At 45.1% G+C, this 71,641-nt stretch overlaps 2 protein-coding genes across 6 annotated transcripts in view; one reads left to right on the forward strand and one right to left on the reverse strand.

The window, feature by feature from the left end:
• Positions 1-7,933: 7,933 nt before the first annotated feature.
• On the reverse strand, positions 7,934-33,301 carry PLA2G5 (phospholipase A2 group V). Of its 5 annotated transcripts, none has more exons than XM_081306977.1 (5): positions 33,083-33,301; positions 12,883-12,932; positions 11,612-11,756; positions 9,229-9,392; positions 7,934-9,098 (listed from the first exon to the last, which is right to left on the reverse strand). In XM_081306977.1, the coding sequence occupies exons 2-5, from the start codon at positions 12,920-12,922 to the stop codon at positions 8,974-8,976; spliced, it is 474 nt and encodes a 157-aa protein (XP_081163103.1). In that variant the 5' UTR covers positions 12,923-12,932; positions 33,083-33,301; the 3' UTR covers positions 7,934-8,973. The 5 variants fall into 5 exon arrangements, with proteins under 5 accessions (XP_081163103.1, XP_081163104.1, XP_081163106.1 ...); XM_081306978.1 differs by lacking the exon at positions 33,083-33,301 and adding an exon at positions 32,441-32,778; XM_081306980.1 differs by lacking the exon at positions 33,083-33,301 and adding an exon at positions 18,871-18,892 and having other exon boundaries at positions 9,229-9,335.
• Positions 33,302-67,742: 34,441 nt separating this feature from the next.
• Positions 67,743-71,641, forward strand: part of PLA2G2A (phospholipase A2 group IIA) — a 3,994-nt gene continuing 95 nt past the window's right edge. The window contains exons 1-5 of the mRNA XM_081306982.1: positions 67,743-67,841; positions 68,636-68,685; positions 68,900-69,044; positions 69,309-69,418; positions 71,294-71,641. The exon at positions 71,294-71,641 is cut by the window's right edge and continues 95 nt beyond it. Of these exons, the coding sequence (XP_081163108.1) occupies positions 68,646-68,685; positions 68,900-69,044; positions 69,309-69,418; positions 71,294-71,436 (438 nt within the window). The 5' untranslated portion in view covers positions 67,743-67,841; positions 68,636-68,645 and the 3' untranslated portion in view covers positions 71,437-71,641. The remainder of the gene's footprint in view (positions 67,842-68,635; positions 68,686-68,899; positions 69,045-69,308; positions 69,419-71,293) is intronic.

Consider the following 71,641-nt stretch of genomic DNA (forward strand, 5'->3'; position numbering starts at 1 on the left):
GACAATTGAGTTGCTTATTGATCCCCAGTTTCTGCCATTTTGGAACTGACGGAGCAGTTGACTTTGAGAAGTGACTCTTCTTTCTCTAAGATTCATCTCACTCTCTTGCCAGCTTCTTGCTTGGGCCAGGGGTAGGGCAGCTGTTGACCAGCACAGGGGAATTAACCCAATGACCTGGGGCCATCCAAAAAAAGGGCAAGAAAGTTACAGGGGTGTAGTTGGTTCAGAAGGAAGGTAAGTAAATACATTACATTTTAAGAACATTTTTCTATAGTAAAATATGAAAAATTCTTTTAATTTTTAAAAAAGTGATGAATCCCTGCATTGGTGGGTGGTGATGGCAGGCTAGTTCAGTGTGTGTTGGGGAGGACATGCCTCCTACCCCGACCCCTGGGACACTGTCTCAAACTTAGAAATCTGGCAAATTAGTACCAGGACGGAAGGTTGTCCCTGACTCCGGGATGTCATCAGGACACACCTGTGGGTGTGTGTGAGCCTATTAAGCTGGCGTTGCTCCCCTCTTACCCCAGAGTCACAAAATAGCATGTGACCCACATGGCCTCCCCGGACCTGCGTCTCCCCATGTCCCCACACCTGACCCCTGTGAGCGTCGCTGGGGAGCTGGTTTGAAGATACGTATTTCCAAGCTCTGACCAGCTTGAGGATCCGGTCATCCTGACGACCACCTGTCCCTGGGGCAGCCTTGGAATCCAGCAGGCGGCACCTGGCACAGCTTCTCCCTTCTGCCAGGCCCCCCAGGGGTCATGCTGCCCCATGGATATTCTGTGTCACTGGGAAGTTGGAGGATGGCACTGGGTGACAGGCACTGGGTCCTTCGTGTAGAGACAGCCACTCTGCTTGTTTTGCTGGAGATGGGGTCCAGGAGGCCTTGGCAGGCCACCATCTCCCTGCCCAGACAATAGCCTCTGGGCTCAACCAAAAGCCCTTCCCCAACCTCCCTCCTTATCCCTTCTATTGAGAGCCAGTCCCTTCCACAGCCTGCGTCTCTTCTTGTGAACCTCTGTGCCTCCAGTTCCACGCCTAGGCCTGGCACAAATAGATGCTCAATAAATGTGTGTTTCAGGACTAACCCTGGGTGTTGGGTGGATAAAGGAACAGGACCACAGAGAGCCCAGAAGAGGAAGGAGGCCCCCTGCTGGGGAGGCTGGCCCTGGAGGCACATTGAAGCCAGGAGGGCTTCTGATGATGGGTGTGGGGCAGGTGCCCCCAGGTCTGGGCCAAGGCTCGGGGAGGCCGAGGCTGAGGACCCACACAGCCTCATGACCAGCTACAAGCCTGCCTGCTCACCCTGGGCGATGCTGCCTCACCCAGGACTGCTGCCCCTCCCTCCTGAGAGCTCACCAGTGCTCCCCCAGATGGGACCCATGCAATCTCAGTGTCACTGAAGGCCACATCCAGCCTTCCCTCTTCCACCTGACACCGGCTATCTTGGCTCCCAGGACTTGTTTAGGACTAATCCTTGAAGTCGAACCTCTGGGTCTTGGATCTGGGGTCTTCTCTTATGACAGGTGCCATTCATTGAGTGCCTGCTGTGTACCCTTCACTGTCATGGATGCTTTATGTGCACCCTCTCCGCAAAGACTGTCAACGACCCAGCAAAGAAGGTGTTATTAGCTTGTATGACTGCAAGGACACAGGCTGAGGGGGTTGGGACCACAGGTCTGAGGTCACATGACATGCACTCCACTCGGATCCTAAAGCCTGAGTAGCCCAAGCTCAGCATGACCGGAACCCATTGGCTTGGCTCTCTGTGCCACCAGGGACTCGAGCACCTGCCCTCCCTGTCCCCTTCCTGGGTGCTTACTGAACCACTTGGCACTGGTACCAGCAGGGACTTGGACCCAGGCCACAGCCCTGTTCTGATCTAACGTTTGAAGAGATGGGTAAGGAGTCCAGGGACCTCCAGCCCCAGGGGAATTTTGGGGTTGTGTAAAATCAAGGCTAAAACATGGAAGCCACTCAGACACCTGCTGCCTCAGAGCCAGAAGGGTCCTGAGAGGTGGTGGGACCGAGGGCTTCTCAAATCTTTTGATGGCAACCCACATAAAGTCATAAAATGTCCGTGTGCACCCAGCCAACCCCCACACACAGCCACAGGGAAAGAGTGTGCGGAGGCTGATTTCCCTCCTGTGACCTAGCAACACACGTTTGCACATGTACACACGCATGGGGGCACGCTCTGCAAGGAGGTCACGGCCGCACACTCACAGACTTCAAAGTATCTATCAAACATGCTCTCATTAAAGTGGAAATGCTAAAGCCCAGGAAGGGTAAGGGGCCTTCCCAAGGTCACTCACGTACAAGGTCACAACGAGAACCAGGCTTCTAGTTCCCTGACGTCTAGGTACCCAGAGCTGATGCATAGGATGTTAGGCCCTCTGAGTGAGGGGCCCAGGTGGTTTGGGCTAGGGACTCAGTTCTGAACCCTCCGGCCAGGCAGGGGCTCATTCTGTGCTTCTTGGGAGGGAATCAGAAGGCTCTTGACATGCCCTGGTCACCACCGTGGCTTTGGTCTTCACTGAGCTGACCTGTGGCTGAGGTCTCCCAAAACCAGGTTTTCTGTGCTGAGTTCCTAGTTGTGACTCCAAGCTGAGATTTTCCAGAAGATAGCTCTGGACCCCACGGAGGGAGGCCCATGAGGCAGGGGTGTGCACAGGATTGAACTCAGTGGACATTTATGGGGTGCTGCCTTGTGGGCCCCATGCCAGGCAAGACAGGAAGGGCCAAGAGCAGGAAAGGACAGGCCTGGCCCAAGGAGCTCAGCTTCTGGATTTGCACAGACCCAGGTTCAAATCCCTGCTCTCTTTCTAGGATGGCTCAGTGTTGGGCACATCCCAAGCCTCGATTTACCTGTTCAGTGGGATAATTATACTCACCTGTTTATTGCTGTTGTTGGGAGCATTAAATGTGATAATCTGTATGGAAATCCCTGGCCCTGCAAACGGTCACTTTTATTAGTGGTATTGTTGAGGATTGGCAGTGGGGAGCCACTGAAGGCTTTAGAGGGTGTTCCTGCCAGAGACCATGGCTAAAGGATCTTGGCTGATGACAGCGAGCCTCTCCCAGGGAAGAGGTACTGTATCATTGTGGGCTTTCTAAACCCAGCAGGAAAAGAGTCCCTGGCACCGTCCTGGGAGGGTCTGGCCAGGGTCGGGGTGGACGGGTCTGTCTGATTGGCTGACCAGAAGCAAGAGCTCCAGTTTCCTTCCCCGACTGGTACAGGTCCCAGAAGCAAGTGTCAGGAGCCGATGGGCAAATGTGACCAGAAAGTGGCCTGGTATCTGCAGCAGCATCTGGACACTACAATGGTTGGAACCTTGTTTTCTGGGGCCAACCCTATGGGGAGACCTCCCGAAAGACACTCAGGGGACCAGGTTAACTCCCTCAAATCTCTGAGGACACCTCCGAACATGGCATCTAACTAAGCGCTCACACTTCACCCAGCAGAGATAGGCCTGGCAGTCACCTGTGACATGGAAGCCAAAGGATGAGCCCAGACCTTGTCCCTAGAGATGTCCGAATCCCACTGTTGCTGAACTGTCTCCCAACAGCAAGGTGCCGTGCTTGAACTCCACCCATAGTGCATGCTCAGCCCCAGCTTTCTGATTGAGAACATCACATGACCGGGGCTTCTTATCAGCTTCCGGCTGTCACTCAAACCTCTCCGTACAGTGTCGACTTGGACCTTGGCAGGGACGGGAATTCTGGGCAATAAGTTTCAGCTTAGCTGAGAAACATGATGCAAATCCACAGTGGCCTCTCTTGTTGCCTCCTCCTCCCTGTCCACATCTTTCCACCATCCTTTCCAAGTAAACACAATAGCAAAATCATCTTCCTGCCCAATAGATGGTGGTCATCGCTTCTACAATCTAGAACATACAGAACGGCCCTAACGAGGATGGGGACTTCTTTCATCCAGCTCAGGTGAAATTCATTTCTATACTCTAGTGTGATTCTAGCTGAATCTCAGTCCCCTTTTGATAGCCTCTAAGGACAGAGATACAGAGTTAACTACAGGAACGTCTTATGCAAACAGCACAGGAAAGGGCTGCAACGTTCCAAATGGCGACTGGCAGTGAGTGTAGGGCATGATGTAACGTGGGGCACGTTGCATCAGAAAAGAGGAAGCTTAACTTGCTGGCTGCTACCCGCTTCCCAGTCCTGGGGCCACATGTGGCTAAGAGAGCACCTAGCGATTAGCCAGAAGGCACTGCCGTGGGTTGCAAGGATGGGCTCAGAACCCTTCTGCCCTCGGACAGCTTTTGTCTCCCATTACTGCCTGTAGGATGGGTGCACACGTAAACTCTCCCCACCCTGCTGACCTTTACCCTGATTGGCTCCTGTACATTATATTAGCTGTGTGTGTTTTCTCACTAAACGAGATCCTGCTTTGACTGTCCTTCCTGGCGTGTCTGATTGTCCTCCGGCGAGGGAGGGCTGGGTGCGGGCGGCCAGTTGACCTTTACCTTTCTTGGTTTGTCCTGGTTGGGGCGTGCTCCCCCAATCTCTCCCGCAGGTCAGGAGGGAACAGGGGGCTAAGACCCCCAACAAGCGGGGGCCAGCGTATATCTGTAAGGCAGCTGAGATCCTCCTCCTTGTTCAGCTGATCCTAGGGAACTCGCTCCTGAAGTTACCCGTTATGGAGGAGGTGCTGGTGAGGTAGGGCATGCCATAGCGCCAGCCGCTTGGGAGGCTGAAGCAGCCTGTGCTGTCGGGACTTTCGGGGCCCATTCCGTGTGTGCCACTCACTGCCCTTTGATGACAGAATTGCTGCTGTGCTTGCCCACCTTTACGTCTCGGTGCGTCGGAGAGCAGCCCGTTCTCGTGATGCCTGGTCATCTGAGGTCAGGCATTCAGTGCTGAGGCCAATCAGCAGGCCCCCATGCCCTCTCTGAAAAGGGGAAGGGCTCCCTTCGGCTGGTGGCATGGCTCTGCTCCTAAACTCTGAGGGCCTGCCCTGTGCGTTGCCCGGAGGCCTGTGGAGGCTTCCTCCTGCGCCTCTAGCTCACGCATTCCAAGCCCCATTGGACCTGCTGGGTCACACGCCCAAGCGGCAGAGTGGCCTGCCCACCTATGGCCTGTTGCAGAGCCTGCTCTTGTTCTGGGGTCCACTCATCTGGCAGCTGCTCAGGACATCTGGGGAATGGGTTGAGGTGACAACCAAACGAGCTGCATGTCTCCCCAGTCCAAATGGCGCACGGAGCACTGTGCTTCCTTCTCAATGAATCGAGAGCTGGCCAGATGCATGTCAAAGGGCAAGGGGACCCCGAGAGAGTGTGCCACTGAGAGAGCACGCTCCTGTATTGTTGTGGGATATATTTTCCCCCTAAGGCACAAATACGTGTTAAGTAATGTCTCTCCCTAATCACTTGGTCCATCCAGTATGATGTCACCAAAGGGGGTGGACCAGTGTGATGTCCTGGAGTTGGAGAGATGGTGAAGGTCCCCCTGGACCAGATCTCCACCTGGCTAGAGAACTGATATAGCCAGGCAGCAGGAAAGTGACCTGCTATTGTTGGCCCCGCAAGTTGAAAGGGACGGCTGTGGCAAGGCAGGGCACCCCTCCAGCCTTGATTCAGGACCACCACCCCCAGCCTTTTTTGAACAGGTTTCTGTCTTCTGCAGAGGCAGGCAAAGAAGTGTTGGTGTCCCTTATCTTGAGCAAAGGGTCACTTTTATTATTGTTGTTGCTACTGGAAAGAAAAATGCAGGTAGAAAGAGTGGAGGGCTTTGGGGGTCCGTAATAATTTTGTCAATCAAACTGGAAAGATGGAGTAGCCACCAGGAAATGACCTTAAAAGTCAGAAGAGAACCGAAGGCCTTGAGTTCATCATTTTCTATTTCCGAGTTCTCCAACTCCACAATGTTTTATTTTCACTAAAATGCTGTACGGCATCAACTACTCGGTCACCCAGAGCTTGCGAAGACTAAACACTTGTGTAAAAGCTTGTGCACCGTGGATCATTTTATTCCTGGAGGCCACGGACAATCAGTGTCCCCCTTTACCACTAAACACCAGCCACAAAGGCCTTTATCTCTAATCAGATAAGAACACAACCCTGAGAGCACACCCCAGAGCCTGTCTTTGAGGCCCTGTTCCTCGGGAATAAATTCCATGTCATCAGAGTTCAGCAGAGGCAGGAGCCCTCTCTCTAATGACAGATTGATGGAGGGATTTTAACCTCTCGCAGGTAGAGAGCTGGCGTGGCACTCCGTGGGTGGCACAGCCTGAAGTTAGCACAGCGGACTGTCTGGAAGAAAAGACGATAACTGTGAAGGGCGGGGAGCAAGGACAGACGGAATCCATGAAGAGGAGTGGGACCCCCCGGGGGGACAAGATCCATGTGGGTCTCAACACCTTCAGCCCCAGGGTGCGAGAAGCTGGAGTCAGAGAAGGCCCAGGAGAGAGCCAGCAGCGAGGCCAGGCGTGGGCAGCGCATCTGTGCTGCACACAGGTCCTGCGCTCGGCTCCCAACTTCCAAGTAGGAAAAGAAACCTGGCTTCACTTCTGCCTTCCACATCTCACACAGATCACCTCCCAGGGCCCTGCTGACCCAGGACTCCGCAGGGACAGGAATTCTGGGAAAAGGAGTTTAGGCTTAGTTACACCATCCCGATTCACCACACCTGCCTGGTACAAATCAACATGGGTTTTTTCCAGCGTCTGCTGAAAGACCTGGCCCGGCTGCCAGGCTCCCCTGGGGCTGCCGTCTGCTTTACCGGCTAAGAAAGGAGCCAGCTTTGGCATCTGGTACCCCGCTGCTCCCCCCACCCCACTCATGTTCCTCGCTACCCGTGTGTCCTCAGGCAGAGCACTTGGCCTCCCTGAGCTTCCGTCCCACCCCTACCATGGGTGGGGACACCAGCCTCATGGGTGCTGCTGCCGCCCAGGCAGGACTGGCGGGACTCCAGGTACTCAGCAGGCCTTAGCCCTCCCCACTCTGTTTCCACCAGTGGACTCCCTTCGACTGCTTTTCAGTGGGGGACCGGTCTGAGCACCCCCCGAAGGCACACATGTGCGAACAGATCATGTTATCCACGAGGGGGGGTGGGTGTGTTTTAATCCAAAGCCCGATTTCACACACCAGCAGAGGACCTACTGTGACAAGGCCACATGTCCACTGAGTGTCACTGAGTGACCTCTGGTGACACCCCTGCCAGCCAAAGAATAGGCAAGTCACAGTTTGGGACTCACTTAGCTCTCATTGCTTCCCAGAGCTGTCCACAGCAGGAAAGGCGGGTCCCCTGGGGTCTCCTCCTTGGAGGATGAAGCCTAGAGCCCCAGACAGACTGACCGCCCAGGGCAGCCTCCGAAACCAGAGAGGCAGTTAGAGCAGAGAAGAAATGTAGCCGGGCCTCGGCTGGGATCCAGGGGGGTCTCCTGGGAACCCCAGTGTAGGTGAATCCCTCAATTGCTCTGAGCTCCATTTTCTTCCTTTATGAGCAGGAGTTGAAGACGGAGCAGGAGAGTGGGCAGAGCCCAGGGTTGATAGAGCCAGGACTTGAGGTAGGATCCTACTTCCACTGTTGATATGCTCTGTGACTTTGGGAAAGTCACCTAACTTCTCTGAGCCCAGATTTTCTAGTAGATCTATGAAGGTCCTCCATGGTCCCTTCAGCTCAAACCCAGGTCAGCCTGTGGTGTTTCTTTTATAACCTCACGGCATCCCTCGCCTGGCCCTGGAGGGAAGCTTCCTATTACCTCCCCATATACCTTCAACACTGGACCTGGGCAATGGCTTTGACCTTTAAAATGTAGTGAGCGAATTGGGCACTGAATCCCTACTCTGTGTTGCGTTGTTAAATATAGACACTCCTCAGTCTATATCAAAACACTAGTACATTGAGAGTGACTCATAAAATTAAATTTTATTTAGAAAATGTTTGACACTGAAGGTTTTTAAATATAGATCCCATTTATCATGTGGCTATTTTGGGGTATGTCAGTGTAAAGAAGCCAAAAGTTCCTGACTTGGCAAGGACTCTCCTTTAATTTGGAATACATCCTTTCTTCCTATAGGATTGGTGTTAATGCCCTCTCTTCTATAAATTAGTAGATGAGTTGGGTTTGTAAGTGTCGTTACTTGGCAAAAATAAACCACATAACTGAACCCTAGTTTAAAACAACAACAACAAAAAGAACTGCTCTCTGAACCCCAGAATCCCAGTATCCCCTGTATTTGAATCAAGAAGGGCATTAGAAGCCTCATTTTACAACTAAAGGAATGTTTCTTTTTCAGAGATTGAAAATCAGAGAGGTTCAGTAATGGGCTGAAAACCACACAGCTGGAGAAACTAGAGCTGGGATTTGAATGCTGCTTTCTGTAGCCTGGAAGCCTAAGCTGGTGGAACCGCCCATTATCTTCCCTCCACTCCCTTGGGGAAGAGTGAGATCCAGTGCTTGGCTGGGGGAACCCCCAAGGTTTAAAAAAAGAGTCTGAAAGAAGTCCCTCAGCTCATCCAGTCCCACCCCTTCCCTCTGTCTCTGAGAGAATGCAGGTAACTTTGGGCTCAGTGTCCAAAGGTAGAGAAAGAGGCAGACGGAGTTCCCTGTGTGGTTTTTATCATCCTCAAGAATAAATTTTATTTAACACCCAGAGAGCAGGTTTATGGAACCAAGTTTTCTTTGGCTTGAGCAAAAATTCCCTGAAAATCTGATTAGAGAAACAGAAAAGTAAGTGCACCCTTGTCCTGGAGCTGGGACAGAGGTCCCAGCCTCAGAGGGGCTGGCCTTACAAGTGGAGGTCCAGGGACCTTGGGGTCCTTGCCGAGAGTTCTAGAACATTCTCTTGGGACTTTCTGGGGGACAGGAAACCTAGGGCTCCTCCAGGCCCAGTGGAGCAGGGAGAAAGAAGGAGACCTGGGAGCAGCTGTCGGGACCCAGCAGAGAGGGCACTCCGCTGCAGGAGAGGACAGAAATGTCCCCACTGGGGAGGAGCCCACCCAGGGCAACTAGGAGCAGAAGATGTTGGGGAAGTACTGGTAATGAGGGTTGTAGCTCCAGAGGTTTCTCTTCAGGCAGTAGACAAGCTTCCGGTCACAGGCACAGAGACCCACTTGGCAGAAGGGCCCGTGTTCTGCAAAAGACACGCCAAATCACAATGAGGACTGAAGGATCCACTCTACCAATAAATACTGACTTGCTCCAAGGGGAGCTGAACTCAGAGGCAGGAGAGCCCCAGGCCTGAATGGGAGCTGCAGCCTTACCACAGATGACCAGGCCCCGCGTGAATCGGTACTGGTACGACTGTGTCCGGATGCCACAGCCCTCGTCCTCCAGCCGCCCATAGCAGCGGTCGTGCATCCAACAGCACCTGCCAAGGCGAGAGACTCGGACCCTGAGTGAGGGGGAAACTTCTGACCCCTCGTCCCTGGGAAAGATACCAAGGAGAAATAGTTCTTGTCAAGCGTGGACAAAATTAGAGCTGGGGTGGGGGGGGAGGACCCCTGTCGGCCTGTCTTCCTATTCTAAGGACTTTCTGAAACCCCACGAGAAGTCCCCACTGTCCTTCGCGTGCCCCGTGCCTGGTGCAGCTTGCTTGCACGCACACAGATCACTGGAACAAAGTTTATGTTTAGCACTCTTTAAGCCTGGGACAGTTCAGAGAAGACACTCTGGACAGAGTGTGTGCTCAGCAAGGCCCCTCCAGCAGCGAGCTGAAGCCAGCTCCTGCCCAGGACCCCCCAAACCCGTGAGCTTTGTATCCAAGCAGCTCATGTCAATTTCTCCCTTTTCGGCTAGTAAAAGCTTCCCGTGCGGCAACCTTCTAGATCTGCCCATAGTTTACCAGGGCACAGGAACTCCCTTTGCAATTCTCTGCTGTTCCCAAATCAATACTGCTATTCTTCGGTTGACATCCCTAACTCGTGCACAAGCGTGATCATGTCCCTTTTGCAGAGGTCGCCTAAGTGGATACAGTAACAGGACCTGGTACCATGGCTGAATACTTCCCTCTCTTCCACTAGGGATGCCACTGGCCATTTTCCTGACTTGCTTTTGCCTACTGAGCTCACAGTAAGAGGACACTTCCCAGGCCCTCTTGCAGGCAGGTGTGGCCTGGAGAATGTGGGAGGAAGTGCTGCAGATGGCTTCCACACCCCAGGAGAACCTCCCACCTGCCTTCCACTTTCTTATCTTTCTCCACCTTTGGATGGAGATGAACCAGCTGAAGACCCTGCAGCCACAGAAGATGGCCACGCCATAGATGGGAGGGGCCTGGTCCCCTCAATCAGCACGTGATTTGCATGCAACTGCTGTCTGAGCAAAAAAAATTAATCTCTAGTATGTCAAACACAGCTAGGTTGCATTTAAAATTTTTTTTGATTTGCAGAAAAATTGTGATCTTTCAGGCAAAACACCCAGTTTCCCCCATTACTAACATACTATTAGTATGACTTCTGTACTCCTCTGACATGCTCCTGTTGACGTGGGGCTTTGTTTTGTTTGATTCATTCTTCTTGGCACTACAAGCAGCTACAGCCTCATCTTGTACATTTCCTGCCCGATAGGACTAGCCACTTGTTCCAGAGCTTTGATTCCTCTTAGTGAAGAATGGCACGAGAAGCCAGATCAAGGCTCGAGGTGTGCTTGTTGTGGAGCAAAATATATGTTCAGATGAACATGTCTAGATACACACATCATCCCATATTCCTGTATGGAGCCATCCACATCTATGTGAAGGTAAACGGAGTCCACACTGACGTCTCCAGCTCAAATCCATTACCACACGGCTCATACTAGCACCTCTCTGCCTTGTCTATAAACTCCACTCCAATAGCAAGGGGCTCGACTCCAGCCACCACCCACCATTCATGGGTATCAGGATTGTTAACTCCATAGGTTGAGTTTCTCCTTCTCACACATTCTTCTAGGATTGACACTTCCCAATTAAGAGGTGGACCCTAGTTCCCCTCTTTCCAGCCCTTTTAATTTTTTATTTTGAGACTGGGTCTTGCTAAGCTGCTAAGGCTGGTCTCCTACTTGCAATCCTCCTGCCTCAGCCTCTCGAGTCACTGGGATCATAGGCATCCACCACTGTGCCCAGCTTTCTTCTTTCTCTTTGATTGGCACATAATAACTGCACATATTTATGGGGTACAATGTGGTAATTTGATACATGTATTACTATGCAATGATCAAATCAGGGTAAGTAACATATCCCTCTCCTCAGACATCCAGCATTCCTGTGTGGTAAGGTCCATTAGGAACCCCCTCTTCCAGCTATTTTGAAATGTCTACTATGTTACTAACCATGGTCAACCTGCTGTGTCACTTGGAATATCAGAATTTATTCTTCATGCCTAATTGTAACTTGTACTTCTTAAAAGCTTTGGGGCAGCCTCATCCAAGGGGACAGCGTAAGTGACACTGTGTAATTTCTGAGGTTGTTGGTAAATATGCCATCCTTTTTGTGTTTTTGCTTTGCAGTTTGGGATCATTCTTTCTTAGAACTCAAGAGCTGCCATGCTGTGAGGAAGCCCAAGCATGCTGGGAGAGGCCTCAGTGGGAGGAACTGAGGTCCTAGAATTGAATTCGCTGATGTGGGTGCAGAGCACAGAGCCTCAGTGGCACTAGTGACAATCAGCTCACCAGTCAGTGCCATCCTTGGGAGTTCCTCGGCCGCCCCAGCCACAGTAACAGCCATAGAAGCCATAGTTCTTCAGGGCATTCTTGCCGGTCACCTTCTCGATCATGGACTTCAGGTCCAGCAAGCCTCCTGGCACGGCAGGCACACCTGAAAGACAGCCCATGTCCCCAGGTGACACTGCTGTGGCCTGTTTCCAGCATCTCTTGCCCTTTCTCCCACCCTCTTTTATTCTCCTAATTAGCTGGAGGGTGCAAGGTGGGGAAGGGCAGGCAGCACGGAGAGGTGGAGAAGAGTCGGGCTTAGAATATAAGCAGACTTGGGGTCAAATTCTGGCCCTGACACTAATTTGAATATAGGATTGAAAAGGCCTCTTCATCTCTCTTTAGTTTCCTCATCTGGAATATATGGGGGCCTAAAATTAGCACCTACCTCTTGGAGTTGGCAAGATACAGTATAAATTCTGAGCACAGTGGCAGACGCATCATAAGGAACTGAGACATATTGGGTATAATTCACACGGTATCTGCGCAAAGCAAGCAGACATGAGCTTCCTGTCCCTCTTGCGATGTCCCTTCTTCCTCATCCCCTTTCTCTAACACCTTTGAAAACATAAGAGAGGGCGGGGCCCTTGGAAGTCACTGAAGCCAGCTCCTTCATCTCACCAGTTGGGAACCTGGGGTTTCCCCTGAGGCCAGAAGGAAAAGCATCCTGGCTCTCTCCCCTCCCTGCGCAAAGTGTGGTTCCTCCTGGGGTCCCCAGAGATCGGGAAAGACATGGAAGAGCAGGACTGCCTGTCGGGGCTGTGTGCAGGGTCACAGGGTTGTGGCCAAGCCCAAAGCCAGGTATGTGATCACCTCAGCCAGGATAGAGGGGACTGGCCCCTCCATGCAGAGGACCTGGACAGGCCGAGCAGAGAATGGCCTGGGAATCATGGGCTGGACTATTTCAATAAGGGTCTTGGGTTCCACTTTGTTTTGGCCTCATTTTATTTTGCATAACAGGAAAAAGAAAATTTCCCTTCCTATATTTGTAAGCTGCCCGTCTTCATGCTCACAACCTCATATGTTCAACGTCTGAATTCTTTTGCAGCCCAGCTGTCCCCACCATTGTCCTCCATTAGACAAGGAAGCGGAGGCCCAGGGAGGTGAAGGTGCTCGCTGCATCCACATCAGCGCAGTAAAAGCAGAGCTGGATGCAAATGCCAGGCTCTACGAGCTCAAGACTGGCCTTTCACTCCAAGGGGGTCCTCAGAGGACATGGGGCCAGCACTTACCATAAGCCAGGAACCAAGCCAGTATGAGGAGCCCCTTCATCTCTGAGGTTCTGGAAAAGAAACACAGCCCACGACATGTGCAGCAGGCAATGCCCTGGGGCCCAGCAGACCCCTCTCGGCTCCCACCAGGTGTACCCATTCCACTGCTCCCACCTTGGGGGGGACAATAAACAGATAAGCAGACCACTCCAGCCAGAAAGGACGAGACAAGCTTTAGGAGTTGGTCCTGGAGACAGGAGCCATTAATGGAAGGATTGGTGGGGACATTGTCCCCATCGGAGGTGGCAGAGAACTCTCCCATCACGAGTCACTGGACATACTTGCCCACATGGCAGAGATGTCCAACAGAACCCAGAGAAATGGGTAGGACTCTTAAGTGGAGGTTTGGTGGCATGAGTTGAAGGGCAGGGACTAGCTTAACCTGGAGAGCCATGGAGGAGGAGGAGGATCGAACCCTGGACACAGAGTGGTGGGCACCGAGGGCACAGGGGAGCTGGTGTCCACATCTTGTTCCCTGGCATCTCCCCAGGCTTCTGTCCCCTGTTATCAGGGCTCTTTCCTGCTGGTTCTCTGAGGGCAGAAGGTGATGACTGACCCTTGTAGCTCAGCCCTGGAAAGAGTGCCTGGCCCAGGATGTGTGCTCAGGAACGGAGCCCAGCACCCAGGAGGTGCAGGGGCTTTCCGGGCCCCCTGGTGGTTTTGTGGCCCACAGAGACTCTGCGGGCCTTTTGGAGGCAAGCCCCTTCCTCCAGGTAAACAAACCAACCACACGGGATTTGTATCTGCCAGCTGCACTCATGGACAAACATGAACTCGGTTGGGTTCATTATTATTTTATTAATTATTCTCCTGATTTTAAAGGAATTTCAAGTTAAAACTTTTCCCTGGGCCCAGGCACTCTGTCTGCCCTCTGAATAAGAGGACTTGGTGCTTGTGACAGCTCTGAAGGTTTCATTGTCCCTATGTGCCAGTGGGAAACCGAGGCTCAGAAAGCTCTAGAAACTTGCCAGAGATCATGCAGCCAGCGCGGAGCAGGGGCTAGGAATCGAGCCCAGGCCTGGTGCCCTTCCCTGAGCTGCAGGGCTCCCTTCCAGGGGGCAAACACTCCAACATCCCAGCACTTCCTAAGATTTCCTTAGAACCGTCTTTGGCAAAAACACCCGCCAATGGCCTGGAGTCCAAAAGCAGTCACAGCCAAAAGGCAGAGGAAATTCCACCTCTCCAGCCACTGCGTGCCTCTGCTTGGGCCTCTCACAGAGATCTCCTACAGCGGCTGCCTGCTTCTCGCCCCTCCCAGGACCCCAACATCCCTGTTCACCCACAGCTGCTTGCCTGGCCTGTGGTCAGGACTCCCCTTACTTGCCATGTTGTCTCCAAGTCCCCGAGTTGAAGGGTCCCTTGAGCCAGGGTTCTGCCCGAGCCCCTGACACCTCCCAAGGCCCAGCCTCCAAACACTCAGCTCCAGGTCCCGGCGGCTCCTGGCTACCAGGCTGGCATTTGTCCAGCAGCTCCTCTGAGCTCCAAGAACATTCCTGAACATTCTGTCCATCCTCAGCCTCCACTCTGAGGCTCCAAACAGCCGAGGGAAACGGCCCTAGACCCTCCCTTTCACATCAATCTTCTCTGCTGCTCTTGGAACCAAGGAAGGGCACAGGGTCAGTTACCACTGGACCCCTGGATGCCTCTGACATGCAGGCACCATCCACTGTCTCCTCGAACCCACCAGTGGCCTTGGTAGGTAGACATTGTTAAACCGGCCATCTGTCCCCTTAAACAGTTATAGTTTAATGAATGAATAACAGTGGTTGGTTTTATGGATTCTGGAAATTGACGCTCAGGCAGGTGAAATGAATTGCCCAAACAGAGCATCTCCTCCTTTGACTGGCCATTCCCCTGCCTCTGAGCAACCCCTGTGTGTTAAACATGCATTGTATCTCCTTTTACGATGCTTTGACATCTTGGGAGCCCTGCTGACCAGGTGGGACTGTCCCTCCTGGGGTAGCTAATTCCTAGAGGCCTCAACCCCCTCCCCAGTGGGGATACCTTTCACATGCAAGCAAACCCACCAACCCAAATCCTGGACCCAGCACCTATCTTACCTAAGGCTCACATGTCCTCATGTCCCCCCAGGCCAGGTTTTGGACAGCTGGGGAAGCTGCGGAAATGATTCAAACAAGACAAGCCTGAACCGTGGTGAAATTGTGCATCTGGACCCACGCTGGCACTGCTCCACGTGGCCCTGCGTGACCCTGCAGGCCCCCTCCTCCTGATCACTGTACAGAACACACTCTTGCATGGCATTGCCTTCCACACCTGAATGAAATCAACACCCACGCAGGGTTAGAGCTCCACGGGCTGCAGGCTCCCAGGGTGAGGGGCAGCAGGCGCCCCTGCAAGTGTGAGCCAGACAAGGTTCATTCACAGAGGCTCAGAGCAGCCTCCAAACAGCTGCCCTGGAGCCAGGACCATTGCTGGAGCCCAAGGCAGGCCCTTGCGGGAGGATGTGGCATTGCCTATTTTTATCCAATGACCACAGAGAGCGGGGCACAGCCACCAGATAATTTCAGAGTGGAGCCGCAGCTGCAGTAATGAAAGGTGGATGGAGGCCTGAGGGCAGGCACTGGAGGCCGGAAAGTGGTCAGATTGTTGGAGGGACAGGCCCTCCAAGCCCAGATGCAGAAGCCCCATGTCCCAGGAGCCCCTGTTCACATCTCCCAGCTGGGAGGCGGAGCAGCAAGCCCCTTGTACAGATGAGCCCCTAGCCGAGCCGTAGGGGAGGCAGAGCGGCCAGCCGTTCCCTGGGCCCTGCTCCCTCACCGGGGGCCAGGCTCTCCTCACACAGCCCCCCTCTGAGTCCTGCTCCCCACACCCCCATCAGGAAAAGGCAGCCCCAAGATAGAGATTCTCACCAGTGAGCCCCTCGCTGTCAGGCCTGGAGAAGAGGCGACAGCCCGCCGCCTGCTTTTAAGGGCCGTCTGCCCGCCTCCCACACTCCTGCCTGGGCCAGCTCCAAGATTCCCAGTAACTCACATAAGAAGCCCTATTTCTCTTCTCAAGACCCCTGGGGATTTTTTTCCCTCTCTGTATTCAGAAGCAGTTATTTCCTGACGCACGTCACCAGCCTGTTGGATTTAAGAGACCCATTGAGGAGGATTTGGCTTGGGCCACCCGTGGTCCCAGGACTGGAGCTCTGGGGTCCCCTCCCAGATGCATCTCGCTTCCTCCCACCACAGTCAGCTTTTGTCTCGTTTGCCCGGCCGGTGGCTCCTGGCACTCTGTCTCAACCCAGGGACAACCCTGGAAGCCATAAATGCACATGCCCCAACCCCTGTCCTATTCCTGTTATTCCCAAACTGCCAACCCCCAGCGTTCTTTGGAGCCTGCAAATACCCCGATCTGGAGATGCCACAGAATGTCACCTCCTCTGGGCACCTGAGTCTACTGAGTTCCTGCATCTTGTCCCTTTGGAAAGCACAAGGCTTCTAGGTAGAGAGGCCAGCTGCATCCCAGCTCAGCCCTGAGCAGCTGTGTGACTGTGCTGAGCAGGCTGGGCCCTGCTCTTGGTGACTCTATGATGTAGAGAACAGCAGTTTCCAGGCTGTGCCTAAACCTGAGTATCTCCATTCTGTGAAACAGAGTTCGCCGTGAGCTGCTCCATTGTGCGTTGAAGTGCTGAGGTGGGACCATCCACACCTCGTTCACACAAGAAAAAACAACTACCGTCTGCCCGGCACAGCCGTAAGGCACAAACGATAAATAAATTAATCGTGTAGACAAGAATGACCAAGTGTGAACTTACCAAATTAATCAGAAACACATGGATACATGGGATCATAAATGGGTGTATGACTCAAACTGGAAAATCCAGGCCCGTGGCTTAGCGAACACACCAGCCCACCAGGTGATGCAACCCCCTCACTTCAGACCCATGAGGGAGGAGGAATCTGAGATGACATGGTGGCACTGTGGTGACCCCCATCTCCTGGTCACTCATCACGAGCCTTGCCCAGGAAAATCGCCACCGCAATGAACCTCCAGATCTCTATCTCGAGCTTCAGTAGAGAGGTTTCTCCTGCCCGTGATGACCACACGCATCCAACTCCAAGCTGATGCTGTGAGTCTGCCATCCGTCCAGAGTTTGGCCTGCAGTAAGTCCCTGTGCTTTGACAGCTCTGTGCCCCAAACAAGTTCTTGGATTAGTTGCTAATCTTATCAGATCATTCTCAAATTCTCTTCCTTTGCTCTCAGTCCAGTCTCTGGGACCCTCAGCCCTTTCTTAGCCTTTCTGTAACTTATATCCATATCCATATCTATATTTATATCCATATCCATATCTATATTTATATCCATATCCATATCTATATCTATGTTAGAGCGGGGTTTTCTGTAACATATATGTGTATATATAGAGTTGTGTAAAGTGTGATGTGGGACCTTGAGAGTTACAGATATAATAAATTAAGATTGGAATAAAAGAACCTGTCATCTCCCTGCTCATGACTACTAGGTGACCCAAAAGTTACCACAAGTAACTTCCACTGGTGGCCTGTAAATATTTTGTCATTCAGCAGGTTCGGACACTGTGGAAAGACACAACATGTCTGTTAATGTCATAGCTTGCTCATGACAGTCATCTTGGCCAAGTCACTGCACTTCTCTGCTTCTTCAAGTGAGATTTGAAAACAGTGGTTCCCTCCAGCCCCAGAGGCTCCTGGTGGAGAAGGAACACAAAGTAAGACCTAGAAAAGGAGGCTGGGCAGGGAAGGGCTTGGCTCAGCCGGTAGCTCACCGACTACAAATCCTGAGTTTGAATCCTGGCTTCCTGGCTACTGGCTGCCTGGCCTCAGGGCTGGTGGGAGTTCACCTGCCTCTATCGAATTGTCAGATTCAATAGATTGATGCATGGACAACACCCAGAGCAGTGGCAGATACAGAATAATGCCAATGAGTGATGATGGCTAACCTTCCAGAGTGTCGCACAGGGCATAGACTGCTCCTACTATTCGCTGCTCTGGGCTTCTGTTAATCCCTGCACCACCCACCCCCACGGCACGCTTTTCTGAGATGTCTGGAGGGGGAGCATTGCCTCTCCTTGCCGGCCTCCTGTCCCGCCCGTCAGCATCAGAAGGAGCCCTTCCTCTGGGCCCCCTGAACGCTTCTCTCCCTAGGACCTGACCACTGGGTTCCCTGGGGAGCCCTGTGAATTCAATTCAAGGCCATGTACATACATATATACATGTGTCGTCTACTACATACATACATACACGTGTCATCTACTACATGCCAGGCGTTGCCAGGGATCCAGCCGTGAATGAGGCAGGGACCTTGCGTTCTGGTGGGGAAACGGAGAGCAAAGGCAGGGAATGGAGAGATCCCGGGTCCAGGGATGATGATGGGGAGAAATCTGTTCTGCATTTTCATTTCTCCTTCTCCACCTTTAAGGACACTCATCTCATCATCCTAAACCAGAAAAAACTGAGACAAAAAAAGAAAGCCCCAAATTCCCTTGCCCCGAATGACCCCTTTCTAGCTTTTCTTTTCCTCTAAAGGCCACAGCTCTGCCCAGGGAAGCCTCCGCCCCTTCTCCTCCACTCCCAACCCTCTGCGTCTTGGATTTGGCCACATGGACTCGCAGGCACCCCCCCAGCCTGGTGTGGCCCCTCCACCTCCGGGTCCAGCTCCTCCCTCTCCGCCGCCTTCCTTCTGGTCTCCACAAGGCCTATGGTGCCAGCTGCCCTCCCTGGGCTCACCCATCCCCAACCTGCTGCCTTCTGGGGCTGCTTGCTCTCCTCCACCCGCCCGGGCGAGCCCACCGGTGGCAGGGATTTCACTCTTATTTCCATGCAGGTGTCTGGGAGGTGAGGGCCGGGAGGTGTGGGCTGAGTGGTGTTTGGCACTAGTTCGGAGTCAACAAGTGACATTTAATAAAAGGAGTGTAAGACAAGGTGCCATGCCAGGTCAAGACCCCACGCTTCCAGGCACACTGACCTGGGTTCAAGCCTCTGTCTCATCTCTGGCCTCCTGACCCCTGAGCAAGCTGTTTGGCCTCTTCTGGTCCCAGTTTTCTTGTAAACTAGAATACTCCTGGAGTCAGCTCCAGTTAGTAGTTGTGATAATCCAGCCAGATGAGTCAGCAGAGGGTGCCTGGCACCTTTGTGTTACTGTCCTCCCAGGTGACTGAGAACCCCAGAAGATTTAAGCACTGTGTCTGTTTCTCCTCTGTGCCCCAGCACAAGGCACATAGTAGGTGCTCAGGAAAAGTGTACTGAGTGCACGCATCGCTCCTCTGGCTCTAGTTCCATGCTCACCCCGCTGCTTCCACACACACTCCCAACGTCATCTCCCCAGAAACACAACACGGCTGCCTGATATTCCAGCTCAGTGACCCCTGGGGACCTCAGAACTAACTTGACTGTCTCCCTCCCAGCCCAGTCTCTCCCAGGTGATTAAAAACACCCTCTACCACTTCCGTCCCCACAGAGCGGGATGGAATTCTGCTGAACGTCTCTGACCCCAGCAGGAGAAGGTCTGACCCACGATAGCTCCTCAGGAAGAATTTGTGGAATGAAAGTAGCACCTGACACACACGCTCATTCTCTGGCACTGGCTCATCCAGGGTCTGAAGTCCCCCGAGGAGGTGGACATTCTTGCCCCAAGAACCTGAGCTGCGGAGACACCCCTGGCCCCGTGCGGTGGTGTGCAGCCCCTGGCACCTGGGACGATGGCCAGGGCTCACTGTGGGAAAGTGTCCCAGAGCTCTCCCCCTCCTCCAGGTGGTTTCCCATGACTCCTTCCACGGGGCTCTGGCCTGTCTCTGGAGATCTCCTCCCACACTCTGTCCACTCAGCCTTTCCCGATGGAGGGGATTCTGAGGCTGATGGCTTGGGAGAGGAGAACTCAGGATTCAGTGAGCATCCTCTAGGGCACAAGTGCAAGGGCAAGTTCAAGGTCAGCACTGCCACATTCTTGAGTCCTCACAAAGTCCAGCAAGGCACACATTCCCACTCTGTCCATAAGGAATCCAAAGGGCGGGCGGTAGGTAGCTTGCCTGAGGTCACATGGCTGGGAAAAGGACTCGGAATCTGAGCCTCACCCATCTGGCACGCAGTCCGCCTTCTTTCCGTTACCCAAGTCGGCACCATCACAGGGCATCTGACCAAGGGCCTGTGGTTTCCCTCCAGATGAAAGGAGAAGTGAAAGCTGAGTTCCATGAGTTCAATGAGCTCATGGTCCCAGGAAGTTCGGGATGAGTGGGACTGGATCTGGATTCTGCCCAGGACTCTCTACACTCCTAGGAGAGTCCCGGCTTGGTCTATGCAGTGCTTTTTATTTTTAATTTTTTTAATTCTAATTTGTTATATATGACAGCAGAATATATTCCGATTCATATTACACATATAGAGCACACATTTTCTTATCTCTGGTGGTACACAAAGTATATTCTCACCATTCGTGCCTTCATACATGCACTTAGGGTAGTGATGTCCATCTCATTCCACCATCTTCTGTTACTCCCATGCCCCCTCCCTTCCCCTCTCACCCCGAGGAACTGAACAGACTCTCAGAAGATGATATACAATCCATCAACAAATATATGAAAAAATCAACATCTCTAGCAATTAGAGAAATGCAAATCAAAACTACTCTAAGATTTCATCTCACTCCAGTCAGAATGGCAGCTATTATACATACAAACAACAATAAGTGTTGGTGAGATTGTGGGGGAAAGGCACACTCATACGTGGCTGGTGGGACTGCAAGTTGGTGCAGCCAATATGGAAAGCAGTATGGAGAATCCTTGGAAATCTGGGAATGGAACCACCATTTGACCCAGCTATCCCACCCCTCAGTCTATACCCAAAGGACTTAAAAACAGCGTACTCCAGGGACACAGCCACATCAATGTTTATAGCGCACAATACACGGTGCTTTTTTAAAAAAATAATTAGTTGCCAATACATAAAGGTTAAGTGATCTGAGCCAGGAATCCAGACTTCCAGCTTCTCCTTAAAAGACCTGGAAATCTGACGTCATCCTGGGGTCCCCCGAGAAGCAGCTTTGCCCATGCGCGAGGCGGGTTCAGTGTCGCCTTAATCCTCACCACCTGTGTGTCTTGTGCCCAATCTGCATCATCGTGGCTCTTTACATGGAGGGGTTTCTAGTGGCCTGTCACAGAACTCAGGCTCTGTCCTAATTGTTTACCAATGATGACACAGTGAGTCCCTCCACGAGGCTCCAGATCACTGAAATGTGACCAGCGTGCTCAAAGGAGAGTATTTTGACCTGAGCCAAGAAACCTCCTGTGTCCTGGGAACATAATAAGCTGGCTCGGGCGCTGGGTTGCCTGTACCCCGATGGCACTGGTGTGACAGGTGGGGCCTGAGCAGGCCGGGCAGACCCCCACTCTGGTTCTCAGGGAAAGAAACTTTATTCAGGAATCAGAAACACAAGCGACTCGTCAAAGCGCAAGCAGCTGGCCTCGTCCATCAGGGAGTCTGGGTGCTGGTCTATAAAAATGGTAAAAAGTACATTACAAAAAGTTTTAAAAAGAAAAATTACCATTTATTATAAGGACTGGAGGGAGCTCCTGCCCTCTGGGCCACCCCAACTTCCCAATATTTTATTCACACCAGAGACATGTTCAGAGACGTTGCAAAGAGCCAGCAGCATTATCAAGTGGGAGGTGGACAGGATGGACCACAGGTGCCCACTGGGTCTGAGGTCGGCGATGGGGTGATGGCCCTGTTCTAGAACATTCCAAATGGTTGTTCCATTTTGACTCTGGGTCTGCCTGTGCTGGCCCCCCTAAGATGCTTACCAGATGTGGTATTTTTTTTTTCTTTTATTGTTACTTGTTCTAACTAGTCATATGTGAGAGTGGAATACATTTTGACACATTGTACAAAAATGGAGCACAACTTCTCATTCCTCTGGCTGTACAGGGGCAGAGTTCCACTGGTCATGCAATTACACATGTAATCCCACATTCCACCATCTTTCCCACCCTACACTCCTCCCTCCCCTCCCTCCCCTCTGCCTAATCCAAAGGTCCTCCATTCTTCCTTATCAGCACCCCCCCCCCCGCCATTATGGATCAGCATCCGCTTATCAGAGAAAACATTTGGCCTTTGGTTTTGGGGGATTAGCTTATTTTGCTTAGCATGATATTCTGCCAGCTCCATCCATTTTGCAAATGCCATAATTTAATTCTTCTTTAAGGCTGAGTAATATTCCATTGTGTGTATATATATCACATTTTCTGTATTCATTCATCTGTTGAAGGGCACCGAGGTTAGCTATTGTGAATTGAGCTGCTATCAACTTTGATGTGGCTTATCACTGTAGTATGCTGATTTTAGGTCCTTTCAGTATAAACTGAGGAGTGGGATAGTTGTGTCAAATGGTGGTCCTATTCCAAGTTTTCTGAGAAATCTCCATACTGCTTTCCAGAGTGGTTGTACCAAATTTGCAGTACCACTAGCAAGTATGGGTGTGCCTTTTCCCCCCATATACTCGCTGACACTTACTGTTCTTGTATTCTTGATAGTTGCCATTCTGACTGGAGTGAGATGAAATCTTAAGAGTAGTTTTGATTTGCATTTATCTAATTGCTAGAGATGATGAACATTTTTCATATATTTGTTGATCAATTGTATTTCCTCTTCCGTGAAGTGTCTGTTTGGTTCCTTAGCCCATTTATTGATTGAGTTATTATTATTATTTTTTTTTGGTGTTAATTTTTTTGAGTTTTTTAAGTATTCTGGAGATAAATGCTCTAGCTGAGGTACATGTGGTAAAGATTTTTTCCCATTCTCAGGCTCTCCCTTCATGTTATTGTCTCCTTTGCTGAGAAGAAGCTTTTTAGTTTGAACTCATCCCATTTATTGATTCTTGATTTTACTTCTGTTCTCGTGCCTAAGTCCTTGATCCACTTTGAGTTGAGTTTTGTGCAGGGTGAGTGATAGGGGTTTAATTTCATTTTGCTACATGAGGATTTCCAGTTTTCCCAGCACCATTTGTTGAAGATGCTCTCTTTTCTCCAATGTATGTTTTCGGTGCCTTTGTCCAGCATGTATGTGAGTTTGTCTCTGTGTCTTCTATTCTGTACTATTGGTCTGATGTCTATTTTGGTGCCAACTTCATGCTGTTTTTGTCACTATAGCTCTGTAGTACAGTTTAAAGTCTGGTATTGTGATGCCTCCTGCTTCTCTCTTCTTGGAAGGGATTACTTTGGCTATTCTGAGTCTCTCTTTTTTTTTTCCCAAATGTATTTCATGATTGCTTTTTCTGGATCTATGAAGATCGTTATTGGAATTCTAATAAAAATTGCATTAAATCTGTATAACGCTATTGGTAGTATGGCCATTTTGACAATATTAATTCTTTCTCCTCCTGGTGTCACCTTAAATGCCACCTCCTCCAGAAACTTCTCCATGACCACCTCCCCAAGGACATCCTGCTTTTCCCTCCATAAGCTTGAGCTCTCTTCTTTACCAGTTCACCACTTAGTCCTCCAACCCCTCCCTCTGGAATGTGAGCACCTGCCAGGAGGAGTCTTATCTCATTCTTTGTCACAGTCACCAGCACAGAGCACAGAGCCTCATAGGCCCGAGGTGGCCGAGGTGGCCAGCACCTACTTGTGAAGAAAAGAATGCTTGGAGGGATGAAGCCTCAAAGCTGGAGGAAGCATGTGGCTGGCAGCTTGCTCCCCCGCCTTTGGTGGCAACGTGTGATGTGCATCTAGTTTGTACAGCCGCTCACAGCCACTGTGTGGTAACAGGCCCTAAACCAACTTCACCAACCCCGGCTGAAAATACAAACCAACCCCTAATCAACAGCCCATGCTCTGCCTCCGAAAAGCCTGCTCCACGCAACTGTCCACTCTCAAGAAACTAGCCCCCATCTCTCTTGCTCCTGTCTTCCTACACCTCTGGAAGGGTCTTTGGAGGAGGGAGGAATGTCACAAGAGGTTTTTGCTCTGACCGGCAGGATCCCAGATCACACCCCAAGTTCTGGACACCTTTATTCCAGCCCACTCTGCCTGCCCCAGCCCCAGGCCAGCTGGGCAGACCTCCTAGAGCAATCCCGCGGGCAGAGTGGAGTTAGGTGCCAAGCCCGCCGGCCCCGCCCCCACCAGGGTCACCGGCATCCTCCTGTTAGGAAGGGGAGATGGCACAGCCCTCAGAGGGTCCCCAGTTCTGGGCAGTTGGTCCTAGAAGAGCTCCTTCCCTGGGCTGGGGGGAGGACTGCCTCTTTCCAGATGCCTGTGCTGACCCATCCGCAGCAGAGCTCACGGCCACCTTATTCCCAGGTCCCCACAGCCCCTCCAGCCTCTCTCTCCGCCACCTGCTCCCCACGACATTCCCAGGAGGAAGCTGATGGAACTCTCATTCCCAAGCACACTGGTGTGTCTGTCTGTCTGTCTGTCTCTCCCCACCTCCCACAGTTGCTGTCCTTTCTCACTCTCTTTCCATCTTCCTCCTCCCTCTCCCCCCCACCCCCTGTTCTTCCCTCAAGGCCCTCCTCTTACCCGACCCCTCCGACCCCTACCCGTCTTCCTAGGCTTAACATATGCATCCTTCAGTAATAGTGAGCTCCAAGCATGTGCCCAAGTGTTTCTGACACTGGGGGGACACAGCTGTGAACAAAGCAGACCTTGCACACTAGCAGGAAAAGACAGAAATATACAAGAGCGTGGCTAATGCTATGGAGAAAAATAAAGCTGGGCAAGGGGAAGAGAGAGAGAGAGAGAGAGAGAGAGAGAGAGAGAGAGAGAGAGAGAGAAAGAGAGAGTTGGAGGGAAGGCTTTTGCTGGGGGAGGAGCCACCGGTGGCCACTAAAGGCCTTACAGAGGAGGTGACACTTAAACAAAGCCATGAGGTTGTTGAAAGAGCTGGCTATGGGGATGGCTTAGGGAAGAATTTCCCAGGCAAGGGGAAGAGCAAGTGCAAAGACCCTGGGGTATGAGCCTGCCTGTGAGTTGGAGAAATGAGGAAGCTGGGCTCTCCCAGCACCCTGCATTCTCCCACATCAAAACATCATTCAGATTCTCAACATGGCGGCGGGCACGGAGAGATCAAGTCTCTGACCTCTTCAGCTGTGCGGGCATAGGGAGTCGTAAACAATCTAAATTCTGTTTGCTCAGGATCACTAGGCAATGCTGAGCTGATGTGGATCTGGGGCAAACAGTCTGGGCCTCTCAGAACACACACTGAGCCCGGATCGGCTGAATTCAAGCTCCCGTTTGCCTGCTTCCCGCAGACAAACAGCTGTGACTCAGCACTAATCCATCCGGCTGAAACAACTGGTCAGCCCTTCTGATCCTACGGAGGTAAATGCCTACCAAGCCTTCATAGGCAGTGGCCACAGGTTTGAAACGGGGCTTGGGAGAGACAGTAAGGACCCACCCGTTGCATTGGTCACCTGGCAAAGGGAAACGAACTGTCGCCATTTGCAAGAAATACCACCATGGCAGAGAACTGACGTCACCAGACTGCGGTGGAGGAGATAACTTCATTGAAACCTGCGGTTACAGGTGTGTAATTCCCTAGCCTTCCCTCTCCACACATCGGGGAAACCTTAAGGGCCCCTCCCAGCTCTCCCGTGAGCGCGATAGCCAGACCGAGGGAATCAGACGTGGCGCAGGACCCGCGGCGCGGAACTCCCAGCTACCGCTCCCACCAGTGCTGACAACTGAAGTCTCTTGCACCAGCTACCGGGGGCGTGGCTACCGGAGGGCAAGTAAAATTCGCTGAGGATTCTCAGCCCCAAGCTCTACAAACTTAGGGTCTGAGGGAATGGCAAACTGGGAGAGTGTGCCCAGTCGTTCATGAAAACAGGGCTCCAGGGAGCAGCAGACCCGGCGTGTAGCCAGTATTATGGTGAGCAGCACCCGTGAGAGGGGCCTGGCTAGAGGAAAAGTGGGAAGTGACTAGACACAAGAGGAGGCCCTAGGCACTCAGGATTGGAGACTCGCCCAGTCTGGGAGGAGCTGCTGCACAGTGATTGGTTCCCGCGTATTGACAGGAGAAACTTGGCCTGGTGGGCACAGCGCCACCTACTGGAAGAGAAGTTAATCAAACTCTAAGACTGCATTTATTAGTTTTTTTTTCTCTTTTTTTTGATTTGTGTTTTTTCTTTCATTTTCATTTTTCTTTCTTGTTTTTAAAATTTTTTTTCAATTTTTTAAAAAATTTTTTTCTTTTAATTTTAATTTTTATTTTATTATTATTATTATTATTTTAATTTTTTTCTTTTTTATTTTCTATTTTTTTCTTCTTTTGTCTTTTCATTTCTTTTCAATTTTCTTATTCCCCCTTCCTTGAATTCTACCTGCTTACTCTCATTCTCTTTAGTGACTTCTTCCCTTCCCTTCTAATACCTTTCCTCCCAAGCATCAAATAAATCTATAGGAGTAAACAGTAACTCAGCAGTCAAACAGAACAAGAAGTAACATGAGCAGCTTGAAAAAGCAAGGAAGAAAAGGCATACAAACAATGCAGGACAGCCTAAATATTCAGGAGGACCTAGAGTCATCAGAAAAATGGTCATATAAAGAACTCAAGGAACACCTTAGACAGATGGAATGGAACCTTAAAGAGGATACGAGACAGGAAATCCAAGCAGCAAAAGAACACATTGAGAATGAATTACATAAACAGATAAAAGAAGAAGTTAAGCATCTTTATCAGGAGATAGAGATTATAAAAAATAATCAAACAATAATTCTAGAAATGAAGGAAACGATAAACCAAATTAAAAACTCAATTGAGAGTATCACTAACAGAGTGGAGCAAGTAGAAGCCAGAACGTCAGATAATGAAGACAAAATATATCATCTTGAAAAGAGTCTAGCCAACTCAGAAAGGCTGGTAAAAAATCACGAGAAAAACATCCAAGAGTTATGGGATAACATAAAAAACACAAACTTACGAGTCATCGGGATAGAAGAAGGTACAGAGATTCAAACCAAGGGAATGAGTAACCTGCTGAATGAAATAATTACAGAAAACTTTCCAGAAATAAAAAAGGAAACAGATATACAAATTGAAGATGCATACAGGACACCGAGCACACAAAATCACAGTATACCCACGCCAAGACACATTGTTATGAAGATATCCAATATACAGAACAAAGAGAAAATATTAAAAGCTACAAGAGAAAGGAGGCATATTACATTCAGGGGTAAACCAATAAGGTTAACAACGGATTTTTTCATCACAGACGCTGAAAGCAAGAAGGTCATGGAACAATGTATTTCAAACACTGAAAGACAATGGATGCCAACCAAGAATTCTGTATCCAGCAAAATTAAGCTTCAGGTATGACAATGAAATAAAAATCTTTCATGATAAACAAAAGTTAAAAGAATTTGCAGCCAGAAAACCAGCATTGCAAAGCATTTTGAGCAAAACACTACACGAGGAAGAAATGAAAAACAATAACCAAAACCATCAGTGGGAAGTGCCTCGGTAAAGACAGAGGGCAAGGGGAAAGATAATCATGGAGAAACAAACTAAATTTTTTTAAAAAAAGGATAAATAATCAAACATGGCTGGAAGTACAAACCATATATCAATAGTAACTCTAAATGTTAATGGCTTAAACTCTCCAATAAAGCGACATAGGCTGGTATAATGGATTAAAAAAACAAATCCAACAATATGCTGCCTCCAGGAGACACATCTGATTGGAAAAGACATACACAGGCTGAAGGTGAAAGGATGGGAAAAAATATACCACGCATACAGTCCTCATAAGCAAGCAGGGGTGGCCATCCTCATATCGAATAAAATCGACTTCAAGACTAAGTTAATCAAAATGGATCAAGAAGGTCATTATATACTGTTAAAAGGAACCATTCACCAACAAGATATAACAATTATCAATATTTATGCACCAAATAATGGTGCTGCGACATTCATAAAACAAATTCTCCTCAAGTTCAAGAGTCAAATAGACCACAACACAATAATTAGGGGTGACTTCAACACACCTCTCTCACCATTGGACAGATCCTCCAAACAAAAGTTGAATAAAGAAACTATAGAACTCAATACCACAATCGATAACCTAGACTTAACTGACATATATAGAATATATCAACCATCATCAAATGGATATACTTTTTTCTCAGCAGCACATGGATCCTTCTCAAATATAGACCATATATTATGCCATAGGGCAACCCTCAGTAAATATAAAGGGGTGGAGATAATACCATGCATTTTATCTGATCATAATGGAATGAAACTGGAAATCAATGATAAAAGAAGGAAGGAAAAATCCTACATCACATGGAAAATGAACAATATGCTACTGAATGATCAATGGGTTACAGAAGACATAAAGGAGGAAATAAAAAAATTCTTAGAGATAAATGAAAATACAGACACAACATATCAGAATCTATGGGACACAATGAAAGCAGTTTTAAGAGGAAACTTCATCGCCTGGTGGACATTCCTCAAAAACAGAAAAACCAACAAATAAATGAGCTCACACTTCATCTCAAAGCCCTAGAAAAGGAAGAGCAAAACAACAGCAAATGTAGCAGAAGGCAAGAAATAATTAAAATCAGAGCGGAAATCAATGAAATTGAAACAAAAGAAACTATTGAAAAAATTAACAAAACTAAAAGTTGGTTCTTCGAAAAAATAAATAAGATCGACAGACCTTTAGCCATGCTAACGAAGAGAAGAAGAGAGAGAACTCAAATTACTAACATACGGGATGAAAAAGGCAATATCACAACAGATGCTACAGAAATACAGAAGACAATTAGAAATTATTTTGAAAACCTATATTCCAATAAAATAGAAGATAGTGAAGACATCGATAAATTTCTTAAGTCATATGATTTGCCCAGACTGAGTCAGGAGGATACACACAATTTGAACAGACCAATATCAATGGATGAAATTGAAGAAGCCATCAAAAGACTACCAACCAAGGAAAGCCCAGGACTGGATGGGTATACAGCGGAGTTTTACAAAACCTTCAAAGAAGAATTAATACCAATACTTTTCAAGTTATTTCAGGAAATAGAAAAAGAGGGAGCTCTTCCAAATTCATTCTATGAGGCCAACATCACCCTGATTCCAAAACCAGACAAAGACACCTCAAAGAAAGAAAACTACAGACCAATATCTCTAATGAACCTAGATGCAAAAATCCTCAATAAAATTCTGGCGAATCGAATACAAAAACACATCAAAAAAAATTGTGCACCATGATCAAATAGGATTCATCCCTGGGATGCAAGGATGGCTCAATATACGGAAATCAATAAATGTTATTCACCACATCAATAGACTTAAAGATAAGAACTATATGATCATCTCGATAGACGCAGAGAAAGCATTCGACAAAGTACAGCATCCCTTTATGTTCAAAACATAAGAAAAACTAGGGATAACAGGAATTTACCTTGACATTGTAAAAGCTATCTATGCTAAGCCTCAGGCTAGCATCATTCTGAATGGACAAAAGTTGAAGGCATTCCCTCTAAAATCTGGAACAAGACAGGGATGCCCTCTCTCACCACTTCTATTTAATTTAGTCCTTGAAATACTAGCCAGAGCAATTAGACAGACGAAAGAAATTAAAGGCATAAAAATAGGAAAAGAAGAACTTAAATTATCACTATTTGCAGATGACATGATTCTATACCTAGAAGACCCAAAAGGGTCTACAAAGAAACTACTAGAACTAATAAATGAATTCAGCAAAGTGGCAGGATATAAAATCAACACGCATAAATCAAAGGCATTTCTGTATATCAGAGACAAAACTTCTGAAACGGAAATGAGGAAAAACACTCCATTCACAATATCCTCAAAAAAAATAAAATACTTGGGAATCAACCTAACAAAAGAGGTGAAAGATTTATACAATGAAAACTACAGAACCCTAAAGAGAGAAGTAGAAGAAGATCTTAGAAGATGGAAAAATATACCCTGTTCATGGATAGGCAGAACTAACATTATCAAAATGGCGATATTACCAAAAGTTCTCTATAGGTTTAACGCAATGCCAATCAAAATCCCAACGGCATTTCTTGTAGAAATAGATAAAGCAATCATGAAATTCATATGGAAAAATAAAAGACCCAGAATAGCAAAAGCAATTCTAAGCAGGAAGTGTGAATCAGGAGGTATAGTGATACCAGATTTCAAACTATATTACAGAGCAATAGTGACAAAAACAGCATGGTACTGGTACCAAAACAGGCGGGTGGACCAATGGTATAGAATAGAGGACACAGAGACTAATCCACAAAGTTACAACTATCTTATATTTGATAAAGGGGCTAAAAGCATGCAATGGAGGAAGGATAGCATCTTCAACAAATGGTGTTGGGAAAACTGGAAATCCATATGCAACAAAATGAAACTGAATCCCTTTCTCTCGCCATGCACAAAAGTTAACTCAAAATGGATCAAGGAGCTTGATATCAAATCAGAGACTCTGCGTCTGATAGAAGAAAAAGTTGGCTCCGATCTACATATTGTGGGGTCGGGCTCCAAATTCCTTAATAGGACACCCATAGCACAAGAGTTAATAACAAGAATCAACAAATGGGACTTACTTAAACTAAAAAGTTTTTTCTCAGCAAGAGAAACAATAAGAGAGGTAAATAGGGAGCCTACATCCTGGGAACAAATTTTTACTCCTCACACTTCAGATAGAGCCCTAATATCAAGAGTATACAAAGAACTCAAAAAATTAGACAATAAGAAAACAAATAACCCAATCAACAAATGGGCCAAGGACCTGAACAGACACTTCTCAGAGGAGGATATACAATCAATCAACAAGTACATGAAAAAATGCTCACCATCTCTAGCAGTCAGAGAAATGCAAATCAAAACCACCCTAAGATACCATCTCACTCCAGTAAGATTGGCAGCCACTATGAAGTCAAACAACAACAAGTGCTGGCAAGGATGTGGAGAAAAGGGTACACTTGTACATTGTTGGTGGGACTGCAAATTGGTGCGGCCAATTTGGAAAGCAGTATGGAGATTCCTGGGAAAGCTGGGAATGGAACCACCATTTGACCCTGCTATTGCCCTTCTAGAACTATTCCCTGAAGACCTTAAAAGAGCATGCTACAGGGATACTGCCACATCGATGTTCATAGCAGCACAATTCACAATAGCTAGACTGTGGAACCAACCCAGATGCCCTTCAATAGATGAATGGATTAAAAAATGTGGCATTTATACACCATGGAATATTACGCAGCACTAAAAAATGACAAAATCATGGAATTTGCAGGGAAATGGATGGCACTAGAGCAGATTATGCTTAGTGAAGCTAGCCAATCCCTAAAAAACAAATACGAAATGTCTTCTTTGATATAATGAGAGCAACTATGAACAGAGCAGGGAGGAAGAGTAGGAAGAAAAGATTAACATTAAACAGAGACATGAGATGGGAGGGAAAGGGAGAGAAAAGGGAAATTGCATGGAAATGAAGGGAGACCCTCATTGGTATACAAAATTACATATAAGAGGTTGTGAGGGGAATGGAAAAATAAACAAGGAGAGAAATGAAGTGCAGTAGATGGGGTAGAGAGAGAAGATGTGAGGGAAGGGGAGGGGGGATAGTAGGAGATAGGAAAGGTAGCAGAATACAACAATTACTAATAGGGCATTATGTAAAATTGTGGATGTATAACCGACATGATTTTGCAATCTGCATTTGGGGTAAAATTGGGAGTTCATAACCCACTTCAATCTAATGTATGAAATATGATATGTCAAGAGCTTTGTAATGTTGTGAACAACCAATAAAAAACAAACAAAAAAAAAAACAAAACATCATTCAGTTTGTGCTGCAATGTCCCCCACAGACTGGGAGCAACTTGAGGACAGGGATTGTGCCTTTTATTTAGCTATCTCTAGGATCCAATATGGAGCATAAGATACATTTATTGATGACTAAGTTAATCAATGCCTGAACTCATGAGCCCTTGAGGATGTCCCAATCATCTACATTCCTGGAAGGACCTGGTACACTGTATGACACAGGCTGAGTCCTAGAAAAAAAGATGAATGACTAATAGAAATAGCCAATGCTTACTAAGCACAGATACAATGCTAACTTCTTTAAATGCCTTCTCTTATTCTATCCTTAAAAACATCCTAAGATTCATACTGTTATCATATTGTTACATTGAACTGTTTGCCCAACCACTTTTCAGTTTGGCCCACAGATTTCTCTGTATGTACTGAGATGAAATCCAACTTGATGTGCAAACAGACGGTGCTTACTAAGGATAGTCACCTACTCCTATAAACACTGAGTCTCCGCCAAATAAACCAGACCGGAGCCAGAATCAAGAAAAAACAACTATACCTCCCCTCTGAGGACCCTTCCTTTTCCCTGGCTGTAAATGCAACCTGCCCACGTAGCAGGGTGAGGCATTCTGAACCATTTTCTCTCAGGACTGCTGCCCCACCCGAGAATCAAAACAGCAGCAGCAGCAGCAAAGCCGGTCAAGATCGACAACAGGAGACATGTCATTTTCTCTTTCAATGATACGCACCTTGCAGATTGGATCAGAGAGGTTCAGAGGAGGACTGCTCCCCGCATCGCCCAGCAGGGCAGTGGCAGAGTTCTGAGTTGAGCCTGATCCCTTGGACTCCAAGGCCACGTGTACTTAGCCCCAAACTAAGAGCCTTCCAGAGGCAGGGGTCAGGGAGCCGCAGGAGAGGAGGGCCGGATGGAGGGTAAGAAAGGCCAGGAGGGCACTACGCCATCTCTGGGTGCCTTTGTTTGGGCACGGAAGTGGCTGCCACACAGTGGGTGCTCCCAACAGTTAAGGAGATTTAAATAGACGCTGACGATTCCTTTCCCAAAGGGGAATGTTTTCTTGTGGTTTGGGTTAGAGAGAGATTCAGTCGAGGCCTCAGATTAACATAAACACAGTCCTCCCTCACCCTGTCCGTGACCCTGCCCTGGCATGGCCCCTCTTTAGGGAATGATTTCTGAGCAGCCTCTGCCTTCCCTTTAAGAGTGGCCTGGCTTTAAGAACTACCCCAGCCCTCAGGGTCTCACAAATGATGGTAAAGGACCCCAGCGACCCTAGAGAGATCCTCTGGCAGGGACTCTGCCTGCCCACCCCTTCCAGGGGCCCCAGCTGCCCTCCCCACCCCCCAGCTCGGACAGCCCCTCCACCATAACTGACCTCTTTGGCCTGGTCTCAGATCCTGCTTCTGGGGCCTGTCCCCAGGCGCAGCCTCATCTGGCAGAGCCTGGACCCCCAGGCCCCTGAGGCTGGCAGCCTCCAGCCAGGACATTGGGATCCTCAGGCCGGGGATCTTGGGAGGGCAGACTCCTGGCTTCTAGACTCCCAAAGCTGTGAAGGGGAGCAGGTGCTAAAGACGGACCTGGGGAGGGTGTCACCCTGCTCAGCCCCAGCTGCCCTCAGAGATGCAGGAAGTCCAGCAAAAACAGCCCGGTGTGCTGGCTTCCCTGCCAACGGGGCCTGGGCAGCTACCCAGAGCATTCCAGCGCATGTGGGGGGGTGGGACGCAGGGGGAGCCCTGAATTATCCAGGTCCCGGCCTTATCCACATCACAAGCCTTGCTAATCCCTTCCTTGGCCCTGTGCTCAGAGCTTCCTTAAAGATCCGACAGCCTGCTAAATGTCCTGACTATGAGGACCTTGGGGCTCCTGGGCCTTGGCCAGGACAGGAGCATGAACACAGAGCCCAGGGACGGGATGTCCCAGGTTGCAGGGAAACAGAGGGGAGTTCCAGGAGCCACGGGGGAAGCAAAGGTGCTTCTAGAAGTGAGTTCTGAGAGTGGAGACCCCTGGCCAGATATGTGCTGGGTCACGCATTCAAAGACCATTTCCCAAGTACCAGCTGTGTGCTAGTCTCTGGCTGGGGATCAGTGACGAATAAGTTGAAGTCCTTGCCTTTAGGGGGCTCGGAATTTCATTGTGGAGACTGCACACGGACCTGCCACCTAAAGCATTGCAGAAATGAAGGAGAGGGAAGCTTGGAGCACGTGGAGGGACACCTGCCCAGACAGAACTGGCTGGGAGTCACAGCAGCAGCAGCCACAAGTGGCAATTAACACTCACTGATTGCTTCCTGTGGGTTGGTCACTGAGCTGGGCACCACATCTGATCTGTCCCCTGTGATACAGGTACAGACTCCAAGGGAGGAGAACTGTTCCCACAGATGCCCCAGCTCACAGGGCTGACCAGAGGCTGTCCTGGTCTTATAAGGGCTCTGTGTCTATTTAGGTTGGCGGCTTCTAGTTCACTAGTGTCTTTGACACAATACAAATACTGATCATTTTAATTTTTTTTTTTTTTGTACCAGGGATTAAACCCAGGGTCTTTAAACACTGAGCCACATCCCCAGCCCTTTTTTTTTTTTTTTTTTTTTTGTATTTTATTTAGAGACAGGGTCTTGCTGAGTTGCTGAGGCTGGCTTATTGGCGGGGGAGGGGGGGGGCGAGGGCTAGCACCTCATTAAGGGGTTCTTCTTCCTGCCCAGGATAATCCCAGCCACCCTAAAATTTACAATCTCAAATAATTAGCGAAAAACAAAGCACAAATAGTCAAAATATATTTACAGAAAGCAAAGCCCCTGATAGATCAAGTCCACATGGGTTCTGAAACTAGACAAAAGACAAAATGACTCTGGTGGTTTATTTAAGGGGGTACATCAAAGGCAGGGGTAAGGGTGGAGTCTTGCTTCATGATGTCTCGCAGTGGGCAGGGTGATGGACATCTTGGCAGGTCACACCCATCTCAGGTGCAGTGTGGGAACTTTGGCAGAGCTTGAGGGGGAAGTTCACCTGCATCGGGCGGTCAGTCCCTGTGACTTATCCCCTCAGGAGGCTACGATGTGCAGCAGTCCACACACAGCCCACGGACAGCTCTAATACTGGCTTTGAAACCGAAATCTTTTTCTTTCTCATGGTCAGAAGGAAAGTGACTTAAAAACAATCTAGAGATGGGTAAAGTGAAAACTGAAACTCCTCTATGATTCACCCCAGATAACAACTATTAAGAAAAAACTTTTTATTTTCCTTTGTTTTGGGTTTTAGGGGATTTATTTATTTATTTATTTTTTTGGTGGGGGGAGGGTTGTTTGAAGATTTAAAGTTTTACATACTTAAGTTGACCTTCCTCATAGCCCCCCCCGCCCCTCCTGTTCTTTCCTTCCCTGTCCCAAGATGGCCAGATGGTGAAGCTGCTGTGTGTCACAGCCTGGGATTCTGTAAACAATGTGGAACAGTGTCTCCTGTTCTTTATTTTACATACATGGGATGATAATTCTCTTAACTACTTGTAACTTTCTTTATTCACCGTGCCTACATCGACACCTATAGATCTGATTTAGTCTAAGGTATGTATTGAAAAGTGAAATGTTACATCGTAGAGCATTCACATTTTCTCCAAATTTTTGTTTTGAAATATTTGAAATTACTGAAAAGTTGCCAGATGAATACTGCAATTAATATCCATAAAAACTTCAGTTCACCAATGTTCACATTTGCTATAATTGTTTACTGCTCTCACTCATATACACATTTGAGGGTACATTGTTGTCACTTTGTTCCTAAATAACTCAGTATGCATTATCTGAGGACAAGAAATTCTTACATAATGCAATATAATTATGACACTCAAGAAATTTAACATTATACTGTTATGAATACACATCTAAAATATCTAATGTCCATTTTTTTCTCTTATCCCCGTAATGCCCTTTATAAACAATCTGTTTGCTTTTTCCCATTCTAGAACTCAAGTAAAATCAGACATTCCATTTAGTTGTAATTATTTTTTTTATTCAAAAAAAAATTTAAGGGGCTGGGGATGTGGCTCAAGCGGTAGCGCGCTCGCCTGGCATGCGTGCGGCCCGGGTTCGATCCTCAGCACCACATACCAACAAAGATGTTGTGTCCGCGGAGAACTAAAAAAAAATAAATAAATATTTATAAAATTCTCTCTCTCTCCTCTCTCACTCTCTCTAAAAAAAATTTAAATTTTATTTTTCTATTAGTTCATTTAAGTTGTACGTATTAGGGTTCATTTTGACACAATTATATAATCAAGGAATACAATTTGCTCTATTCAGTCCCCAGTACTTCCCCTTCCCCCTAACCCCACTGTTCCCTTTCTTCTTCTCCACTGATTTTTCTTCTTTTTATTTATAGTTTTTTTAAAAAAAATAGTACCTTGCAGATTTAGTTGCTCTAATTCTTTAATTTCCTTTAATCTAGAAAGTTCTTATTTCGATTTTTTAAAATTTTATTTTACATTGACACTTTTGAATCCAGTTGTCTTGTAGAAGGTCCTGCATTTGAACTTGTCTGCACTTCCTGCTGGTTATCAGGGTAAGCATTTTTAATAAGCTGCCTCATGGGTCAGGAGGGCGCAGACACATTTTCAACCTATCAGGTCTTTTCTGGAATCTCTCCTCCAGGGGTGGACCCGTTCCCACCCGCCACACCCACAGCTGGCCCTCAACAGTGTCACGTTTATCGGTTTTCTCCAGTCTGATGAGTATCAAATCACATTGCTGTTTGAAGTGGCTTTCCCTGGCTGTTAAAGCAGCTGAGCATCTTCACAGTTGCTTCCAGACATTTGGACTGCATCTCTAATAAGCAAGGCTGCTCATTCACCTCCCTGTGAACTCCGAACCCATTCGCCCCCACCTCGTCCTAGTCCTTCCCTACTCTGCTCCGTGGGAGGGGAGGTTGCGGAAGATGCTCCTCAGGTTGCTGAACAGGCTGCCTGCAGGAGGTGGGAAACTGAGGGGCAAGCCCACAATCTTCTACTCTACATATTGCAAATATATTCTCCAAACGTGCTTGTTGTCTTTAACTTTATTCATGGCATCTTTCATAGCACAAAAGCCTTAAAGTTTTATATCATAAAAGTTACCAATCTGCTTTTAGTGTCTTGTTTAAAAAGTTCTTTAAGACAATAAGGTCATGAAGATATTCTTCTGAATTTTCTTCTATTAGCTCTAAATTTTTAGATTTTGATATTTAAGACTTTTTTCCTTAAATCCATTTGGAGTTTATTATTGTCTGTGGTGTGGGGCTGAAATTTAATTTTGTTTCACTATAGGGAAAGGCAATTGTGCAAGTAATTTTTTTTGAGCAATGTGAACTTTCCTATTTTAAAAATTAATTGACTAATTAATTTTGCAGTGCTGGAGATGGAACCAAGTGCCTCCACCCCTGCTGGACAAATGCTCTCCCACTGAGCCACTCTCCAGCCCCTGGTCTCTTATTTTAATAATCCTCCATCACATAGAGCTCCCACCTACTATTGGTCTGTTATCTGAGCTTTCTTCTCATTGCTTTGATCTATTTTTCTCTATCAGCCTTAATATCATTCTGCTTAATTACTATGATTTTTGCCATAATCTTTAAATCTTCACTTATACTATGGAATGTCCTTTTTTCTTCTTCTTCTGAAATATTCTGATGATTCTTAAGCTTTTACTCCTCCCTGTGGATTTTAGAATCAGTTTCTCAAGTTCCATGGAAACTCCAAGGGCTATTTTTATGGGAATTGCAATGAACTTTATAGGTCACTTGAGGAGGTGTAGGCTGACAACTGGGAACCCGCCATGCTCTGACTATCTCTCCTTAAATTTTTCTTTAAGTAAAGTTTAAAGATTTTTCTTCACAAAGATTTTCAGATTTTCTTCTAGGAATTCTACCTTTTTTTGTTCTTTGTGTGAATGACAATTATTCCCCATGACATTTTCTAATGAGTTATTTGTGGTGAAAAGAAAGTGACCATGACACTCGGAGCAACCAAGAGATCTTTATTGTGGTGGTGTCTGATTGACAGGGAAGAGAGAGAGAGAGAGAGAGAGAGAAGAAAGCTCTGGCAGGAGATCTTATATCCCTTTCGCTGTGCTGCTTAAATCTAACAAGGTCTCTGGGTCTGCAAGCCGCCTTGTTGGCGTACAGTTATTGGATCCTACAGTAGTTGCTAAGGGTATCATCTTCAGCCCTCAGGCAGACGGGGCAGGGGCCAGATGTGGGTTTCCATTGCACCAGATGGTGGTGGGTCCAGTGTTCCCCCTTGAATGGGGTCCAGTGTTCAGACTTGAGGCAAACAAGCGATAAGGAATCAGACGGGTGAGGGTCAAGTGTTCAGCCCACCCTGCAGCTGACATTTGTTCAGCCTGTTCTGCAACAGGTGGTGTTCAGGGACGCACGCCTTTGATGTTGGTGTATTGCTCTTACCTTTATAACCCCATCACATTCTCTGATTAGATTATTATAATTGTCCCTGGGATTTTCCACAAAGAAAACTGTAGTGTCTGCAAATAATAATTTTATCTTTTCCCCTCTCTTACCTATTTATTTTTATTATCTTATTTCATTGGCTAAGATGTCAATAAAATATTGAATTCCAAATGTGATGGCAGGTATTTGTGCCTTATTCTTGACCTTAATTCATTCATTATTTCAACTTACATTTATTAATTGTCTGTTATACAACAGGCACTTTTCTAAGCATGTAGTAACCAAAATAGAAAGTTATAGTCATTATCAATTTTCATTTAATTCTTCAAATTCTGAAAAATTCACAGAATATAATGATTACTTATATTTTTAATGCTTATTTTTTTAGTCATAGGTGGACACAATATCTTTATATTTATGTGGTGCTGAAGATTGAACCCAGTGCCTCATGCATGCTAGAGGAGAGCTCTACCTTTCTGAGCCACAACCCCAGCCCCTAATTATTACTTATATTTATGAATGATTTTAGATATTTTTCAAAAGTCCATTTTCTGAAGTTATAAAAGATTATTGTCTCCCTTTTGTGTTGGTTTAATTAAATTATGTTGAATTATTAATTTTAGGTATGAATTTTTATTTCCCAAATAATAATTTTTATAAAATCTAATCAATATTCAGAATATTGTTTAATCTTTAATATCAAAGGAATTTATGTAAATAACACAGTAAAAAATGAGAAGTTTAACATAGCAATTTGTATTATTTAGGAATCTCTACCAAGATCTAAATGATAGATATCCATACCTTCTATATTAGTGGGGGAAATATGAAAAATTAGAACAAATAAATCAAAAGAAAAATAAATATCAATATCTCACATGTGTGGACAAAACAAAAACTCTGGTACCTAAAAAAGTCATAATAATCAAGCTTTGTGGCACACTCCTAGCGACTCAGGAGACTGAGACAGGAGGATCTCAAATTCAAGAACAGCTTCAGCAATTTAGCAAGACCTGTTAGACCACCAATGCAAAGAAAAGACCACCGACTCCAATTGAAATCAAATTAAAGCAAGCTTGTAATTCCAACCAGCCAGGGCTGCCTCTCCCAAAAACTGTGGGAACAGAAGACAGCCCCACAGCTCTCTAGGAGCACAGCTTCATAGCCCAGAAAGTTACACAAAGTGGAGTTTGAGAACTTACAGAAAACAAAACTCTGAGGAGCATAACCCAAAGGCAGGTAGTAGATCTCAGCATGGGATTTATGAGGCACCATTAGAGTTTCAGAGGGGTCCTTATCTGGCCAGGGAAAGCCAGAATTTATGAGGGCCACTAAAGTTTCAGAGAGGGTTGTTATCTGGTCAGGGAAAGCCAGGCATGGGTGAATCCAAGGCATGGGCAGGAATTCCAAGCAAGTTTAGAAATCACAGTAATGTATAGTAAAGCTAAAATTAGCTTTTTATGCCTTTATGGCGAGATGGCTCCCAATCTTAAGAGGGAATTAGGCTGGGTTTATCATTCCCCCCTTGTCTTATGTGTCCCTTTCAAATCTTTGGTAGGGTAGGGGAAGAGCGCTGAAGGAATTTTAATCCCTCGAGTAACAGTCTCCAACTTCTCAAACTCACCCAAAACCCATCTCCCTGATCCAACCTGACTTAATTTACTCATCTATATTGACTGTCTATCTATTTTGGGCTCCATTGTTGTAAGAAGAGGGGTGGCATTCATTTTGGCTTTTTCTGAGCTGAAAGGGGGCCATGTGAGGGACATGAGTTTCCTTTTAGAAGTTGGTTCAGTTTGAAGTCTGGTTGGGGAAGAACAGGTTGTAAAGTCATCTGGGGCTGGTGCTTCTATGAGAGAAACAAAAAACATGAGTACTGAATAAATGTTGCAGCAGCTGGAACATGTCGCTGTATAATAGAAGTTTCCTCACCACGCTCTAACATCCCCAGTTATCAGAAATGTAAACATAATATTTAACTTTTAGTGTTGCAGATGTCCTTCCCCATAAGATATAGTTAGATAATTTAATGTCATCTGATCTTGTAAAATCCTTTTACTAATATGATCTCTATGTCTAATAGAGAAACCTTTAATTCTGTTACTCAGGGCTGGATAATCATACGAGCAAACACCAAGCCTACCTGTGTAAGTTAGGAATATCTGTAGGCCTTAAATTAACTAAAAACTTCTGACTCTGGCAGTTCCTCTTGATAGTCTCTTTTGATAGGTATCAAGCATTCCTGCCTGAGAATCCCTCTTTGTAGCCTCCAGTCTTACTCATTTTGGGGGGCTAACACAAGGTGTATACTTTAAATAATAATAATAATTATTATTATTACCATTATTATTATTATTATCATTATTATGATGATGATGATCATCATCATCATTTAAAATGCCCAGGAATGGCTGTGTTTTGGTTTTAACTGTTTTTGTTAAGTGTTTAAGATGAAGCAGTCAAACTGACTTTTGTTTCTATCTATTGTTAACAGTCAGCTCCTGGGAGAGCTTGAGAGCAGCTTCTTAGTTTTGCTAGTGCCATTTGAGATAGGATGGGTCCAGATCTTGCTTAACCATGTGGCATCCCTTGGAAGAATCAGGGATGTCCCCCTTCTCCAATGACCCTCCTCTTCATAGCAAATGCCCTGATTGGCTTTCTGTTCTCCAGGGATCTCATTAATCTCCCTAATGGAAAGGTTATATGGCCCAGAGTTGCAAAGCTCTTTAGAGAAGTCCCCTGTTCCCTGGATTCAGACTGACTCAAAGGGCAAAAGCCAAATATTGGTTTTCTTGGCCCTTTTAATTTAATTTTAATTTTTAAGTCTTGATATTAAACATCTAGCAAATCAGTCTCACCAGTCTTAAATTAAAAGTATTGGGCTTTAATGTCTATAACTTTACAATCATTTACCCTATTTATTAATTGGGGTCTGTATTATCCTATCTGTCCTGTAGGTGATGGCTTATTATCTTAAATTAACCCAGGTTGTGTGTTCTTAAAGCAATATCTCTGCAAAACATTAACAGGCAATCTTTATACCACTTATAAGGAAACTATAAAATAAAATTAACAAGAATAAAAACATATTTAGTTTGTGTAATAGCTACCTTGAATTTTGGCTGAGTTATACATTATATCCCCTGTTTGAGATCCTAGTAATCTTAACAGAAAACAACATTTGAACACAACTTTAAATGACCTGAAATCTGGCCTACTGTGGAGTTATTCTGACATGTAGTAAGATGGGACATAGAACATTATCTCAGGTAAGGAGGGGCTCTTCATAAATCTTAAGTAAATGGTCCTAGTTCTGAAGCTGATCTTTGCTTCTTAAATATCATTTTACAAAGTTTACAAAATTGTTGTTTGAGGTCACATGAATATACTAGCTCACACAATATGATATCACATTTAAAACATGAATTAAAGAAAGGCTGAAAGCTTTTAACCTTTTGTGGAAAAGTAGCAAAATACTTTGTGTTTTACAATATTAACTTTTACATAGATTAGGCTCTCATTAACTTAAAAATACATTTAAATTATACCCGAGTGTAAAAAGTAACATAAAGCTTTATATATCTTATTGATAACAAGCCCAGTTATAGAACATTAAATGATATAAACAAATCCCATTGTTTTTCTTTTAAGCCTAAAATTACCATACAACTTTAGTTTGGAGAACATCAGCTTGATATGATGCTCTTTTAAAGCTTCTACCTTAAAGACTTGTATACCTGGAAGATATGAGCACATTTAATATACAAGGAAGAGTAATAAAATAAAATAAAAACCACAATTACATTGATTTTTTTATATTAACCAAGTTTAGCTTTTAAAGAAATAACAGTACAATGCTCTAAAATAACAGTTCTTGTTTAACCAGTTGTTTAATTTTTTTAAGGTTACTTGCTCTAGACAAAAGAAACAAAATTTAATATATTCACACAATGTTATGGGAAACTAATGTTTTAAGAAATCTTTGTCTTTTTAACACATGACTGATTGTAAAAACAAACTTACACAGAACTTCTTTATCACTTTCTTGAATCCTCTTATTTACTTCATCACATAAAGACTTTCTTATCCAGAAACACTTTTTTCCCTTTTATTAAATATGGTTTCCATACCTAGAACCTTTTAATTTCTCCTTCCCATTTATTAACTTCCTTTTTCTGTTCACAGTTTGAAACAATCCTGGTAAATTTCTGAATTTAGGCAAATTATTGCATTTTAATAAAAATAAATACTTTGTTGTTTACAGTACTCTTAATTGCAACAGTTGAAACTTTGTTGCTGAGGGCCATTGCCAAGTAGGAATGACGCATCGAAATTTCCTTGCCAGCCTACCTCATGTTGCTTAGAGGAAGGTCTCGTGGACACGGACTGGCCTCGGACATTCGCTGTGACATTGCATGTATGTTTGAGAAAGGTGACCCTGCTCAAGGACCAGGGCGGATCCAGGTTTAGGGTGTATCCTGCAGGTTTTAGGAAGTATCCCGCTCCTTGGGTTTAGGGCGTTCCTGGTTTAGGACAATTTGGGTTGAGGGCGTTCCGGGTTTAGGACAATCTGGATTTAAGGCAGTTCCAGGTTTAAGGTTATTGCTGCTGGGAATAGGGCGTATCCTGCTGCCTGAGTTCCCGTTGAGTTCTCGTGGAATTGAGAAAGTATTTGGGACGTGAATTGGGCGGGCAGAACTTGGATTTCCCCAGAACGTGTGTGTAGAGGCCGGTGTGAGTTCGGGAATAAAGAATTGCTGTTTGAATCTACAAAGCTGTGAGTGGCTCCTGATTTTGTGCCCAGCCAAGACTGCGGCACTTTGTGGCGTTTTTTTTTTTATATAGAAATCTTCTATAAACCTTTGTATATAGAATTTACATCTGTTTACCATTTCATGAAAACACAATGTTTAAGTATATACAACCTGTTGGGACTTTAAATTTTTAGTAACATTTTTTAGTGATGACAAAGCAACTTTAATTCCTTTTCTTCCCCATTTACCAATTAATGAAAACATCAATAATGTTACCCAATGGAATTCAAGGAATTAAGAGTACTTGATGGTATATTTAACATTTAGCATTTTAACCTTGTAAATCAATCAGATATCTAACAAAAGTACTCATAAATGAGTAATCCCATGTAATTTACTTATCTTATCAAAATATCAGACAAGTGTATTGAACAGTATTAGTAATTTCTTCCTTGTTGAAGAAAATTCCTAGAACCAAGGCATATCAGACATTTCATAGACATCAATATTTTATTATTTTTTTGAACTCCTAGAAAAACTTGTAAGCTTAATTTTAAGACATCTATACTTTCATCTGTTTGCCCAATTTAAATGGAACCATTTAAATCATGTGAATCAAAGATATTTGGATCTATTTCTTAAATTTTTTTATGAGTGATCCTTATATATCTGCCAATTTTCATATCATGTACATGATATATGGACATATGCACATGCAGACATACAACACATAACACAATAGTAAAGGCCTTGTAACTTTTGGCAGTGAAATCTCCATAAAAATAGAACTGATCAGAAAAACATTAACCTAGGTCTGTAGGATCAAAATCATGAGCTTAAACTGAAGGACCCCAGCCCCATAACCTAAGGCCCGATTATGAAAAGTAGAAAGTATGCAGTAAACAGGATGAGCTCACCACATAACCAGTTGAGAAAGGGCACCCTGCCCACGTCACAGGACATGCTTGAGCAAACTGGGATCGATAAGCGGGAACAGGGAGGAAACAAAATGTAAACCTGTGAGATTTATGAGTTTTTCAGGAACCTATAGTGAAAAACAAGTTTATCATAGTGAAAAACAAGTTTACCCTTTAAGTGACCTGTACGCTGGATTCAAAGGGACCAATGAGACACCTGTTATTGTGCTAGGCAGGAAACAACTCCTTTTTCCCTATAAAAGCTCTGTACCCCAAAGCCCGGTGTGCCAGTTCACCAAAGCTTCGGCTGAGGTTTTGCTGTGCACCTGCAGGCGCCTGTGTATTAATAAACTTGCCTCTTGCTTTTGCAGCCAGTGTGACGCTAGTTCTCTTTTGGATGGGGAATTTGAGGGTCTGAGGGTCTTTCACTGTGTTCATGCATTAGAGGCAGCACCTTTGCATCCAACTCAGTTTTGACTGTTAAGACTCTTTATTAATTATTTTATCTCTGACAAACCAACTTTTAGCTGCAAGATTGTGCAATGCTTTAAAAAACCATTTAGATACCAGATTGTTACAGTAAAACATCATCATTTAGACACATTTACATCTATAGGTAGCCCATTCAGCCAAGATCATTCCCAAGAAACAATCTATAATATCAACACATTATTGCCCATGTCTTAAAGGGCCAGCCACAGATATAAACAACGACACAATGACAGACAGACAGAAAAGAGCTCCAGACTACTGCCGACAGATAGGAACCTTTAAAACAGACAGACCAGATAAGGGAAAAATCTCCCCAACAAACTGTGAACCCTTGATTGAACCAAGAGGCCCAAACCCAGGGAATATAGTAAGGCTAGGTAAAAGTTGAATCCTGCCCAGTATCAAAGAAATTTGAACAAAACTAAATCTAACAAAACACTAGCTGTAATCCTAGCCCTAACCTAATACTAAACTTAACCTAACCTGTTTAGAGAACCGTTGATCATAGTAGTCCCCAAATAAAGGAGCCTAGTGGGGCAAGCTAACAGATGAATCCTGCACAGTATCAAAGAAATCTGACCAAATAATTGGGGGGAGGTATTTCAGTACATGCATATTTCCCTTTTTTCTCCTAATGTGCTCTTGGATAAATTATTTTTTCATGCTTCAGTTTAAGGTACTTTCACAAGGAACAAACCAGAGAGTGCCCACAGAGAGCTGATTGAGTGTGTGAAGTTTCAAGCAGCTAGTACTAACCCTGTTTGATTTCCAGCTCCATTTTCATTCACATCTATAGGCCATAATAAAGTGAAACCTAAAGATTCAAACTGTTCCTGACAGTGAACCGGCAAACCTTGAAGGCCCAAACTTGGGGATCCTACTAAGGCTAGGAAAAGGATGAATCCTGTACAGTATCAAAGTAATCCAAGCAAAAAGAAAAAATTGAAGCTTGCTCCTAAAGTGTTCACAGATAAAGCTGTTTCTTTCTATTTCAGCTTTGGGCTACTTCCACAAGAAACAAATGAGAGAATGCACACTGAGAACTGATCAAGTGTTCAAGCAGCTAGCACAAACTCTGTTTGAGTTGAAACCTCCATTTCCATTCACCCCTATAGGGCAAATTTAATTATGACTCCTACACCAGTGGCACCATAGATGTCCCCACTAGTGGACCAGATGTTCTCACAGAGGGGCAACCAGAAATGTAAAATCAAGGGTCTCAGTGTGGCAACTTTACTGCATTCCGTGTCCCTTTTTTTTTTCTTTGTAAGTAGACAGAGGTGGCGTAATCCTTACAGTGCAGGGAAGGAAGGCGGGAGCTCCCCGAAGCAAAAGGGGCTTCAGCAGCTGCTGGGAGTCCCTCAGTCCCTCCTTTTTCTACTGGATTAGCTCCTCTGGTTTGGTTCCACCCCAGGCACGCTCGCATATCTGCTAGCTTTCCAGTAGTCAGACTTCAAAAGGCTCATCTTACATCCTTGGCATGCAGTTGTGCTAGGCCTCCCCAAGAAAGGGGAGCAGGGGCTCCTTTAGAGTCCCCCCCGGGATGTCAAAATTCATAATAACTGAAAGTTCAGTTCATGTCCTCGAAGCCCATTAATGCCAAATTAACAATTAGAACAAGGTTTTGAGAAAAAGAAAAAGGGAGGTTTATTTCTTTGCTAACAAAGGAGAAACACAGGGGACTCCATCCCAAAGGTTGTGACTCTCTTGATCTGGAAAGAGAAGGGATTTTTAAAGGAGTTTTTTAAGAGTTAACTTCAGTAGAGGTTCCCAGGGTGCCTGACGACAGGTTAGGATTCACTTGTTATTGGGAGATATTCAGTTCTTATCTAATAATCCTTGGGGATCTTGCTAAGATACAGTTTCCAACTGCTTCTCCTCCCAGCCCCATGTTCATCCTTGGACCATAAAGCAGAGGTGACAGGAGGCCCCAGCCTTCCAGCTGCCTGACTTCAGTGTTAAAGCCAAGGAAGACTCAAGTTCCAGGGTGGCAGACTAGGTGCTGAGCAAAGACAGAACCCACCTCTCCCCACCCCTCTAACCCCGACCCCTGACCTCAGAGTGCCTCAGGCACTCCTGGCTGGAGAAGTGTCTAGCTGCACCCTGGTACCAAAGGATTCAGATTCAGAAAGTCAAAGAAATGCTTGAAGGGACAGCCAGCGCTGACAACAGCGCCTTCTTGCTGCAAAGAAGTAAACAAGTCCACATTCTGCAAAAGCCAGGTGGGGAGGCATCTCAGAGCCATCCCTGGACCTTCTCAGCTATAGATCTGGGCTCTAGCTTTGGACTGCAGTTCTGTCCAGAGGTGTGCCAGTCATGACCCAGGCCAGCAGCTCAATGCCTCTCCACAGTGGGCCTAGAGTCCATGTTGCTCCCATCTGCCTGGTGTCTAGATTGGGGCCTCTGTCCCCATGCTGTCCCTTCATTCATTCACTCCACGTGCCCTGATGGAACCTTCCCTCAACAGCCCTGTGCTGTGTGCCAAGGACCAAGAAGGACATGCAAGGGTCTGAGATTTCATCTCGGAAGAGAGAAGGACTCTCCTTGATCCCTCTAAGGCCACCAGATATTTTCATCTCAGAGGACTTCCCTGTCTACCTTGAGTGTCCTGAAACTCTCCACTAGGTTTGAGTTGAAGGATGAATTTCTTGTGCCTTCTTAGAGTATTACGTGGGGAGACACAGGACTATGAGAGGCAGGGAATCCCCCATCTGTGGGAAAGACCAGTCCCTGTCCATTCTTCCACCTAAAGGGACATACACAGCCTCTACACTTGGAGAGTCCCCAGGCTTTGCAGAGCTCCTTGTCTGAGGGTCAGATTGGATACACAAATACTGGCACCCAAAGATATGGAGCACCTGGCAAAGAAGCAGGGGGCTGACATTGTTGAAGGGAGGGCTGCAGGTGGCTTATCCCTGGGGGTGGTCTTTGGAGTAAGATATGTGGCAAGAAGGATTCTTCTGGGCTATGTTGATTTCAACAATGAAGGAGAGGCTCACATTCACAATTTTACTGAAAGATTTATAACCTGAGTGGGGCAGCCAGGCTGGGTGAGTGGTGTGAGGTGGCCATCTTGAGTCACTAATTTTTAAAATGGGGTGAGGGGGGCAGGGACTATGCTCTCTGGAAATGAAGAAGAGGTGAATTTCTTTGTGATCTCAGGTCAAATCCCAGAGAGAGGACAGAGCAACAGAGAGGTGCAGGTTCCTCACCAGGATAAAATATATACCCAAAGGCACACCGCAAGGGACACACCTCCTCCAACCAAAGGCTTCCTGCCTACAGTTAGCACCCAGTTAATCCCTAACAGAAGTTTAATGCACTTGTCTGTTACTGGAGCTGTGGCTCCAAAATTCAGCACCTCTGATACACAGTGCACCCTAAAACAGATCATCCGATCCTGATTTTCTCTGCCATCTAATCAGTTCTAAATTCAAGCCTCATATGATTGTGTCTTATTTACAGAACCTGAATCTCATTCAGCAAACTAACTCCAAAAGTGACCAGGCATATTGTTTACAGGAACCCCACTTTAAAAATAAAGACATATGAATTCAAAGCAAAGGGAAAGAGAAAGATATTCCATGTTAACACCAATCAATAGAAAAAGGAGTGCTTACAGTAATTTTAGATAAAATAGACTTCAGAGCAAGGAAAATTAAGAAAGATAAAGAAGGGCATTTACATAACCATCAAGAGTCAATTTTTTAAAATACTTTTATTTGTTTTTATTTTTATGTGGTGCCAGGATCGAACCCAGTGCCTCATGCATGCTAGGCAAGTGCTCTGCCACTGAGCCACAACCCTGGCCCAAGGGTCAATTTTTAATAAGCCTTGACAATCCTTAATGTGTATGCACTAATAGTATCAAAATAGACAAGAACTGATAGAACTGAAGGGAGAAATAGACAAATATATTATTATAGTTAAAGACTTACCCTTTTCTCAGTAATGGACAGAATCAGCAGGCAGAAAACTGGTACAGCTATGGTTGAACTAGACAACACCACATAAATCAACACGATCTAAAACATTTATGGAGTACTTCACCCCAAATAGCAGATGACACATTCTTCTCAAACTCACAAAGAATGTTCATCAAGATAGATTGCACCCTGAGACATAAAACACAACCTAAACAAATTGAAAAGAACACAAGCCACACACGGTATGCCCTCAGACCACAATGGCATAAACTCAAAGTCAGGAACATAAAGTTAGTCAGCTAGAAAAATCTCAAAATAATTGGAGAGTCAGCAATACATTTCTAAATAACATATGGGTCAAAAGAGAGATCTCAAGAGAAAATTTTAAAATATATTAAACTAAATGAAAATAAAACTTATCAAGATTTATGGGATGCTATGAAAACAGGGCTTAAAGGGAAATTTATAACATTGAAAGCATACATCATAAAAGAAGAATGCTCTAAAGTTAATAATCTAGGCTTCAGCCTTAGGAAACAAGAAAAAGAAGGTAAAATAAAAGCCAAAGTAAGAACAAAAATTAAGGAAAAACACCAATGAAATTGAAAACAAGACATTAACAGAAGAAAAGCAATGATACCTCAAACTAGTTCTTTGAAGACATCAATAAATCACAAGCCAGATAGCTAAGACAAAAAGAATACACAAGTCACTCATATCATATAGGAGCCATCTCTACAGACCCTGTGGACATTCAAGGGATAATAAAGGAATATTATGAGCAACTCCATGCCCCTAAATTTGATAGCCTAGATGAGATGGAATAATTTCTTGAAAGGTATAATCTGCCAAAACTCACATGAAGCATGTAATTTCAACAGGTCAATATCTATTAAATTGAATTAATAGCAAATAATCTTCTATTGAGGCTTTCAAGTAAATTTTGTATTTAACTTATTAAGTTCTTTGTTTCCAAGATTTCTATTAGGCTCTTTCTCAGAATACCTATTATTTTGATGGATTTCTCATTCAAATCCTGCACTGTCTTCCTAACTTCTTACCTCAACATAATAAAGCTTACCTTGACAAAGTCATAGTCAATGTCATACTGAGTGGGGAAAAACAGGAAGGATTTCCCCTAAGGTTAGGAAGATGGCAAGGATGTCCCTTCTCACCATTCTTCTTCAATGTAGTACTAGAAACTTTAGCCAGAGCAATTAAGCAAGGTAAGTAATTAAAAATTAAATTAAATAATTATATTAATAATTATATTAATATTTAATTTTTAATTAAATAATTAAAAAGCATATAAATAGGAAGGGAGGAAGTCCAAGTATTCTTGTTTGCAGATGCTGTGATTCTATACATAGAAAAAGATAAAGATTCCACCAAAAAAAATATTAGAACTGATTAATTAATAGAGTACATTAACATGATACAAAATAAACTTTAAATAGTAGCATTTCCATGTACCCAAAACAAATTTGCTGAGAAAGAAATCATGAAAGCAATTCAAATTCACAATAGCCACCAAAAAAGATGTAAAATACCTAGAAATAAATTTAATGGAGTGAACAACCTCTTCAGTGAAAATTATAAAGTACTGATGAAAGAAACTGAAGAAGACAATGAAAAATAGAAAGACTTCCTATGTTTATGCATTGGATAATTAATATTGTTAAAATGTCCATACTACCAGAAGCAATCTACTGATTCAATACAATTTCCATCAAACTACCAATCACATTCTTTATAGAACTAGGAAAAAAACAATCTGAAAATTGGAATAGAAGCAACAAAAGACCTGTAGATCCAAAGAAATCTTGAGCAAAAAGAGTAAAGCTGGAGGTATTACAATACTTGATTTAAAGACATATCACAGAGCCGTGGGAAACAAAAGAGCATGGTATTGGCATAAAAACAGTCACATAGACCAATGGAACAGAATAGAAAACCCATAAATAAACCCACACCTCTGCAGTCAACATATTCTTAACAAAGTTGACAAAAACATACATTGGAAAAAAGAGAACCTCTTCAAAAAATAATGATGGAAAAACTGAATACCCACTTGCAGAATATTGAAAACCAGATCCCCTTTTCCCATCCCATATAAAAATCAACTCAAAATGGATCAAAGGCTTTAATGTGAAACCTGAAAGACCTAGTGGAAAGCATAGGGAAACACTTCAAGTTATTGGTACAAGCAATGGTTGTTGGGATAGGACCCAAAGCCACAGAAAACAGAAGCAAAGGTGGACAAATGGGATTACATCAAACTACAAAACTTATGCACAGCAAAAGAAACAAGTAACGGAGGAAAGAGAAAGGAGTGGGAGAAAACATCTGCCAGCCATTTGTCAGAGGGTTACTATCCAGACCGAATGGAGAACTAAAAACATTTAATAATAAAAAATAAGTAGCCCATTAAAAATGGGGAAATTCAGCCCTGCTGAGCCAGAGCAGAGCACAGGTAGGCTTAGGACAGCCCTGCACGGTGCAGCACTGGGTCCGAACACATTGCCCACCACCACTGCACACACACACACACACACACACGCACACACACCCAACCTGACACTCCAGTGCTGGAAGCAGCTGCCTCCATCTTGGGACACCATTGTCGCCATCTTTGGTTCTGGCAACTCCCAGCTTGGAACATCAGCTGGGCAGGAGAGACATTGGACCCTGCAGGGGCACCATAAGCCTAGAGTGTAAAAAACAGTAACACTGCCAATCCTCATGCTAGAAGGAAAGATACATGAACAGCATGAAAATATAAGGGAAAAAAGTGCTCCAAACAAATCAAGATGCCATATTATTAGAATCTATGGCCAGCGCAATAGGAGAAATGACAGAGAAGGAGTTCAGGATGCACATAATTAAAGTGTTCTGTGAATTAAAGGATGATATCAGTGAATAAATAAAGGCAGCAAAAGATCATTTCAATAAATAGCTACATAAGCAAATAGGAAGAAAAGATTGCTTCAATAAGGAGATGGAGATTCTGGGGGAAAAAAAACCCTCAGAAATCCTTGAAATGAAAGAAACAACAACAACAAAAAAAACAAATTGAAAGCTCAATAGAAAGCATCACCAACAGATTAGACCACTTGGAAGACAGGACCTCAGACAATGAAGACAAAATATATAATCTCGAAAAGAATGTAGATTACACAGTGAAGATGGCAAGGAACTATGAGCAGAACATTCAAGAAATATGGGCTAATCAAAAAAAAAAAAAAAAAAGACCAAACTTAAGAGTTATAGGGATAGAGGAAGGCATAGAGTTACAAACCAAAGGAAGGAGCAATCTATTCAATGAAATAATATCAGAAAATTTTCTAAACATGAAGAATGAATTGGAAATCCAAATACAAGGGGCTTACAGGATGCCAAATGTACAAGATCACAACAGATCCACACCAAGGCACATTACAATGAAAATGCCTAGCATACAGAATAAGGAGAGATTCTTAAAAGCCACTAGAGAAAGCAATCAGATTACATATAGGGGGAAACAATTAGGATATCTGCAGATTTTTCAACCCAGACCCTGAAAGGTATAAGATCCTGGAACAATATATACCAAGCTCTGAAAGAAAATGTATGTCAACAAATAATCTTTTTAAAAAATTTTTATTTACTTTATTCATTTTGATTGTTAATGGACCTTTATTTTTTATTTATATATGGTGCTGAAAATTGAAGCCAGTGCCTCACACATTTGAGGCAAGTGCTCTACCACTGAGCCACAACCCAAGCCCCTCAACCAAGAATCTTATATCCAGCAAAATTAAGCTTTAGATTTGGTGATGAAATAAAAACCTTCTATGATAAAAAAAAATTAAAAGAATTTTCAGCTAGAAAGCCAGAACTACAGAACATCCTCGGCAAAATATTCCACAGGAGGAAATGAAAAACAACACTGAAAACCAGCAGAGGGAGTAATTACACTAAAGGAAAAAGTAATCAAGGGAGAAACCAAGTCAGTTTCATCCCCAAAATAAACAAGAATGGCTGGAAGTACAAATCATGTCTCAATAATAACCCTGAATGTTAGTGACCTAACTCACCAATCAAAAGACATAGACTGGCAGATTGGATCTCAAAAAAAGACCCAACAATATTCTGACTCCAAGAGACTCATCACATTGAAAAAGACATCCACAGACTGAAGGTGAAAGATTGGGAAAAAACATACCACTCACACGGACTGCAGAAACAAGCAGAGGTTTCCAGACTTATATTAAGTAAAGTTGACTTCAAGCCAAAGTTAACAAAAGGGATAAAGAAGGACATTTCATACTGCTTAAGGGAAGCATAGACCAACAAGACATAACAATGGTAAATATTTATGTCCCAAACAATGGAGCATCTATGTATATCAAACAAACTCTTCTCAAAGTTCAAGAGTAAAAAAAAAAAAAAAAAAAAGAGTCGAATACACCACAACAGAATAATTCTGTGTGACTTTAACACACCTTTTTCACCACTGAATAGATCTTCCAAACAAAAGCTGAACAAAGAAACTATAAACTCGATAATACAAGCAATAACTTAGACTTAACTGACATAGAATATTTCATCCATCAATGAGCAAATGTACTTTCTTACCAGCAGCACATGGATTCTTTTCTAAAATAGACCATATATTATGACACAAAATAACTCTTAGCAAATACAAAAAAAAAATAGAGATACTACCCTGCATTCTATCAGATCAAAATGGAATGAAATTAGAAATCAATGATAAAATAAAAGGTAAAAGCTACTCCAATAACTGGAGACTAAATAATATATTATTGAATGAAAAATGGGTTGCAAAAGACATCAAAGAAGAGATAAAAAAATTCTTAGCTGTAAATGAGAACACAGATACAACATCTCAAAATCTATGGGACACTATGAGGGCAGTACTAAGAGGAAAGTTTATTGCATGGAGTTCATTCCTTAAAAGAAGAAAAAGTCAACAAATAAATGACCTAACTTTACATCTCAAAGCCCTACAAAAAGAAGAATGAATCAACACCAAAAGCAGTAGAAGACAAAAAATAATTAAAGTTGGAGCTGAAATCAATGAAATTGAAACAAAAGAAACAATTGGAAAAATTGACAAAACAAAAAGTTGGTCTTTGAAAAAGTAAATAAAATTGATAAAACTTTAGCCATGCTAACAAAGAGAAGGAGAGAGAAACCTCAAATTACTAACATCCATGATGAAAAAGGAAATATCACAACAGACACTACAGAAACACAGAAGATAATTAGAAATTATTTTGAAAATTTTCACTCCCATAAAATAGAAAATACTGAAGGCATTGAGAGATTTGTAGAGTCACATGATTTGCCCAAACTGTACTAGGATGATATACACAATCTAAACAGAATAATTTCAAGCAATGAAATAGAAGACACCATCAGAAGCCTACCAACCAAGAAAAGTCCAGGACCAGATGGATACACAGCTGAGTTCTATAAGACCTTTAAAGAAGAACGAACACCAATACTCCTCAAATTATTTCATGAAATAGAAAAAGAGGGAACACTTCAAAACTCATTCTATGAGGCCAATATCATTCTAATTCCAAAACCAGGCAAAGACACATCAAGAAAAGAATACTTCAGACCAATATCTCTAATGAACATAGATGCAAAAATTCTCAATAAAATTTTGGCAAATCAAATACAAAAACATATCAAAAAGAGTGCACCATGATCAAATGGGGTTCATCCCAGGGATACAAGTTTGACTCAACGTACGGAAATCAATAAATGCAATTCATCACATCAATAGACTTAAAGATAAGAATCATATGATCATCTCAATAGATGCAGGGAACACATTTGATGAAATACAACACCCTTTTATGTTCAGAACACTAGAAAAACCAGGGATTGTAGGAACATAACTCAACATTGTAAAAGCTATCTATGCTAAATCCAAGGCCAGCATTATTCTAAATGGAGAAAAATTGGAAACATTCCCTCTAAAAACTGGAACAAGACAGGAATGCCCTCTCTCACCACTGCTATTTAACGCTTGAAACACTAGCCAGAGCAATTAGACAAATGAAAGAAACGGATACAGATAGAAAAAGAAGAACTCAAATGAGCACTATTTGCTGACAATATGATTCTATACATAAAAGACCCTAAAACTTCCACCAGAAAATTTCTAGAACTAGTGAATGAATTTGGCAAGGTAGCAGGATATGAAATCAACACCCATAAATCAAAGGTATTTCTGTATATCAGTTGCAAATTATCTGAAAGAGAAATGAGGAAAACTACCCCATTTACAATAGCCTCAAAAAAAAAAAAAACTTTGGAATCAACTTAACGAAAGAGGTGAAAGACCTCTATAATGAAAACTACAGAATGCTAAAGAAAGATATTTAAGAAGACCTTAGAAGATGGAAAGATCTCCTTTGTCCTTGGATAGGCAGAATTAATATTATCAAAATGACCATACTACCAAAAGCACTATACAGATTTAATGCAATTCCAGTCAAAATCCCAATGGCATTCCTCATAGAAATAGAAAAAGCAATCAACAAATAAATGTCCTGGTAGTTGTCCCTAAAGAGAAACTGGTGAAGGCGATCCCCCTCTCACTGTCTTGACAAGGTCACAGTGAGGATGAACGCGGGCAAAGCCTCACTGGTTGGTGGGAAACCGAAACCATGAGACCCTTTTTTATGTAATTGGGACTTTTCATTTTCATGCTCATGTCCCTGACAGGAGGCATGAGTATGTTAAATGCCAAACCAAGTTAAATTTCAGATGGCTAGAACATAACAGGTAGTTCATGCCTTGAAGGCTCTTCTACTACCCCTCAGCATATCAAGGACAAAGTAGAAAGCTGCTCCTCTATCTCAGCACATTGAGGACAAAACTGATAATAAACAATAATCATTTTAGGCACCACATTGATTATATCAACTAGAACCCAAGTCCATATTTCCAGCCTTTTAGAAAATCTAATCATCATGCTCATTGTACAAAACCTCACCATATGTAGTTTTATTCTTGATTAAGGAAAGTTATGTTATACACTTAGGAAAGTTAAGACATATAAGGATACATTCTTTTCATTTCTATAAACCCTCTTTTACTTCACATAGAAATTTACGATGAGCATCTTAATATTGGCGAAAAGTGGACTGATGTTTAGAACTTACTTTTTATTGAGAAAGGTTATAGAGATATAAGAACTAGTGAACCTTGACTGAGAAACAAACTCTTTGAGAAAGCAGCTCAACCAGTTTTATGAGAATAAATTTAGGAATTAATTAAAGTAGCTTTATAAGACATATTTTTAGAATAATGTTAGAAGTATTTTTCTATTTAGATTCTTGGGTTTAGAAGTCTTAAGTTTTTAGTTGTATGGGTTTCTGATATGTTTTAAGAATGGTTTTTAAACTTTAGGATATTTTAAGTATAATATTTAAGGGGACTTTTTTTAGATGGGAATTTTAGGTTAGAAATAAAAGAGCAGGTGTACTTTAAAACTCAAAGGTAGGAGACTTAGAGTCTGGTTACATAGTTTGGCATTAGTTAATAAGAAAATAGTGCATTTGGGGAAAATCTGAAAAATGTAAATTAGTGACACATTTTATTAATGATTGATAATTAAAAAGTCACATCCTGGAAGAATGTAAATTGATGTTACATTTTTCTATACCCCTAATTATGGTTAAGGAAATGTTATGTCTTGGCAAAGTTTTGAAATTGTATAATCAATGGCGTATTCTGAATCTATAATGATGAGAAAAAATTGTAATAAAAGATGACCCAGAGAAAGTGCATTAGAGCTCTCTCTCTGGAGATTGCTCCAACAAAATGATTCCTGTGTCATCTTTTTGCCAACGCCACTCATCCTTCAGGACTCCCAGGACCCTGCTAGGGCTGGACCCCGGCAAGAAGCAGCCATGTCCCTAGTTGGTGGCGAGGTAGCATCAAACCTGTAAATGCCTTGGTGTTGGGCTTCCAACCCTCAGCTAGTGTCCCAAGGTAGAAGCTGCTGCAACTAAAGATGGTGGTGGCAGCAGCGGAGGTAACCTGAGATGGTGTTGGAGGTGTCCCAAGATGGTGACAACCACTTTTAGAGATGGGGCTGGATGGGCAAGCCAAATGTTGGCTTTGGGCATCCTGTTTGGAGACACAGTGCTGTGGTGTGCAGGCATGGTCCTCAGCGTGGTGGGCAGTCCTGGGCCTGGGCCTGGGCCTGAACCCTTAGTGGGTTGGTGGGGCTGTCCTGAGCCTGCCTGGTCTCCACGGAGATCCTCATCTGATTAACCCTTAAACTCTCTTCACACCTCGGATAAAATATTATCTTCCCAGGAAAACTTCCCAGACTAGTTGAGGCCTGTCTGCTATGCGATATTTTTGCAGAGCACTTACTGTATGCTTTGGTCAGGGAAGCAGACCATCTATGAGCAGGAAAGGGTAAGAAACTGGGAGGAGCTAGAGAAAGAAATGTCCTAAAGAAGGAGTCAGAGGATCAGAGAGGAATTACTCCTTGGCCTCCAGAAGCACTGGGTAGATGGTCAAGTAGCAACTGGCAGGTAAATCTGAGAAACCATCTCCGATGGCCAAAGTAAATGGCAAGGGCTTCTAGAAGGTCTATGAGAGGCTGTCGTCCCATAGCACCCTCTCCCTGTGGGACAGCCAGACATCCAGGGCTGGCCAAGGGCTGTAGCCAGTCATCAAGATGAGCAGTCAGGAAGAAAAGCTGGACACAAAGCAGAAGAGAACAGGAACATATGGAACCTTCTAGAAACCTAAGCACTTATCCATCCAGAATTCTGACCACAAGGGCTTGTGGAGAATAATGGGCATTGCCTTGCTTCTACCTCCTAAAATCTTGTACAGAGTCTCCTATTGACTTATTCTAACCCAGAACTATATGGAAAAGGGAATTCTGAGAGACAATTCCTAGATTACCTGATGGATCATAGAATGATCCAGTGCCTTATATTTCTGTAATTGTATGTGTGTGATCATCTAATCAATGTCTCTACCTAGACTGAAAAATGCCATCAGAGAAGAAACTGCTTGTTTTCCTCACTACTGCATTCCCCACATGCTGTCTGGATTGTTGAGCAGGTCTTCAATAAACCTTTGTTGCAGGAACAGTGATTAAAAAAAATATGAGTGCATGCAAAATTAAAAGTCTAGCAAAAACATCCTGTTGGAGAGACTGTCGGGGAGCAGGCATTCTCCTACATTGCTAGCAGGAAAGCAAACCAGTTCAACTTTTCCAGGAAGGAATTTGGCAATACCTCACAAAGCTACCTATGCTCTGACCTTTTGACTCACTAATCCTGCCTTTCGGAATCTATCCAGAAGATACACATATAACCTTATGAATGTACGTATGCACAAGGGCACCCACTGGAGCATTGTTTGCAATTGCAAAATACTGGAAACATTTTGATTGGCAATCCTGGGAGCATAGTTGAAAAAATTATAACCACCCATGCAGTAGAACACTATGTGAAAAGAAAGGCAGATCTCTATGGCTACTATGGAGTGGTTTCCATGATGTACTCTTAGGTGGAAAAAGTACAAAAAATGTCTATGCTACTCTTCATGTAAGAAAAAAGAAGTAAAAAAAAATGTGCATGCATCCACTCCTGCTGCTTCTGGCCTGGGCAAGGCAGCACATGGTGCTGGGTATGTGTGGTGGAGCAGGTTGTAAGATGAGTGCAAAATTAAAAGTCTAGCAAAAACATCCTGTTGGTGAGGCTGTAGGGGAGCAGGCATTCTCCTACATTGCTAGCAAGAAAGCAAACGAGTTCACCCTTCCCAGGACACATGGCCAGGTCACAAAGAGGAAGAGACCAGGGTCCCATAATCCCCCCCTTTTTTAAAAATTTGTTTTAATTAGTTACACATGACAGTACAATGATCTTGACATATCATACATTTGAATCAGATCCAAATCCTCTTTGAAGGCATACCTGCCCATGACCTAAAACTTCTCACTAGGCCTCGCCTCTTTAAGGTTCCAGCACCTTCTGGTAGCACCAAGCCAAAGAACCAAGTCTTTTCAGATCCAATCTATAATACCCCCCAAAGTAACAAATACATAAATAAAACCTATCAGGAGGTAGCTGGAACCAAAAGTGGATTGCCAGGAATCACAAATATACAAATACAAATATCACAAGTAAAAATGTCATAAATTCTTGAGGGGGAAGAGAAGAAAATAACTGCCCTACATTTGCAGTATTTTTATGGTGTGACATAAGGTTACAGATGAAAAAAATCTCTACCCAAATCTTGTATACCAGATAATAAACCTGCCTATCACCGGGGTACAGGTTAACAATTCTGAAACTATTTCTACACACTAGCATTGGACAAAAAGGCTTATACATGATTGTGAATAATGATACTGCTATCTGAGAAAAGAGTTACAGAGAAAGGTAGAATGGACCATGGGGTCTTGGATTGGAAACAGAGGTATTAATATGAACTCTCTGTGTGTGTGTGTGTGTGTGTGTGTGTGTGTGTTTTCCAGCCTTGACTACTAAGGAGGCCCCAAAGCAGTGACAGCCCAGTAGCACTGAGCACCTCTGGCTGAAATTAATTTCTAAATAAGATGTTCTAACAGCAAAGGAACCAGGGCCCCTTAGAGAAAACACTGATTCCATGAAAAAATGCAACACATATTTGGAACTCCTTAGGTTCCAGAAAGTAAGGAAATGCTAAAAAAAAAAAAAAAAAAAAAAAAAAAAAAAAAGGCAGGGGCATGTCAAAAGAACTTGGGTATCAACTTGAAAGAGCTGTCCATGACCAAGATGGAACAATTTAATTGTGAAAATAAATAAAGGTCATATTTAAGTACAATGTATGGGTGAAAATGATGATTGCACACTGTGTTCATCAGCTTCCACAACTGTGACAAAATATCTGAGTTATTCAAGATATAATGAAGAAAGGTCTATCTTCGCTCACAGTTTCAGACCATGGTGAGTTGGCCAATTACTTCTGATTGGGAGCACATGGTAGAGAAAGATGCTCACCTTTTGGTGACTAGGAAGCCAAAAGAGAGAATAGCAGTCAAAGTCCAAGGGCTCCCCCCCCCCCCAATAACCTAACATCATCCCATGAGGCCCCAGCTCCTTAGTAGCATCATGGCTGGAAACCAAACCTTTACTACATGGGCCTTTGGGGACACTTATCCAAACCATGGCCCACACAGCTCTGACTAGATACAAGGAAAGGTTCTAACCTACAGTTGAATTCAAATTCTTAGTGTTGAAGGAATTGGGGAATCAGAAATAGTGTTGCAGATAAGAACCACTAATTGGTGGTAAAAATGCTAAAAATAATGAGGGGAAGAAAGTATAAGAAATGGAATATTTATATAATCTCAAAGTGTCTCTCTCCAGGATAATAATTAGTTTTAAAAGGATAAAAATACTGACATTATACGGAAAAACCTGGCAGACACCAAAGTGATCAAGGTTAACATCAAGAGTAATGAGGCGTATGAATATCAGGTTCTATTGCAAAGATTCACTGAGGACCTAACATTGTTCCCATGATACTCTTGCACACCCTCAACTCAACCATAAGAAAGCATTAGATAAATTCAATTTGAAGGACATTCTACAAAAACTTGACCAATACTCTTCAAAAGTATTTATATCATAAAAGACAAACAGAGAAAAGGAGCTGTCAGATCAGAAGAGACCAAGGAGATATGAAAACTACACACAAGTTGGGATCCTGGATTAGATCCTGGACCAGAAAAAAAGACATTAGTGGGAAAACTGATGAAATTCAAATGAGGTGTTTGGATTAGCTGGGATCACAAGCACAGGGCACCATACCTAGCAGAAGATACAGGAGGGAAGCTGGATGGAGGGCACCCAGGAACTCTAAGTGTGCAAATTTTCTGTGAGTGAAAATTTATTTCAAGACAAGAATCTTAGAAAAATGAGCAATATATGTTCACAAGGGAAAAACTAGAAAGTAGAGAAGAGCAGAAAAATTTCAACCACAGGCCTGATATTGAAAACAATGCTATCAACATGCTGGTTCTTTTAATTATTTATAATTTAAGAAAGCTCTTCCAAGCACTGACTATGCTCAAAGCATCTCCCCTTTGGGCACATCCACCCATCCAGCCCACCCCTCACATTCCTTCCACCCCGTCCACCTGGATGGCTTCTCTCCACTGTTTCCACCACCTAACATACTGTGCCATGTATTATTATGGCTTTTATTGTCTGACTGTGGGATAATCAAGCAAACATATACAATCACTTAGAGGGTGAAGAGACTGGAAGTGGAATGGATTGTGCCTTCATGATGAGCCTCCATAAAACACTAAGTGTTTCACCTTTGTTTTCTTGTGCCAATTTTAGTTTCTGTTCTTACATTCAGAATTTAAATCCATTTTGAGTTGATTTTTGTGTTTGGAGGGAAGAAGGGATCTAATTCCATTCTTCTATATATGCATATACAGTATTCCTGTCACCTGTCTCCAATGTATCTTTTGGCACCTTTATTTTTTAAAAAAAATCAATTGGCTGTATGTGCATAAATTAATTTCTGGGTCCTTTATTCTGTTCTATTGATCTATGCATCCATTTTTATGCTAATACCCATACTATTTTGGCTTCTATAGCTTTGCGGTATGTTTTCAATTCAGATATTGTGATGCCTCCGGCTTTGGCTTTGTTTATTTGTGTGTTTATTTTTGGTTTTGTTTTGCTCAGGATTGCTTCGGATATTTTGGGTCTTTTGTGATACCATACCAGTTTGTGGATTATCTTTTTCTATTTCTGTGAAGACAGTCTTGAACTGAATTGAACCTATAGATTGCTTTGGGGAGTATGGCCATTTAAAAAATACTGGCTGCAGGAGTCTCTGAGGGCTTGGGTGGCTGAGCATGATGATAAAACTTCCTAGGCCCTCCGGTGCAAGGAGGGTGCCCTGCTGCTCTTTTTTCAAGGGAATTTTAATTTTACCCACTTGAGTCTGAAATGGGTGTGGTCTTGCCAATTCCTGAGACACCTTCAACCATCTTTACTATTGTTTCTTGATAAAGTACTCAGCATTTCTTTAATGGCTGTACTGTCTTTAACAAGCACAGGTTCCTTAGCCCCAGTTTTACTCAAAGTTTTCTGACCAAACTGCAAGTTTTTCAAATCTTTATGTTTTGCTTCCTGCGTGTTTGAGTCCGCTTTTTTGCTGCTGTGACTAAAAGGATCCATCCAGAACAACTGCAGAGAAGAAAAGTTTATTTGAGGGCTCACAGTTTCAGAGGTCTTAGTCCAAAGAGGGCTGGCTCCATTCCTTGGAGCTCAAGGTGAGATAGATCAATATGGTGGAAGAGTGTGACAGAGGGAAGCAACTCAAATGATGATCGGAAGCAGAGAGAGAGAGACTCCACTTGCCAGATACAAATATATACTCCCAAAGCCAGGCCCCCAATTCTCACCTCCTCCAGCCACGTCCTACCAATTCAGTTACCACTCAGTTAATCCCCATCAGGACATTAATTCACGGATTGGGTTAAGACTCTCACAATTCAATCATTCATCCTCTAAACCTTCTTGCATTGTCTCACACACAAGTTCTGGGTGGACACCTCACATCCAAACAGTAACACTGCTCTTGATTATTACAATAAATTTGGCTAAAAGCTGAGATTAATATCTGTCAGGTCAATAGTGGTGACTTAGGAACAAAGCAGGCACCAACAGAATCACCTGTCAATCAATGGGATCTCCTGGCCAATCCTGGATCTCAGCCAGTTCCCCCCACCAACTCCATTGGGACAAGGGACTCTAAAAATCCCTTTTCCTGTCCCAAGCCCTTCCCTTCCTGCCACAAGCCCCATAAAATTCCAGTCAGGTAGAGCCTCCATGAGCTTTTTCCCTCCTCCTGTCCACTCTGTTGGTCTGATCGAGTTCTGCCTGGGAGTGAGTCTCAATAGAGCCTCGTTCGGCAGACTTTTTAAATCTGCCTCCTTTGGTTGCCGCCTTCCTGACCTTACAATATCCATGCCACTGCCTGACTGCTATGCTGCCTAGAAATTCCTTCCACCAGATGAAGAGGTCCATCACCTTTAAATTCAGCCTCACAGACAGTCTCGGAACATGGGCAAAGTGTAGACGTTTTTAGCCAGAACATAACACAAATGGCCTGAGGCCCAAGTTCTAATAGTTTTTCTTCTGCTCTGAAACCTCTTGAGCCCAGTCTTTGCTGTCCACAGTCTTATTGGCATTCTGACCTTCTGAATTCCCACCAGAACTGCTCATTAATGTCTCCTTACAACATTCTAAAAAATTTCCAGCTTGCATCACTCAACCTTCCAAAATTCCTCCCACAAATTCCAAAAAGCTCCAAAAGCTTCTGAACCTCATGACCTGATGAATCGCAGCAACAACCTCACTTCAAGGTATCGATTTGTGTCTTAGCTTTTTTGTTAATGTGACCAAAAGACCTAACAAGAACAAATTTATGTGGGAGCTCACAGTTTCAGAAGTCTCAGTCTATAGATGGCTGACTCCATTGCTCTGGGCTGGAGGAACATGGTGGTGGAAGGATGTGGCAGAGGAAATCAGCTAGGAACATGGGAATAGGAAGCAGAAAGAGACTCCTCTCACCACGGGCAAAATATATACCTCAAAGGCACATCTCCAGTGACTCACCTCCACCAGCCACAGCTTACCTGCCTACAGTTATCACCCAGTTAACTCAATCACTTCACTTCTAAACCCTCTTGCATGGTCTCACACATGAGGTTTTGGGGAACACCACATACCTAAACCATAATATCTGTGAACATGGACAATTTGACTTCTTCCTTTCTAATTTGGATGCCCTTTATTTCTTTCCCTTGCCTAATTGCTCTTGCTAAGACTTACAACACCATATTAAATAAGAGTGGCAGGAGTGGACATCCTAGCCAGGCATGGTGGCACATGCCTGTAATATGTAATCCCAGTGGCCCAGGAGGCTGAGGCAAGAGGATGGTACAAAGCCAGCCTCAGCAAAAGTGAGACCCTGTCTCTAAATAAAATACAAAATAGGGCTGGGGATGTGGCTCAGTGGTCCAGTGCCCCTGAGTTCAATCCCTGGTGTCAGGTCGATGTCGGTGACTTAGGAACAAAGCAACAAGCAGCCGGCGCACCCCAAAGAAGCATCAATCAGGCACCAATGGAACCACCTGTCAATCAGCAAATCTCCTGGCCAATCCTGGGTCTCCTGGACATCCTTGTCTTGTTTCAGATCTTAAAGGAAACACTTTCAGCATTTCCACATTTGGGCTTTTTATATAGAGTCTTTAGTATTTTTTTAATATTTATTTTTTAGGTATAGATGGATAAAACACAATGCCTTTATTATTTTTTTTAATGTGGTGCTGAGGATGGAACCTGGGTCCCGCCCGTGTGAGGTGAGCACTCCACCGCTGAGCCACAATCCCAGCCTGAGTCTTTAGTATTTTGAGGTGTGTACCTTCTATATATAATTTGTTGAGAGGTTTATCATGAAATTATCAAATGCTTTTTGTGCATCTATTGAAATGATCCTGTGTTTCTGGTTTTTCATTCTGTTCATGTGACATTAAATTTATTGATTGGCAAATGCTAAACCATCTTTGCCTCCCTGTTGTGATTATACTTCATCATAGGGTATCACCTTTTTGATCTTCTGTTGGATTTTATTTGCTAGTCATTGTTAAGAAGTTTTGCAAACTTGTTCATCAGAGAACATTCAGGTTTTTATCCACCTCACAGAGTTTCCTCTTCACTAATGCATGAGAGTAAGGAGTTTTGTTGTTCACTGATGTACAAGGCTTTGATTAGACCATGAACAAAGGAGAAAGAATAAAGAATCAAATCATAGACTTTGAGTTCCCAAAAACATTGCTGAAAAGATGGGATGTGGAGAGGCACTGTGTGATATTAAAAAGTCCTTGAATGTCAGAGCACATCCAATGCCTGGACCCAATACCTGGGACTCATCGACGGAGGGGGAGACGGTTCTGCCTATTGCAGTTACAAGTGCTCCTAAGCTGAGATGCTGAATGCCAGGTGATGATGCACCCCAGGGCACAGGACCTCTGAACCCTGATGGAGGCTTAAAACCAGCCACTGCCTGAACGGAACAGCACTGGAGGGAGCACAGGGCTCACAGAGTTTGGGGGCTATGTTGTTTGCTATGGTGTTGTCCTAGGATCAAAGCTCCCCCAAGTGAGTGGCTGAAATAGCAGAAGATTATGGCCTCACAGACCTGAAGGCAAAGAACAAAGGTGTCCCACAGCTGGTTCTCTATCACGTTCCTCACGACTAAAATACTCAGGGTCACTCCAGGGGAACTGGGCTGCAGGAAATAATCACACAAGAGACAGAGATACCTTTTTCTTTGGGGTCCTGTGATGATCAGAGGAGCCCCTCCGACCTTAGGGGTCCACAGAAAGAGAGAGAGCGAGAGCATGTGCTGAACCCTTTTATTGAGGAGAAGCCTTTCAAATGAGGCAAGGGGTCAGGTTTCTGGGGGTTGACCCTAGCTTCCTGATGTCTGCTGTTAGCAGGCTGACTGACATCTAGGAAGGCCACACTCAAAGGCAGAGCAAGAGAAGGGGACACACAAAGGGCGTTTCCATAGAACATTCTGCTCCAAATAGGGCAAAAGGGCAGGATTACAAAGGAACAGGTGAGTGTAGCTCAACCCCAGGGGTGACCCGCCTACACCTGAAGAAGACACGCCCTCAGCTTCCTGGACCCAGACCATGTCAAGGTCGCTACAAAATGTAGTGACGGCTCAAAGCCTCTCTCTCCAGGATGGAAGGCAAGAATCATTCAGAGTGGCTCCCCCAGTTCTCTCCGAGGGCTGAGGTGGGGGTATCTGCTCCAGGACAAGCTCCTACCTTCTGGTGGTTTGCTGGTCCTTGGGAGCCTTGGCTTCTGAAAGCACGGCCCCATCTCTGCCTTCACCTTTAGATGCATGGGTCTCTGGGTCCAAATGTCCCCTCCTGTAAAGACACCAGTCATCTAGGATTAGGTTCCATACTAAAGACCTCATCTGAACTCATTGCATCTCTAATGACCTAAACATAGGAAGTGGGAGAATGTGGGAGGGACCAAAATCTAACCTAGCACACAGCTCTGGCTCTTGAGGTAGACCCCACTTTCAAGAGAAGAGCTGCCTGAATGGCTCTCAGGATCAATGAGGCAAGGCTGCAGCAAGGGCTGGGCTCAACTATCAGCAGCTTAATACAGTGAAAGTTGACCTCTGGCTCACGCTGCTACTCCACACCCACAGAAGGCCACACAACTTCCCAGGACAGCAGCCCTCCGCGCTCTGACTCAGTGACCCAGACTGCTTCTGCCTTTAGGATCTGCCGCAGTCTTGGCTGGGCACAGAATCACGAGCCACCACACAGCTTTGTAGATTCAAACAGCAATTCTTTATTCCCAAACTCACACCGGCCTCCACACACGTTCTGGAGCAATCCCAGTTCTGCTGCCACCCAATTCACCTACCCCACGAAGCTTTTTTCCAATCTACTTTCCGAATCTCATGAGAGCTCAACGGGGAGCTCAGGCAGCAGGAACGCCCTAATCCCAGCAGCAATAATCTTCAACCTCCAACTTCCCTAAAATCCCTATAGTCTTAAACTGGGAACGCCTTAAACTTGTTTTACACCGGGAACACCCTAAACCCAAGGACCGGGATACTTCCTCAAACCTGATCAGCTCTAAACCCAGATCTGCCCTGGTCCTTGAGCAAGGTCACCTTACATGCAATGTCAACAGCGAAATTCCAAGGCAAGTCCATTTAACATGGGGTACGCTGGCAAGGAAATTTCGATGCGTCATTCCTACCTGGTAATGGCCCTCAGCAAGGATCCACAGGAGAGGCACAGAGAGGCCAGGAGTTGCTCCTGGTTTTCAACTGGTCTCAGCCTGGAAATGACCTTTCCCGCCAATGCTCACGTTTGAGCAGACTCAGGGCAAAGGTGGACACTAGGGGAATGTTCATAACAAACACAGCCTCGATGGCGGGGGCTTTTTGGGGATGTTTACGTAAGACCTTGGAAGCTGAATTCTCAGCATAGATTGGAGGGCAGGAAAAAAGATATTTGAGAGATTATGGAAAATAATATTCCTACAAGACAGCTCACAGGGAAAAACAAAGGGACAGTGTGACTCAGGAGGAGGGAGGGAACTTAGCCAAACATTAAACCTCTCCCAGTACCTCCTTTCCCAGTAATAATGGGCCCTGGGGGGAAAGCAAACTTCCATCCCTTCCCTGGTCCATCCCCAGAATCTCCACCAAAAGCATTCACCCTTCCCAACCACAATGGCCAAGGGAGGGGGGCGAATACTGAAAAGCCGGGCCCTGGACTTTCTCCCTTTCCTGGAAGGAAAGTTCTAGGTAACAATGGCTCCCAGAGATAAGCAGTGAACCCCCAGCTGTGAGCTTTTCCCAATGACAAGTTTCAAACATTTTACAACTGCTTCCCTGAGTTAACATTTTAACCTGCACAACTCGGTCCCTGACTGTTTAAATGGCACATCTGCAGTCACCAATGATTAATTCGCCCTCATTGTAAACTATAAAACCCAGCCTCCTTTGCACTCCAGAAAATGAGCCATTTCCCGTAACCAGAAAGTGAGCCCTTGTTGCCGGATGGATTGATTTTACTGCAGAAAAAAGGAAAGCTGGCCTCTGCTTTCATCTCCTGCCTCCTTCATTTGGTCACCAGGCACTTACAATATTTACTTTAGGTAAATGTTTACTTTAGCTAGAGTCACTGAATCCCCAAAGACTGAAGGATAAAGGACTGATACCCTCAGGGAGCATTAATTGACCCATTTCCAAAACAAGGTGGAGGCAGTGGTTTGGTGGGAACTTCAAGACAGCTTCTGGCTTTTCCTAGGTTTGGAAACTCAAGTGGGATGAGAGAAGGAGAAGAATAAAGAGGAGGGTTCAGAGCAGGTGCAGGCTCTGGCTCCCCTTAGTGGGGAGGAGAATCCTCCCCATGCAACCCTTGCCCCAGGACCCCACGGGCAGGACTAGGGTATAGTCTCTTCAAGTCTCAGGTGATTTGCATTGGTCCTGGAACTTTGCAGAGGCTTAGCATGTACTTCCTGGGAATGAATAATTGATTGATGAAATGAATGGACAGCGCTTAATGCCCTTTTTCTACTCCCCAATGCCACATTTAGCGCCCTATTCACTGTGCCTGCCATAGTACATGAACTTTGCCCATCCATGGGCAAAGTGGCTGCAGGAAGGTGACTGGTGGTCACCCCCATGGGTGGTTATAGAAATTTACCCAGTCTGGAGCTAAGCCACAGAAAAGGCTTCAACATGACTTGAAATTTAATCTGGCATCAGCTCATGACAAGAAAGATTTTCCAGTCCTCAACTCTGTCTTGCCAGCTGATGAGGGGGAAATAAGGGGGATTACCCAGGCACTTGGGCATTTTGGAGTCCACCAATTGGCCACTCCCACCTCCACCCAGTGCCTCACCAACCCCCAACTTCCCAGAGGGTGCAGCTATTTAAGAGCAGCTGCATTCAGGAAAAACAAGAGAGTCATTTGGAGCTATCCAGTCCAGTATCTTCTGAGAGGTAAATACCTAGAAACGAACAGTCCATGGAAAGAATCAGAATCCCTGCTCACTGGCTACTTTGAGAATGGCCGTGTTGTGTGTTTGTATGTGTGCATGCGTGTGAGCCCACATGGACATAAGCATGCCTGTCACAATTTGGTAAGTAAAGAACAGCGTGTTGTGTAGTTTTTGTGAGCAGACTAACTAAAGAGACTGTGTGCACTACTTGGGTAGATGTCCACAGGCATCCATGTGCAAATATATGTGTGTGTGTGTGTGTGTGTGTGTGTGAAAGAGAGAAAGAGAGAGAGAGAGAGATTGAAAAAAGTTTGCAGTGTGTTGCTTTAGTTCTGGAGAGAATTATTTGGATGGAATTCCTGAGGCTTGAATTGAGCATGGGGATGTGGGTGAAATGTCTAATGGGGTGGGGGGGGCGCAACCTCTGACCTTAGGGATTTCCCAAATGGGTGGGTGAAGCTGATTCAGTGTCTCAGGAATTCTCAGTCTCTTGAGGAACAGGGGGGGTCTCATTCAGGTCTCATAGCGGGTCTCCATGGTCCGAGGGCCTGCACATGTGCAAAGCCATTCCACAGAGCTGTGGAGGGTGAGGAGGTGGTATTATGAGCACACAGGCGGGGTCATGCTTGGTACACTGACTGCGACAGAGGTGTTCACTCTGGACTTAGTGCAATGCAAGAGCATGTCTGTACCCTCTAGAAAAGTGAATTGGGCAAGAGAATAGGGGCCAGGGCAGGAGCTAGGACCACCTAGGAGAGGAGCCCAGGCCAATCCATCTGCACTCGTCCTGCACAGATCTCTCAGCATGAGGACCCTCCTGGCACTGGCAGTGATTATGGTCTTTGGTAAGAGCTGAATTGATCTCAGCGCAGGGGGAGCCCCGGGGGGGGGGAGGGGAGAGAAACACAAACCCCAAGTTTTCTTTCCTTTTGCAACAGTCCTCTCTCAGTGGGAAGAGAATAGAGGCCATGGGGGCGGGAGAGAAAAGCAGAGAGAGACAGAAGGAGGACACAGGGCCTCACACACCCCATCACCAGCTATTTATCAATTTCCTTTCAGGCCTAATGTGGGTTCAGGGGGATCTTTTAAACTTCAATTCCATGATCTCATCGGTGACAAAAAAGAATGGTGCAATCAATTATGGCGCCTATGGTTGCCACTGTGGCCTGGGTGGCAAAGGAACCCCCAAGGATGCAACGGATCGGTGAGGCCACCCCAGCCCTCCCTGCCCTGTGCTCACTTCTGGCCTCAGCAGGACTGAAGCTGGAAGGACAGAGCTGGTGCCCTATTGACACAAAGGTCCTGGGATATCCCAGCTGGACAGGCCGTCAGCGTGCCGCACCCTAGGCTCTACACTATTCTATAGCCATTGAGTCTCTGCCTAGGATCAAGGGTGGGAGGGAGATGATGCGGCACCAGGGCCCCTGGAGCTGTAGGAAGGCAGCCCTAATGGTACAACCTCTACTAGATGCTGTGCCAGCCACGACTGTTGCTACAAGCGTCTGGAGAAACATGGATGTGGCACAAAATTTCTGAGCTACAAGTTTAAATACCAAGCAGGCAAAGTCATCTGTGAAGGTAAGAAAGCCCTGTACCCAGTCCACTTTCCCTCTTTCATTTGTTCCCTGCCCAACATGCCAGGTACAGTGCTAGACACAAGAGGTAGGGACACAGAGGGACACAGTCACTGCCTTGAGAAGAAAGCAAGAAAGCCGAGATCACAAAGTGATGTCACTGCAAGCAGTGACAGCCGAGCTGTGCAGAGTCAGATGAGGGTGGGAGTATTCCCAGAAGAACACACAGTATAGCCAAGGAACCCAGGGGGCTGCAGGTCATTCTGTGCTCCCCAGTGAGCAAGGCAGGGGATAGATCAACCAGACCTTTCAGGCCAGGGTGTCTTTAGTTTTGTCCTAAAGCCACAGGGAGCTAATTAGCACCTTTGCACAGAAGCACATTTGCTTTTCAGAGGACTCACTCTGGGTGCATGCAGGATGGATGGGGCCCAGGGAGCCTGCTATTGCAGACAAAAGAGCAACAGCCAGGCATAAAGCCCTGGTGGTCAGGATGGAAGGGGCGTGGAATGAAATCAAGAAGCAACTATATGATTTTGAGGAAGAATCAGCTTGGGGATGCCTGAGGAGGATATGGGGATAATGAGCTTTTGGGTGGGTATTTGCGCAGATGGTACCGTGGAGGTAAAGATCCGGGATGTTGTTCTGCTGGGTTGTATGAGGAACAATTCTAATTAGAATACTCAGAGACTAGGGTTCCCAGACACCCTCCCTGGGCAATGGCCAGCAGCCAGATGGGTGTGAACACTTGCAGCTCAGTGTAGGTTATGGACTGGGGACATACTCAGATTTAGCAGAGGAGAACTGGAAGTTGGGTGTGCTCACTGTAGGCCCCTGAAGGAGGCCAGTGGATTAGACGGAAAGCAGGGAAAAGGACTGAGTGAGAAGGTTATGATTAACAACAGCAGTTTAACAGAGGAGGCCGCATTGGACGGACAGGGTTTCTCCAGACTGTGGGGCAAGAAGGTTGTTGAGGACTTCAGGAGAAGGTGCTCTCCTTGAGCATGAGGGCGAAACCAGGTCAGAGTGGGTTAGGTATGGGTGGGAAGGGAAGTGGAGAGAGGAAGTGGAGGCAAATACATGGAGAAAGCTTGAATCTGAAGGGGAGGATGGAGATGGGTGGCAGCCGGAAAGACTGCTTAGTGACCCCAGACAGTGGGTCCAGTGTAATTGGGAGAGGGCATGAACTCCCAGCCATAGCATGAATCATAAGATCAGAAATTGTCTCTTGCAATGGTGATCTCTCCATATGTACGTTAGCAGGCTTTAGGGCCCAGACACAAGATGCCCAAACCAACTGGTTCAGATATTGGGGCTGCCTGACTCTCACAGTACGAATTCTCCCAACTGCAGTCAGGCCTGGGGCTGCTTTTCCACACCATCAGCTCTGCCGAGTTGGCAGGTCCCTAGAACATAAGTGTACATCAAGACACGCGGCAGCTCCAGGCACCCGGGCCCCCACCCCCGCAGGCTTTCCCACCGTGCAACTCCCTTTTCCAAGGGAGGAAATGAATGCTTCCCAGAAGCCTCCAGCAGACTCGCGCTCATTGGCCAGAACAACGTAACCTGCTATTTAGAGACCAATCACTGTCAAGGAGAAAGGGGGGACCGGTCTTACGCCACTCACTATCCACCCCATGATTGGTGGGGCTGTACCGCCTGCCAGAGGGTGGCCAATGGGAAGGCCTGCGTCTTCTGGTGTGGTGTGAAGGGCTCTGTGTCTGCGACTGGCTGGAGCTAGCTCCCCGGGGCGGGGACCTGCCTCCCCATCTGTCAGCAAGGTCGGGACGAGGAGCATCTGCAGGTTGGGGTGAGTCCTCTCCCCCAGGAAAAGCCACAGACTATTAAATCCCATCCGGTGTTTATTTTCTTGTAATTTCAGCCAACCAGGGCTACTGTAGGAGTCAGCTGTGTCAGTGTGATAAAACTGCTGCCTACTGTTTTGCTAAAAACCTGAAAACCTACAATAGGAAGTACCAGTTCTATCCCAATGTGCTGTGCCGTGGGAAGAAGCCCAGTTGCTGAGGCTCCTCTTGGCCGAAGCCTGGCCAGCCAGTGCTGGTCCTCTTATCCAACACCCTCTCTCCCAGCCCCCACCACGTTCCCCCTGAAAACAGTCCCGGTCCATCCCAGAGGCAAGCTAGGAGCCCTTCTGTCCTGACCCAGAACAAGAAGACCAAACCCCGGGGGCACCTCTGCCCGGCCTCTTCCCCGGACTACCTGCACAGCT

Source organism: Spermophilus citellus, assembly GCF_964194105.1.
Source record: "Spermophilus citellus genome assembly, chromosome: 9".
Lineage (NCBI taxonomy): Eukaryota > Metazoa > Chordata > Mammalia > Rodentia > Sciuridae > Spermophilus > Spermophilus citellus.

What these genes read in the sequence shown, in the direction of transcription:
- PLA2G5 (XM_081306977.1), bottom strand. Translation starts at nt 12,922, where the DNA reads ATGAAGGGGCTCCTCATACTGGCTTGGTTCCTGGCTTATG. An exon ending in GGCTTGGTTCCTGGCTTATG is followed by an intron (nt 11,757 to 12,882) that starts GTAAGTGCTGGC and finishes GCTGTCTTTCAG; the next exon opens with GTGTGCCTGCCGTGCCAGGA. An exon ending in GCGGGGCCTGGTCATCTGTG is followed by an intron (nt 9,099 to 9,228) that starts GTAAGGCTGCAG and finishes TGTCTTTTGCAG; the next exon opens with AACACGGGCCCTTCTGCCAA.